Genomic DNA, 70268 nt, shown 5'->3' with positions numbered 1-70268 from the left:
AACGCAACCTCGCCCTACACCTCTAGGGTACGATTTAGAGTTCGCTATGCCTAGAGGAGAGAGATGTATAGTAGATCGTGTGTACCCAGGATGTCCAGTGATAGTTGAGGGTGTTGTTTTGCCAGCTGATCTTATCCCGTTGGATATTGTTGACTTTGATGTGATTCTAGGCACAAATTGGTTGCATTTCTATCGTGCCAATATTGATTGTTACGGGAAAATAGTTACGTTTCATCGTCCTGGACTACCTGTGGTTACTTTTGTGGGCGAGCAGAGTGGGGTGAGACATGGCGTTATTTCGGCTTTGCTAGCGAAAAGGTTGTTGTCTAAGGGTTGCCAGAGGTACTTAGCTCATGTGGTGTTGGATGAGGCCGCTCCTGGTAGAGTTGAGGATGTGAGAGTAGTTAGACACTTTCCCGATGTTTTCCCCGAGGATTTACCTGGTTTACCTCCAGATCGAGACGTGGAGTTCACTATCGAGTTGCTTCCAGGTAGTAATCCTATTTCTTTGACTCCTTATCGTATGGCTCCCGCTGAGTTAAGGGAATTGAAAGTTCAGTTGCAGGAATTACTGGATAAGGGTTTCATTCAGCCTAGTACTTCGCCTTGGGGCGCTCCGGTATTGTTTGTGAAGAAGAAAGATGGAACCTTGAGGCTATGTATTGATTACAGGCAATTGAATCGGGTGACGATTAAAAACCGTTATCCGTTGCCACGTATTGATGACTTGTTTGATCAGCTTCGAGGTGCTTGTGTATTCTCCAAGATTGACTTGAGGTCTGGGTATTATCAGCTGAAGATTAGTAGGGATGACGTTCCTAAGACGGCGTTCAGGACTCGTTACGGTCATTACGAGTTTCTGGTTATGCCATTTGGGTTGACGAATGCACCAGCTGTTTTTATGGATTTAATGAACCGGGTGTTCCAGCCGTATTTGGATAGGTTTGTTATTGTTTTCATCGACGACATTTTGGTGTATTCTAAGTCGAAAACGGAGCATGTTCGACATCTTACTTTGGTGTTGAAGAGGTTGAGGGAACACCAATTGTATGCTAAGTTTAGCAAGTGCCAGTTTTGGTTAGACCAAGTTGCGTTTCTGGGGCACATCGTTTCAGCTCAGGGTATTCTGGTGGACCCTCAGAAGGTCGCAGCTGTGGAGAGTTGGGAGCAACCGCGAACCGTCACCGAGGTGAGGAGTTTCCTTGGTTTGGCGGGGTATTATCGGTGTTTTGTTAAGGATTTCTTTGTAATTGCCTTACCACTGACGAGATTAACGAGGAATGATGTTAAATTTGAGTGGGATGATAAGTGTGAGCAAAGTTTCCAGCAGTTGAAGCATTGTCTCACTCATGCACCTGTTTTGGCACTCCAGGACGATAGTCGTGATTTCGAGGTTTATAGCGATGCTTCCTTGAATGGTCTGGGATGTGTGTTGATGCAGCATGGTAGGGTGATTGCTTATGCTTCACGATAATTGAAACCTCATGAGTTGAATTACCTTACAAATGATTTGGAGTTGGCCGCTATTATCTTTGCGTTGAAGTTGTGGAGACACTACCTTTATGGGGAAAAATGTAGGATCTTTACAGATCACAAGAGTCTTCAGTATCTTTTTACTCAGAATGAGCTTAATCTTCGTCAACGGAGGTGGATGGAGTTGCTCAGCGATTACGATTGCACGATTGATTATCACCCTGGTCCTGCAAACGTAGTGGCTGGTGCACTTAGCAGGAAGTCTCAGGGCCGTATCAATGCGTTGTACGCTAGTCGTATTCCTCTTTTGGCGGACTTGCGTGCTACAGGAGTGAGGTTAGAAGCAGAAGATCGAGAAGTGGCGTTACTTGCTAATTTTCAAGTTAGACCAATTCTAGTTGATCGGGTGCTTGAAGCTCAGGTATCTGATAGGGAGACTCAAGAACTAATTCAAGCTCGAGATCGTGGAAGAAGGATAGACCTCAGAGTTCGCGATTCGGATGGCATGTTGATGCAAGAGGGTAGAATGTTCGTGCCTAATAATTTGGAGTTGAAGAAGGAAATTCTCGATGAAGCACATATCTCAGCTTACGCCATGCATCCAGGAGCTACTAAAATGTATCATACCATTCGACCATTTTATTATTGGCCGGGTATGAAAAGGGAGATAGCTGAGTATGTGAATAGGTGTGCTGTTTGCCAGCAGGTCAAAGCGGAGAGGAATAAGCCGTTTGGGTTGTTGCAGCCGCTTCCCGTTCCAGAGTGGAAATGGGAAAATATTACTATGGATTTCGTGTAGAAGCTTCCGCGTACACATAATGGCTTTGATGGCATTTGGGTGATCGTTGATCGGCTCACTAAGTCAGCACATTTCATTCCAGTGAGAGAGAAGTATTCTTTGGGCCGTTTAGCAGAGCTGTTTATCTCGAAGATTGTGAAGTACCATGGTGTCCCTGTGAGTATTGTCTCGGATCGTGATCCACGATTTACATCCAAGTTTTGGGTGGCTTTTCAGGAAGTTTTGGGTACGAGACTACTTTATGGTACGGCGTATCATCCTCAGACGGACGGACAATCAGAGAAAACTATTCAGACTTTGGAGGATATGTTGCGAGCTTCGGTGTTACAGTTTGGTGATGCTTGGCACCAGCGGTTGGATTTGATGGAATTTGCTTACAACAAGAGCTTTCATTCGAGTATCAGCATGGCGCCATTTGAGGCATTGTATCGTAGATCTTTTCGCACACCGTTGTGTTGGTCAGAGGTTGGAGAAAGAGTCTTAGTGGGTCCAGAGATTGTTGAGGAGACTACTCAGAATGTTCAGGTGATTAAGTTTAACCTAAAAGCAGCCCAGGACAGGCAGAAGAGTTTAGCAGATCGGCATGCTACGGACAGAGAGTACGAGGTCGGAGATTGGGTATTCCTGAAGCTTTCTCCGTGGAGAGGTGTCGTGCGGTTTGGAAAGAAGGGTAAGTTGAGTCCCAGGTACATCGGACCATACATGGTCACAGAGCGAGTTGGTGAGGTAGCTTACAGGTTGGAGTTGCCTCCAGAGTTGGCTAGAATGCATAATGTTTTTCACGTGTCTATGCTTCGACATTATGTTGCTGATCCATCTCACGTGATACCTCCTCAACCGTTGGAAATTAATCCAGATTTGACTTATGACGAAGAACCGGTGACGATCATCGATTGGAAGGAAAAAGTTCTGAGGAACAAGACGGTGATGTTAGTGAAAGTTTTGTGGAGGAATCATTCAGTCGAGGAAGCTACGTGGGAAACAGAAGATCGGATGAGGGATCTGTATCCTCGGTTGTTCTTTGACCACTAGGGGTGTAATTTGGTTGTTTTGAATTTCGGGATGAAATTCTATTAAGGTGGGTAGGTTGTGACAGCCCGTCCCAGAAACATTTTAACGTACGTGCGAAAAGATGAAATTGCCCTTAGTTTGATTTCTTTACGTTCATTTGTTGTTTTTGAGTGTGGGTGGCATGTTTGGAGCCACACACATCTTCCCACACACCGCCACCTTTCTCCCTGTTTCTCTACACCTGTCCCGAGCCCCATTCCTTTCCTCTTCCTTCGAAAACGTACGGACACACACACAAGCACACTAAACCTTCACAGATCGAAGAAACTAAACTCATATTCGAACTCGTGAAGCTTGTAGGAGCCCAACCGTACCATTTTCAAGTAAGAATATCAACGTTTTCACGTGGATTCCACGAAGTCCGATTTGGGGTACTATTCATGCAAACGTGATTTCTCACGTTTTAGGAAATTTGAAGCTCGTAGGTAGCTTGGTGAGGTCCCAAGGAGGCTCGGAGTAGTTCGTTTGAAGGAATTAGACGTCGGGATCACTGTATTCGAAGTTGGCCGGAGTTGGATTGTTTTAACAGGTGAGATTTCGTGGTTTTTAACCCTCAAAAGTAGTATAATTGTGTTCCTCTAGTTCCAAGCTTCAATTTGGTACCAAGTTTGTCAAATTTGGGTGAAAAACGAAGGAGATATTGAAGTTTGAAAATTTTCCAGTTTTCCGGCGCCGGCGACGGTGCCGGAGGTTCGCCGGGGAAGGAGACGGAATATTCTGTCAAGTCTGACGGAATATTCCTGACGCCATAGACGGAATCCGTTAGAACTAACGGAATATTCCCTACGGCGTCAGTTGACACCGTCAGCGTGCCAGGCGCGTGCGGCGATGAAAATTTTTTCTAAAAATTTGGGTGTGTTCCTGAGGTTGTGTAGAGCACGATGGTATATTCATTTGTCCAATTTGAGCAATGTATGAGAAGTTATTACGAGAAGTTGGTTATGTGCTTTAAAATTAACGTTTTTGTAGTTGTTTCGCATATATGTGATACGTATCCCGAGGACGAGCGTGGTCACTCGAGGCAGGGGGGCTACGACTCTTCCACATACTAGTGAGTGGGCTTTTGGTTTTCCGTATATACCTATATACTTATATTTTCCCAGAAATTGATTTGAATTATTATTTGCCATATGCCATGCATTATATTATCGTTGGTTGTGCATCGTTAGTTACATTATTAGTTGCATATATATATATATATATACATATGCATATTGGGTGCTGTGGACGCACAGGTAAGTGTTATTCATGTTTATATTCAGTAGTGGTTTGAGATGCTTAGAGAGCTCATAACCTGCACCCTCGGTGTTAGTGCTCCCGCCCAGAGTAGGGCACAGTCCTTCACGTGATGTTCACCTCCCGCACCACACGCTCAGCTTGGATCCAAGTTAGGTGCACAGTCCTGTCGTACAGACCACATTAGGTGGTTCCGACTCGTAGGTAACCCGCGATTATTCGCACAGCCTTCACGTGATCGTAGCACTAGAGCGTTTATATGTATTACACCCAGGCCTGTCGTACAGACCACTTTAGGTGGTTCCGACTCGTGGGCAGGTTTAGTTATTGATTTTGATATTTGAGCTCTATATGCAACCGTACAGGTCACGTTAGGTGACTTCGGCTGCCAGACTATATGTTATTGATATGATTTATACCTGAGCACTTGCATTTCATTATGGGGTTTCGACATGGCATATTCTTGAGCATGATTGACATATCTATATACATATGTACATATGTTTATTTTCTGGGAAGTATACAGGTTTTACGGCGAGGGGTTAGAATCTTGTTTTTGAAATGGTTTTTGAAAAGCTTTGTTTTTGCCCACTCACGCTTTTGTTTTGCGCCCTCCAGGTTCTAGTTGTCTAGCAGGTTCGGTGGTTTCCCAGAGGGCTTTCCCGGCATTTCTGACAGACGATCACCAGAGTAGGGTTACCTTCGGATGTACTGTTGTCGTATCAATTTCTTTTGGACTGCTGTAGGCTTATGCTCTGAACTTGTGTCTCACTTACGCTAGCACTTATTTCTATTACCTTATGTATGCTAGTTTTTAATTATTCGTACTTTTTGGCATTACTATTTTATTAGCTTCCGTACCGTGCACATGGTTACGTCACCTCCGCGTGACGGCCAGCACGCCCTGATCTCGGTCGGGGTGTGTCATTCGAGGCACCTGAAGGGTAGCAAAGATCGAAGATGGACGATGATGGCACTACGACGATTGTGAACCTCGTCGATGACGGTGGGTTCCAGATTAACGAAGATGGAGCGAGAGACATGTTTTCCCGAAACAGTGGGTTTTTGGACATTTGGACTTAACTTGAATTATCTGGGTTTCTGAGTTTAAGGATTTAGGACTTTTGAATTAGGATTTTTGAAATTTTTGGGTTACTGAATTTAGGGATATAATTTCTAAATTTTATGGATTTAATTGGTTTTTGTTTTGATTTTAGTTTAGCTTTGGAAAATCATGGATCTTGTAGACTTGTAAGGCGAAATAGTCTAAGTATTTTTGTTTCTGGTGTTCATTAAGTTTTCCTTTTTCCTGTTAATTCACAAGTCGATCTCTCCCTCTGACTTGCACTCATTGTCCCAGCTCCGTCCGTCGTCGTCATCAATCTCTCCCCCTGACTCGCACTCACTGGCAGTATGCCCAAAACCAAAAAGAAAAAAAAAAGTAATTGGACCCTTGGACTTGTCCCGAACCAGCCCATTTGAAACGGGTCGGGCTAAGTTCGATTCCCAAACTCAAAATCCCTCTACTCGGCCTGGGCCGTGCCCAGTCCTACCATTATGTACTATATTTATTTATTGTTTACAAAAGGGAAAAACTGATGGCAAGCCATGGTTATCCATCATTTCCGGCCCCAATACTCACAGAGGCATCTCAGTCTCTTCCTGGCCACAAGTCTAGCTTCCACACCAACAATAAGTTTCGAACCCAAGACTTCCAGTTTTTAGTTTGAAGGAAGTCTCGCAATCCGTCATTTACCACTGGACCATCAGCTCGTGGTTATATGTCCTATATATGAAATTGTGTTGCTCACCATGCCAAGTTTAAGGAAAGAGATCCTCTCCTGATCTCTTCTGCCTAATCTACCAAATTAGTTAATTTGGACCCTTAAAATTTGATTCAACAGCTACAAACAAGGGATCATTTTAAAAGTTATACTAATTTTAATTGTTGAATCAAATTTGAAGAACTCGAATTAGTTGATTAGATGAATTGGGTGGAAAATGATCTCTTTCCCAAGATTAAATCTACAGCCGACGTGCTTAAGGATGGGACAATGCACTGTTCACCAGTTACTGGGTTTTGAAAATAACAATCTCAACCAATCAAATAAAAACACCAAAATTTTAACCATGTTCCACCCATGCCGAAGTTGGTCAGAGAAGAAAGATTGAGGGATTGATCTGAATTTTTGCAGAGTCTAGTCTTGGAGTTGTAGACATCTGTCACCACAGCATTTGCTCTGCCCCAAACTATTTCACTTCTCTTTTATGTATGGCTACTCTGACTGTACTGTATGTAAATCAGCCCATCTCCTCTCTTCACGACCCACCACTCTTCGTTTCTGTTTTACTCACTCAGTATTTTATTTTTATTTTTATCGTTGAGTGCTCCGGAGTACTGAGGATCTTTTGGATTTTAACTTTATATGCTAGATACTCCGAAGTCGAAAAAAAATATCCTATTTTGTTATGTCACCCTCTTCCAAAGGTACCTCAGACCGGATCTAGATATTCTCCAGAGCTAATAAAAAAGATCATCCTCATCAATTAACGTGGATTGTTAAATTTTTATCCAACGGCTACAAACAAGGGATTCTTTTAAAGTTATAATGATTGTAGCCGTTGGATAAAAATCCAACGGCCCACGATGATTGATGAGGAGGATCCACTCTATTAGCTCAGGAGAGGATCCAAATCCCCTCAGACCGCCGGGTAAGACCTTAACTGATTACATAACTATTGTATCTCGTGTAAATAATGTAAACATCGTGACAAGTTTTTTTAATAGCATTGTAACGTTAACTTTAAATATCACGATTACGATATAATTTTGTCATGAAACTCGTTTTACAGATATACAGACCTTGTCCCTTTCTATTTGAAAGATTATCTCTTACAATTAGTAACATCACGTGATAACTATATAACGAACATACAATATATTTGATACATAATAATCATCTATACCATTGCTGATGTCATTGGAATAATATATTAGTATCACGAGAGTTTTTCTCCTTCTCTTTCTCCTCAACATAACCAAAACCAAACTAAAAGGAAAATGGTTGCATACAACTATTCTCTCGTTAATAGATAAATTCTTATGTCCACTGGGTGGATCATGTCACCAATTCCGCCACACACACAAGAAGCGGAACTTTCATCCCCCACCCATACCCTCCCACCCCCAAAAAACAATGGAAGAGGTCCTTCTCGTTATGTGTGCGTGTGGCTAAACTAGTTATTTAGTTCTAACTCCCAAAAATTTTCCTTGGGATGAGTAGTGACATAATTATTATGCTTTTATACGCAAATAGAAGCTAATTTTAACAAAATATTACGTCGCAAGCAAAAGTGAAGAATCTAATAATCTCAAAATAAGAACATAATATATTTAACGTGGTACAGTATAAAAGCCTACCCTACCCACAGGTGAAGCACGACGAATAATTTCACTAAACAAAAAGAGGTTACAAAAATAGTGATTAACTATCACAACCAAAATTCCACAAATTACAAATCCTAAACAAAACAAATAAAGAACCCAAAACAAACATGGGAGATTCTTCCAAATTGTTCTCTAACTCTCAAACTCACAAATTCACTCACTAACTTGCTAACCGAACGAGTCATGGATTTGCCACGCATTCATGATTCCAAACGGTGATCTCCATCCAAAGTCAAAAGGGAGGAAACTCTCTAAACTAATGTGTGAGACACACAAAATAAACTAACTCTAAAGTCCTATTTATAGTGCATAAAACTTTGGTTACAATGAGAATCTTAATTCTAATTGGAAGTAAACTAAATCCTAATAAGAAAGATGATTAACAAAATCTCTCTACAAAGCAAGGAATTTAACCAATAAGTCAAATTCAAACTCAAATAGGGCACCTAAACGAAACAGGGAACACAAATCTAATTTCATCATTCTAATTTCGAACTGTAAATGACAACAATAATGGAAGAAACAAACAGAAGACTAGTTCCTGCATTGTTCTCTAATTCATCCTATCCTATTATGTGTAAAACTTATTTCTTCTTTTGTTTTGGTAATTGTATAACGTTGAACATCTGCGGCTTTCAATGGTCTTTTTTTTCTCCGGATTTAGATCTTCTTCTGAGCCTAAGGAGAGGACACGTGAGCTGTTAGATTTTCATCCAACAGCTATAATTATTATAACTTTAAAGAAACCTTCTGTTTATAACCGTTGGATAAAAATCCAATGATCTATGTGTCTTGATCAGGAGGATCCTCTCAGGAGAGGATCCAAATCCATTTTTTCCCAATCTAGCTAGAAATATGCACGTACCATTGCCATTTCCTGCATATGCAAAACCCTAACCATATATGTATGACAAATTCATTTGATGGAGAGGATTCTTGAAATTTAATTTAATAGTTATAATTATTATAATTTTTAAAATAATCTTTATTTATAACCGTTAAATCAAATTTCAAAAATCCGAATATCTGGATCCCTAGAATTTGATGGGAGACATCCGAAGGAGATCTTCCCGAGAAAAGGTGGGCGTTGCATGTACAAAAGGAAACCAAGAACTTTCTACGTTATACAACCAATATAAAAAGGACACCTCATTGCTAGGGTTTTGATTTGATGGAGACTAGTGGGCGTTCCATATTTGAGTTTTTTCAGAAAAATATACATGAATAAATATATTCAAGCAAGTTCTGATATATATTCTGATTCCCTGTTAATATCAATGTGACTGATTTGTCAGCATCTCAGCCTACACTACTCTCATAGGCAGTAGAAGAGGAACAGTCTTTAAACTCCGGGTTTTCGGATGCTGCTTTTGAGCTCAACTGGCACAAACGTCAAGGCCAAATTCATATCAGTTGACTGGGAAAAAACGAAGATATGTAATGTACTTTCGTTTTTCATTGTTTATGGGCAACTTCCAGTTGTAATTCTACCAGACCAAATCCATGAAAACCGTCGCCCTTCTTTTTGAGTTTATGATTTTTGGGGAGGAACTGGAAACATTATGGCCATTTCGTGCAAAAATGCATGGTTGGTGCCTACGATAAACACGCGGGCTAGCACACGACTGGCTTTTCTCTTTCCATCTTTGTCTTCCACTTTGAATCAAATGTCCTGGAGATGTGATTGACACCTAATTATGGCAAAGCAGAAGATATTATCGAGTCATGAGAACTGTGTAGCACTCATGTACCAAATATTGTACAATCATCTATCTTTTTTAAAAGTTAGGATCAGAGGGAGTAGAACTCTTAACCTTACTCCAGTAGCATGTCGCTCTTTTTCGTACATTTCCACTACCAAGCATGTCAATATAGTTATATAATCAGATTATCATTGTGGTTATAAATATTGAAAAATCGAATATGCCACGTAATCAGTCTTAACTTTATAAATTTTCTCGTTGAATATTAAGCTTGACTAATCGCCTCTTCGTTGTTTTCACTTGTGTAGTTTATTAGGCCTTGCACTTCTTACTAACAATTTGCTTTTGCATTATGTATTGAACTCCAACAAGACTAGCTATTTTAACTAATCCTAATATGATATTGTTTTTCAACATGGGATGAAGGGGAAGGCGGGCTAAAAGGAGGGAGGGAGGGAGGGTAAAGAATGAGTTAGTTTTTAGCATCTTTAAATTTTAACTTTGGTTAAGTATCTCTCCTCTTGGCCTCTTGGTACATTTAGACAATATTAGTTTAGCTAAGCTTTCGGCTAGTCTCTTGGAGCAACAATTTCAGGCGTTTTGGGTAAAAGATATAAGCAATGGTTTAGCTAGTCTCTTGGAGATACTGATGTACTCAAATTTGTCTAGGAATTGTTCACTCCGTATTTGATTTGTCTTTTTATACTTTGTTCTCTCGTCATTATAATTAAACAGCTCTTGATTAAAATTACGATTTGTTTTATTATTGATATTCACGTTTGGGTTGCAAATAGACCTATTTAGCTATATCTTTACCAACAACAAAAAGAAGAACCTAAATTAATCATTTATTTCTTACAAGAAAAATTTCAATTAAAATTCTTTTTATCGAAGACAATCTCTGGCGAAAAGAATTGCAGACATGATTATGCTCTTAAAGGTTCTTCCTTCAACCAGTCTTTTCAATCCATGAAAGAAACTATTTAGACTCTAAATGACCGTCTCCAGCCCAAAGTTTGAGGACGTTGGGCCAAATATCTCAGTAACCCAAAGTCTTGCCTAAAATTTGATACTTCTTAAGGGGTGAAGGGTAACTTTTCGGGTGTCAACATTTGGTTTTGTTTTTCTTTTTAACAAACAGTAGGATAACTTAGGTTGAATCCATATAAATTAGAGGGGAGAAAAATTCAAACTTGAGTGCAAATTGAGAAATACATTCCTCTAGACAACTTAGCTAAATCCAAATTGGTGAAAATGAAAAATATTAGTGCATATATCAATCCAACAAAATACCATGAAAAGCAGCTAACTTCTTTAACATCATGATGATGTGATTAACTGTCCCCGAAGTGCTTTTGTCCACCAAAGGCTTTGCAAATGTACACAAGCAGAGACCCAATTACAAGAAAAGTACCAACACCCCAAAAAAAAAAACAAAAAAAAAAAAAAAATGATCTCCAAAACAAAACAAAACAAAGCCCAAAACAGAAAGAAAAAGAAAAAAAAAAAAGGCTGAACACAAACACTAGCAGCTTGCGACCCCCGCCCCGGATGTAGCACCGCAGATCCACCAATATGAACCAGCATGAGATCCAACCAAACGACGCCCCAAAAGTGAAGGAAATGAAAGAAAATAATGACTTATTTGGTACTCTACTTGAATCTAACTTTTTAAACTAAAAAATAATTTTTAAGTTTTAGATCTTAAAAACTTATTTGGTAGGACTATTTTCAAAAAATGAATTAAAAACTAACTTAAAAATATAATATATGCTCTAAAAACATAAAAAGCGAGTTTTTAAACTTAAACTCACTCATTTTTTTTTTCTCTCCCTCCTCCCCTCTCACTCCAAATCTATCTCTCTTTTCTTCTTTCTCTCCTCTTTTTTTTATATTTATTTTTTTTTACCATTTTTGTCTCTCCTCCAATCTGCTTTCTTCGTTCTCTCGGTTATTTCTCTTGCTCCTTTTCCTCTCTATCTCGTCCGATCATTTCTCTTCTTTCTCTTTTCTTCAATCATCTCTTACTTTCTTTCCTCCTCTCTCCTCTTTCTCTCTCTCCTGCTACCCCCTCTTTTTAGATCTCTTCGTCTAGTTTAAGTCGTAAAATTTAAAATTTTTAAATTGCTAACCAATCAAGTTTTTGAATCTGAAAGAAAATTGTTTTCAAGAAATGTTTTGAGAAATGATAAAAATTTTCAAATAGAATACCAAACAGACCATAAGGCTTCGTTCTCCATTGAGCACCACCACAAAGATTGCAGCAGCAAATCAAAGAAGCATGAGGAAATTCACATTCCGCAAGCAACAATGCCAAAAGGCAAACAACGGGAAGCTGGTGGTGTGAACTCCCGAGTCGGAATTCTACACATCTTCCGATAGACCAGCAACTAATCGTGGTAAAGAGAAGTGGATGCAGATCAAAATTGATGTTGGATCGAGGAGGCATGGAGGCAAAGGTAAGAATCAGATTGATGAAAAACATGGAGGTGAACGGCATCAGGGAGTGGAGGACGGAGTTTGGAGCTAAGGACGGTGAAATCGAAGACAAGAGGAGTGTAGGACGGAAGATAGGAGAGGGTAGGGAAAAACACAAGCTAAAGCAAAAAGGAAGAGAAGGAGCAGGGAGTTACCACCGATCCTAGTCATAGACATTGCCGGCAGTTGCAGAGAAGTTACCGGAATGGGAATCACTCAAACAAAGGTGAGAAATGCACTCATGAGAGAGGACAGTAACCACAACGGGAACCAAGATAAATTGAAATTCTTTGAAAAAATAATTAAAATAATTAGAAACCAAATTCTAATTGTTAAAATGATCAAAATCAAACATTGATGACAATCGATTACATATTTGACAAAATAACGATCAAATATAATCAACATACTGAAATTTGATCATTTCAACATAGAAAAAACTTTTTCACAAAAAAAAAAAACAAAAAAAAAAAAAAGGGTTTTTTTTTTCGTGGATAAGAAGCAAAACATGAGCTCAAGCAACTGAAATGTAAAAAGGACTATACAAGGGAATTAAATAAATACCATCTGGTACATTTAGTTAAAAATATAAAATATAATCCAATGAACCAAAGCAGGTCAAAGATCCCACAAGAGCTCCAAAAGTGCAACAAACATGAACAACCAACCCAAATCCAGTTCCGACCTGGACAACACTCACCGGTTTGTTCCACCAGGAACTATTTATGCACTAAATCCTCAAATGCTGAAGATTCATAGAAACGTATACATTATGTCAATTTAATTCTAAATATATAATTATATGCGAGAAAATATCAAGAGAGATCCTTTTCCCATCGATAACTAGGCCAAATTTGCTGTAGCACCATCCAGCGGGAATCCGGCAAATGCCACCCTCTCTCCCCTCATCACGCGGAGGCAAACCCCGAACACCTTCATCCATCCATCACGCTCAAAAACACATATTCTCCTCCAGAAAACGGAGGTTGTCTGACCCCAAAGATTGTAAAAACCAGCTGAGGGGGCAGTATGGGGAAAAGACAGCAAAAATTTCCCCAATAAAACACCAACCATGCCAACATAAAATTTAACAGGCGTTAAAAAAACCAAAACAAAAAAAAAACAGTACAGGAATCCCAATAAACTCATGCTACTAGCTTGAGTTGTCAACGTTTAGCATTTTTTTCCTTCCCCAACTAGTCTTTTGCTTCTGTTCCTCGATGGTTCTCTTTTTCCTGATTTTTGTTTCTTTCTATTTGCCAGGCGAGAAAGCGCTTTTCATCATGCCAAGGCAGTAGTACTATTTTCAAAAAAAGAAAAAGAAAAAAAAAGAGAAAACTAGATATTCACCAGCGTGTCTTTTAAACCTTTCTTCCCACAAGTTCATTTCTCTCCACGAGTGCGCATCGTCAGTGCACATCCATGCCTCATACTCTAATTTCTTGCTGAAATAGAGCGATCAGCACCTGCTTACACCGAACTGACCTGTTCCATCACCACTGGACGGCTGCGGCTGATTATCATTCTCAACATTGTTGTTAGTGGTCTTCTCGTCCAGTGCAATACTTTGGATATGAGCTGACAGCATATCCGGACCGGAGTTTCCAAGGACTTGAGAGCCTGAGGCATTTGGAGGCTGAGCAGCTGGCATTACCCATCTCTCCCAATCACTACGCCGCCTTATTTTATCACCCTAAACACCATCACAGCACACAGCACAAGATTTGGCATCTTATCAGAATGTCATATAACACAAAACAAGTAACACTTTTAACTGTATATTAAGGGCTGGGTGGGACAGAGGGTGCTGGAAATGAAAAGTTGGAGGAGGATATTTAATACGAATACAACGATATTTTTTTCTTCTACATGATTACATAAATTATGGGTTCAAGAATTACCTGTACTTCCACAACAGTTGACATTCTCATAGCATCCAGTATAAGCTGAATGTTGTCTGTCAAACTCAGAACCTGAGAAGGAAATAAGAAATTAAAACATTGACATTCTCATAGCATCCAGTACAAGTGAAAGTTGTCAGTCAAAACAGAGGGGCTTGGATATAGGGATATTATGGAATTTTTAACCTTCGATAGGTTCCTGCTTAATCACATACATAAAACTACATTTTGTCCAAAGGTCCCTATGATCTACCACAAATGGTTCTTCTGCAAAAGTCAGGTGGTATTTGGATTGTTGACCATGTTCTGATGGCTGCTTAACTTGGCACAAATGGAGAAGCTCTAAAATGCAAGCCAGTTATTATCCACACAAATACCACATTTTCCCTTTTGTAACTTGACAAAAAGATAAGAATTATAATTTTATTGCAGAGATGGTAAATGTCCTTCTTTCAATTCTTACAGAACTTGAGGTGAATAATTGATTCATCTAGTAACTAAAAGTGAGGTGTCATTTTTTCCCAAAAAAAGAAATAAAGATGCAATTCTATTAATTTATCTAGAAAGTGAGATAAAGTTTTTATATTAAATGGATATTTAAATAAGTGAAGGATTGAATACACAAACGTATTCATCAATAATATTAACTTTGAAACCATGATTATAATTCCTCAATATACATTTTTTAAATCTAGTGAAACATTAAACAATTAAAGCCTGAGCAGCAAACTTAGTTTAGGTAGTTTGCTCAGCAGTACAGTTGAAAATGAAATAAAACTGGCACAGAAAGTAAAGGACTTAAACCTAAATTTTTTTAGCAGATGTTGAAAAGTCTGCAACACACACCTCTGTTAAAGTTTTATGTACAAAGACATGGACAACAGCGTACAAGCAGCAGAATACTGTTAGCATTTCAGAAAAGAAAAGATAGACCACCACATTGTTTAGAGACAAACGACTAGAAATACGGCTTTAGTAGAGAGAATTACAGCCTAAAGTAAATCACCGAGAAGCATATACTTGTTACTAAGGTTCCAAATTGTCAACTTTGATTCATTCTTTCACCAATTATACTACCTAAGTTTGTAGTAGGATAGCTGCACAAGAAACTAGTTTTCTAGTCTACAGACCAAAAAGAAAGAAAATTTTTACGAGATATAACATTGAAGATGTGAGTTTTCTATCCAATTAAATTTTGATATATCTGGGCTACGAAGTAAGACATGGCATAAATTTTATATTTCTCAATAGATAATAATAGAGAACAGACAAAGAGTACTATGCCAACATTGACCCTCTTGACTATCTTATTAGTCATCCATAATTTTATTATTAAGTGTTTCTCATAGTGCTATTGCAAGACTGGAGTGAACAAGAACAACAGATACTTCTCCACGTTAATTCTTTTTTTCCCATTACAAACCCAACGAACAGAGAAGACACAATGAGACAGTTATAATCCAGTCTGTTCTCAAGACACATAATATGCAATCTAGAAACAAAAATACCACAATGAGCATTCTAGATGATGGAAGTAAGTAAATAAAGAATGAAGCACATTGTAAAAAATTGATTGGAACCTAGTATACAATGTCAATAAATAAGATGTCAATGGATATTAAGTAACTTCACCACTGATTACATGCGTCTGACAAAGCCACAGGAAACTTAGGTTTGTTGGTCACAAAAGGACTATCCTGTAATTTCACAGAAAACAAGACTCGTGCCAAGCCGAAGGTGTAAAAGGGTTCACATGGCAAGTTCATGTGGGTCATTAGGAAAAAAGGGTTTGTTGAGTTGGATGAAAAATATTTTCAATTCTTCATTAAAATATACAAATGATACATAAGGCATAAATTACCTAAAGTAGTACATTTGGTTCCTATTAAACTCAAGACTCTTATAAAGAGTGCATTCGCAGCAAACAAAGTATTTAGGGAGCCTAAAAGGCTTAAACACACAAAGAGAAACCAAGCATCAAGATGACAAAAAACTTGAGCAGGAGACTGACACCACCTCAGACAATAGGAAAGAACATCAAACAGTGCAGGATGTCCTTAAAATATTGCCTGCTAACAAATTTTTTCTGTCGCACATCAACATTTGCTTGATACCTGCCTATAGCTTATTTTCATATATCTAAATCAAGGTATATATGTTTAATAATTTCTTACTTCAAAATATGTACATATTATCCCATATCAATGTAAAGATAACCGAAAATAACAAAGAATAGCATCCCATACAGCACCACAGGACAGCAAATAAAGGTCGACTTAAAAAAAGGAACAACAAACAAAGTGCTATTATACTTGGTATAAACTGTAAGTAATATTCCTTGTGTTTTTATTTATTTTCTTGTTTATTCATTTACATTCTTTAAATGTATAATTCAAAGTGCTTGATCGACAAATCCCAATGACAAACATAACCTACACATCACCAAGAATTGCAAGTGAAAAACATAAAAGTTAATCTCGAACATATAACATAAATCTGTATGTATAGATACACACAAATATGACATGTATATGCAACAAAAGACCAGATCATTACCACAATAACTAAAATGCACAAAGAAAGATTTCCCAAAAAAACTCACTTTTTTGAAGCCTGCTATTAATTTAATACGAACCCATCCCTGGTCATCCATGTTCCGCCTCAAGTATGTATCTTTAATTAAATTGTCATTACTGCAATAAATGAGTATGAAGGGAAAAAAGCAGTTAAAGTTTCAAAGGAGCTAAAAGGGAAATGATGATTAAGGATCTTTATGCAAATAAACACAAACAAGAAAGGAGTACCTGAAATAATAATCTATCTGATTAATGATTTTAGTATGCAGCTGAGGATCTGGAGCATGAAACATCATGGGATGTCTCAGTGGTGCAACAAAAGGTACAAGTGGCTCATGCGGTGAATGTGTAACATATACCAGTTGATGAGGTTGCATATCTGAAAACAGAAACACATTAGAATAAAGTTGCAAGTTAAACGCATACAAGTTCAATTTGAATATGCCTAGTGTTTACCAAACCCTATAGGACCACCAAAAGGCCTCATCTGCGGCTGGTGAATAAATTGGGCAGCATTAGGTGGTGGTGGTGGTGGAGGTGTTTGGTGAGGCCTCATCATCCTAGGGACACCTCGTGGAGAATGCATGTGGTTGTCTCTATTGTTAAAATTTCGATGACTGTTCCAATCTTGATTTCCACGGTCCTGATCCCGCCTATAGTTGTGATGAGAACCTTCTCCACGAGGATGTGAACCAGCATTTCGGTTCCTGAAGGAGTTACGTTGCTGCGGATGATCATTATTGCTGTGAGATTGTGACCCAAATGCATTTCTATGGGTATGCTCCTTCGAAGGTGGGTTACTTGAAGGCAGTTCGCCACCTTGACCAGCAGATGATTGATGCTGGGGAGCACCACCATTAAAGGAGGCATTTGCATTATTTCGTTTCATCGATCTCTGGCGCGTAGGTCCAGTATGGTTTGGAGTAGAAGGATTCCCTTGCTTCGGTGATGAGATAGTTGTGATTCCAGTTCCCTATGCCAACCACAGCAAGTAATATAAATGTACATATGCACATAGAACGCAAACAATCCAACATACTGAAAATAATACAAAAACCAAAAGTCATCATCACTTTACGTTGTTATGCTCCAACAAGGTGAATCATTTTCTATAAATAAATTTTATTTCTTAATGTCTCAAACAACCAGAACCAACTCTTCATTCCACATTTTCCTTCACTATTTCAATGCATAAGAATCTTTTGATTATCCATTTACCCAAAAGTTTTCGTTTTATTTAAAAAGATTATGCATCTCAAAATTTATCAGCAGACCACCATTTGAATAGAGAGAGCTAATACTGCATTTTTTTATTATAGTAAAATTCAATGAAAACTTAGCATATCAGCGAAAAACCAAGTGTTATAGTTTTATTCAGTTTCCAATTTTCCCAGCAACCAAACAATAGCAGAGAGATTCAAGAAAGAAACCTGCGGAACGGAGACAGACAACAACGAGGGTTCTGATACACCTTTGAGAGATTCAGAAGACGATTTGGTGGAAGCCCGAGCCGACTCGGACAAGGCAGGCCAAGACACAGCTCCCATTACAGGCCCAACCTCGACAGCCCCATTAGAAGGCTTGTTCCAAGCTGGCCTCTTACCCGCATTGCCGTTATCTGATCCCTCACCCACCGACTCCTCCACCGGCGGAGGAGAAGACGAATTCGACTGAGGAGCCGAGTTAGACTTAGTCTGATTAGCCGAAAAAGAAGAAAGGGGAGGAGGTGCCGCCGCAGCGACAGCTGGCTCAGTCAGAGCCGCCGATGGCGACGAAGGAACGGCCGCGATCAGCTCAGATTCACCGCGGACGATTTGAGTCCAAGGCGACGAGACTGCCCTGGTGGCGCGCCGCGATTGGGTCGGGCTGCTGACACTCTCGCCAGCGTTACGCGGCGACTGCAAGGCGGGAGACGGCGCCGTTTCGGGGTTGCTGCTCTTGTTCGCGGCGTTAATCGCAGCCATAACCAAGAACCAAACAAAAAGGCTAGGGTTTGCGAGAGCGGCGATAGATACAGTCGGCGAGTTTTTGATCAACGACGAGACAACAAGGGCAAAATTGGAATAATAAAATAGAGTGATCAAAATTTCTGAGCGATAAGGGTTTCGAACAATGTGCAAGTTCAAAAATTAGGGTTTCCAAAGATTTGGGCCGATCGAGATCGCGGAGGAGAGAGAGGGGGCGGAGGGAGGGAGGAGAGAGAAGGGGGAGAAGCGAGAGAGGAGTCTCTGGAGATTTTTTGGGTGGTGTGTTTGTATTGTTTCTTCTCGGCTATTGTGCCTTAGTTGTGCTGCCGCGGTACCTTGGATGCGCAGGTTTTAGAGGACCGGAAGATTACTTAAATACCCCTGCCGCGTACCCGCGGGGAGGGGCTGTGTTTGTTTAGGTCATCAGACACCTGAGCGACATGGGATTCAGAATGTAATTACGACTCTGACTCCTTTAGCTTTTTACTGCGTTTACTTTTACCATTAACCTACCTTGCTGTTAGTTACAGTTCCACGTGGAAGCAACTTTGTGCTCCAATAGGATTCTGCCATGTGGAGCGAATACAGCATGGAATTGCTTTTTGGGGTGTATCTCATTTACATCTCAAAATTTGGTAACATATCTTTACTTTAATATCTTCCTAATTTAAGAAAATGATTCCCGTAGGGGTGTCATGTTCCTGTCGATCTACAAGTTGTGTAGAATTATACGTAATTCAATAATTTATACTATTAATCATAAAAGTATGCAAATTTCGAATCAATTTTGTATTCATACCATTTTAAAGTTGTTTAATGTTTCGCGACTAAAAATGTTACTCTTCAAAATTGGAGTCAACCTTATTAGATTCAAATGGAAATTGAACGCCTTGTTGATTGGGCTCAAATTACTCTTGGGTAGACTTGACATATTCAATGTGACACAATGAGCCAACCAAAATTACATATTTTAAATGTGGGCTTCAAGCCGCTCTAGCCTTTTTCTCTCTCGCAAGAATCGCCCCCCCCCTCACCCCCCAAAATCTCAACCCTCACCGTCGACTCCTTCCTTTGGTTGCGGTCGGCCGGCATCCCCTTGCTGCTATCCTTTTCTTTCTCCTTTCTAGCCCGTTACCCATGCCTTCAAGTCCTCATCCTTCCCCTTCCGCCCCTTTCTCTCTTGCTGCATCCCAGCTCGCTACCCACACCCTCAAGTCCTCCCCTTTCCCCATTTCAAGCCTTCCTTTTCCATTTCCTTTTTCTCTTCCTCTTCTGTTTTTATTTTTTCCTACGGTGCTTTATTTCTGATTTGAGCTTTGTCTCAATTCCCTGAGCTTGTCTCAGATCGGAACCTTTAGACACCTCTCTTGCTCCAATGCTTCTTTCTGTCACGTGTCCTCAACTACTGACCATTGCTACTCGCTCCCGGGTGCTTCTTCTCGGCAATGCGCTTGGGTTTTGGGTGGCTGTTAAAGTGCATTTTGCACTATTTGGCAGGATTATGGGAGTGCTCATTGCGCAGGTGACTCGCTCATCCCCATTTTCCGTCGATCCAGTTGCTTTGTTTGGTTTGTTTTCTTGGTGGTGGTGGCCTTGCGATGGAGGCGCGTCAGATTTGGTGCTGGCTGCTGGTTTCCTCTTTAATTGTAGGGTTTATGTTGTTTTTTAGTTTGGCCCTTTTGGGCTTTTATGTTGTATTTACTTTTTCTTGCTGGGCTTGTACTTATGTTATGGGATGCCTTTTGAGCTATCTTTTCCTTATACTAATCTGTTTATTTAATGGAATGGAAGTAACTTAGTTTGACCAAAAAAGAAATGTGGGCTTCAATTCCTTATGACCCAAGTGACTTATAAATTGGTGAAGTTTCGAACTTGACACGCATGGGTAGTAGACCACATGCAAAAGGGTTGTTGAAATATCTTCACGTGTTATGTTGTCAATTCATTAATAATACAATGCGTACTTACTCATTAATGCTGTGTTTTATATTTTTATTATAATACGTGAATGAATAACAATTTACGCAAAATAACTTTCAGCAAACTCTCAATGAAAATGTCACATGGTTTTCAGGTTTCGTGGTATATAATACCATACTTTTTTTTGTCAACAATGTACTATACACGTTATGGCATGTATTTAAATCCACTTCAACCCTTGCTTTTAATCCTTATAAAATCTCCATAGTTTTTCCAAGGAAATAGAAAGTTAGAAACTAGAGAGCAAGAGAGGAGAAGAAAAAAATGTCCAAGGACTAGGTGGAACTTCTACTCGTTCCTCTCTTGGACATGGAAGAGCTCAAAAGCTGGCCGTTCTACAGAGCTATGATAGTTGCCAGTTGCCACACTTCTCTTCCTCTCTGTCGCATTTGCCACGGTCATCGGTCACTAGAAGCATGCCGCCCATCTCTGGTAAAATAAAAATATCACAGTCCATAATTATACATATTAACTTTGGAAATGTTCTCGTGATTGTTAGTTAGTACTTACTTGGCAAGATAGAACTTTAATAACATAACATTTGAAATACTATATAACCATTAATCTAGTCTGGAATTTCATTAGAAATGTTAAAGTTTTAGCTCATGAACTAAAAAATATATATATATTTTTTTTTAATGTTCAAGTGAATTAGTGGTAGAGGAATTGAACCTCAAACACAATTACAAATACTCTTAACTATTTGAATTATAAACCACTCGCAAAAACATTACCTCTTTATTCGACTTGTTATGCTGCAAAGTTGGCAATATAATGATACATAAAATGATATAAATCAATGGCGATGAGTTTATAGTTTAATTGGTAAAGAGCATTCGCCTTTGCATTCGAGGTCCCAAATTCGATTCTCCCTTTTCTCAATATTAGTTGTCTAAAATAAAATGAAAAATGTAAATTCACATCTTAGGGCTTTTGCGTAACTTGTCCCAAATCCTTCATAATATATAAAATAAAAAATAATAATTCACGTCCATAATGAGTGAGCAAACATTAAGAGTTAATTTTATTTATTTATTTATTTTTAATTGAGACGGCCACGCCATTATGTTACGTTACTAATTCACATGTTATAATACGAAAATATGTATTAGCATGTCATGAAAAATCACATGAATAAAATGGTAACACACGTGACAGTCATATAGAAAAACTACTCTAAATTAATGTTTAAACACTTTAATATATCTTTAACGCCACTTAGTACTACGGTCTAGTGATATTCCTCTTTACCGTTAAGTGAGAGGTTTTAGGTTCGATTATGGCCAAAGATGAATTTGAACCACATTATTGTTAGTCCATTGTGAGGCTCAACCCATCCTTCCCTTTAATGTAGAAAATATCGATTATTCAAAAAAAAAATATATATATCTTTAACAGGCGGGCCCAGTCGCTGGTTTACACTGTCTTCTCAGCCATTATTGTTAGTCCATTATTGTTAGTCCATTGAGATCGTTAGTACTTTTCTGCTGGTTTACACTGTCTTCTCAGCCACCGGACCCAGTCGCTGCACACGCCACTCCCACGTGCCTGCGAGTAGTGACCTCAGTTTGCTTCACCATAAAGTTTAATGTTATTGGGATTATGAGTAATCCTCACATATGTTATGTTTATTTTTATGATCACTTACTTGTGTGCCTTAAAGTATTTTTCGATCATAGATACATGTAACTGCCGTAAGAGTTTTGCATGCATTAATAGTCAAAAAGTCAGCGGGCGTGAGTGATCCTAGTATTTTCCAAACACGAATGCACCTTATCGATGGGGTTGTGTGGTATTTTCCAAATAAAACTTTTTGAACTTTTCTGACTCTCGGACGGAGTGTAGAAAACTAAAAGATACATGTTAAAATTAGTGGTCTAAAACAGTTTTTGAGTTTTGAGGCTTGATGGTTGGGTGAAGCCAAGTCAAAACCACTCTGCTTGGCTTATTTTGCTACGTTTTTAGGACTCCAAAATCACTTGTTTACAAGTCACAACAATGACAGATCCTGTAATGTCAAGCTCTTAAATCTAATTCAAACAAACTTTGATTCATGGCCAATGGATAACCATTCACGATAAACGCGACGAATAACAATGACCCCTGATACCTATATGCAAAAATTTCAATTCTCTATTGATTTCTCTCTGAAGACAAAAGTAAACGGCCAAATAATCCAACTACAAGAAACTGGGATTGTAAAAGAGAAGGGAGCTTGAGTTTGAGGTGATTACTTTACAGTTGAAATGGGAAAATTATAATGGCAAAAGTATGACGGGGCAAGGAATGAACTCAGCAAGCAGGTTTGCATCGATATGCTTGGAGTGAACAGCTTCCATGCTTATGACAACTAAATCCAAATTCAGTAAATCAGCAACCTCGCTGATGATGGCTGTCGGCTTGTTCCCTTCCACAAGTCGCTCTAACAGCTTGTATTCTTGGAACTCACCTATCAGTAAATATAATGGTTAAAAATAACGTTAGTGCCAAATTTGTTGTTATGTGCATACAGAAATTAGTAAGTACATAAACAACCAAATTGTCTAAGAAGTATAATGATGTAACTATAATTTCACACACCCTATTTAACATGCCCAACCTTAGACATTCACCAAACATCAGGGTAAGCACGTGCTAGTCGACACCGAAGGTGACGAAGCCATGTTAGGATGCATGAGAACCAAAGAATATAAATAGGAGTTATGAATTTAAATGTAACTAATGTGCAAATGAGGAATGTGTTCAAAGTATACAACTAACTAGAACACTAAAATAAAATAAAAAAAATACAAAATTGAATGAACAAAGGAATGGGTCCTACACTGAGAGGACTCGGAGATGTCGATGCTGAAGTGCCTTGACACTGGAATAGTACGCCTCAATTCTAAGTCCTGAGGGAGTGCAAAACAAACATGTGTGGACCAAGTTATATATAAATAATATTGAAACAGTTATTCAACGTACTAATCCCCAAATTTTTATGAAAACTCAAAAGCATAATATGTAATAGGTTTTTTTCGAACATCCTAGGATGCTATAAAACCTTTTATAAAATATATCTTGTATATAATATGCTAACTAGTGGTATCAGCATCGCCCATACGCACAGATTAGTGCCCTACACGCGCTCGCCCGAAGACAATATAAGTATTATCTCCCATATGCACAGAACAGTGCCCTACACACGCCCGCCCGAAGACAATATAAGTATCATCGCCCGTAGGAAGAATAATAACCACTAGCTAAGCACAGAATGTTGAATATAATATTTCCAACATAAATACATACATCTCAAAAGCATCTTCATAGCATATAGTCATCCATCATGTATATAAGGAAGCATAAAAACATGTTCATGAATAGTGAGACGAGGGGAAGAGTTTTCTTACCTTCGATACACTGTGGAGTGGCCGGCGGTGGCCGTGTTTAGCTCGAAAGTCACGAGGGTTCGCCGGAGCACTTCCTGGGTTTTTGGGCTTCACCGAGCTTCATAGAGACAAGGAGGAAGGAAGGGAAGTTCTCGCGAGAGTGATGGTAGTGGTGCCGTAGCCGGGGTGCCTCGATTTGGGTGTTGGGTGCATTGGTGTCGCCGGGAAAAGGAAAGGGAGAGGGGTTTGTGAGAGACAGCTGAGAGAGAGAGAGTGTGTGTTGACTTGGGGGAGGGGAAAAAGAGTTGATAGACTGCCACGTGGCAGCCAAGGAAGAGAGGGGAACCGGAGGACCAAAACAGAGGTGGGTCCCTTGGGCACATCATTTAACACCAAAATTAATATTTTAAACAAATAAAAACCAACTGAAGTGAAAAAACGGGAATACCATTCCGCTCCGTGAATTAGCGGGAACCGCAAGGTTGCAAAGTTCCCGGGAAACGACGTTCCTTTTGTAAAGTAGGCCTTTTGATAACTAATTCGAGTTGAAATGAAATGGATCACGGAAGAAGACGTATCTAATGAATGAATGATTCAATCCCCTCCCACCCGCACGGGTTGTCACACTATTCTCTTAACTAGTAAACTTGGTCAGCAATCGGATACAATATTCTTACAACACAATCATAAATATTGGAGCAATCTACGAGGCCAACTTTCCCAGATTCTTCTCTTGTACTTTCAAGCGTTTTTTGACAAAAATAACCAAATTTAACAAGATTTGATGCTTCATCCCTTTCCTATTACTTGAACCCCCGTCAACCATCAGAATTACCAACTAGAAAACCATCGCTTTCCTCTTCTTTTTTTCCCTAATGAAATACGCGACTCCTTTTCGTTGTCATTCTGCTCCATGCATGTTTTGATTCAGTCAGCAACATCAACACATCAACTTATTGTGAAAAATTGCATCTTATTGCAATACACCGATGAAAACTCAATCGACATAACTGAACCGACACAGTCATATAATACCTATGTTTTTGTTCTCTATTAATCAATCAGCTCTAACATTTCACATTCCCTTTCCTCGATAAATATTCAAAGTTATAATATCAAATTCCACATGAGACAATACACAAACCTTCAGAGAGATGCCAGCGGATAGTCGAAAGCTGGGTTTCGGGTTGCGGCAAAGACTCCTTCTGCTGTTCATCGATCACTGCAAAACAACACAAAGTTCTATATTCCTACACTACATTTACTGAATCAATTCCAAAAAGGTCTGTACAGTAACGAAAAGCACTATATATAAAGCTTGGTTTCGACACGGTAATACAAAATGTAAAAACAGAGAGAGCAATTCTCATCAGTAAACGTACCCACAACCGTAATGTCAGACCCATACTTCTTCGCCAAAGCAGCAACAGCAGCTATAGCCGGTAAAAAAAAAGAAAAAATCAAACTTTTTACCTGGATCATCACACAATGGCAGCCACAAAAATTACCCAGGTAGAAAATGAAGGAAAAATTACCTGTCTCGTGCCCTCGGAGAGATATGGGTTCCCGTCGGTGATGGGCAGCAGAAAGATGCTTTGAAGTTAGTGAAGGCGTCCGCAGCTGAACTCGCCTGACACTCCTGGGGCTCCACCTGCGCCGACGGCGGAGAACTGTAATTACCTTTATGCCCTGGAATTAGGGACCTTGACAACAAGGAGAGATTGCGAGGTTTGAGAGGAAGAGAAATGGAGGAAAAAGAAGGAGCAGGAGGAAGAGGAGGTTTCAGAATCGAAGTCTTCGGGCTTTGAAGTTTTGAGAAGAATGGATATTGGGTGGTGAGCAAAAGCCATAGGAGGGCTGGTCGAGCTCCGAGTTGTCGACTTCAGCGAGTTCACTCAGTGCAGCATAGGAGGGAGGAAGAAGATTGGGGCTGCATGCTTCGAGAAAGCGCTATCAAAAATGGCCTTTAAAAATTGGTTTTGCTTTTGGGTTTTTCGGATAAATTTCATTGAGCCTTTTAAGTTGGGCCTGTGGGGATTTAGTAGGCCTACATTTGACAGAGGCTTCTCCAACCCATTTCGTTCCCTTACCAGACTTACGCTGCTGCGGCAGCAACTACCTAGTTATGGAAGGAATTGACCCGCCCGATATGTCGACGGTATCGCGTCATCGTTTCGGGGACGACTCGGAAGAACCGGCCTTCTCCGTCTCCATCATCGAGAATATGAAGGAAGAGTACGGGCTCTTCGTGTGGCCCTGCAGCTTAGTCCTGGCGGAGTATGTTTGGCAACAGAGATTGCGCTTTTCGGGAGCTAGCGTAGTCGAGGTAGTACTGTCCGTGTTAATCCTTATCCAGGTTTAATCTAATTCCTGTGTTAGTAATTAATTAACTAATCATTTCTGGGTTAGTTTGCAGCTTGGCGCTGGAACTTCCTTGCCCGGTCTGGTTGCCGCCAGAGTTGGTGCTGACGTCACTCTCACTGATGATTCGAGTAGATTGGAGGTATTGAAATTCCATTCACATTGGCTGTTTTCTTAATTTTGATTACTTGCTAATACATAATTAGTGTCTAATTTTTTTTATTTGCTTAAAAGCTCATCGTACTTTTTACGATGGTTGGAAATTATTAGGCTCGAAAGTGTGTCGTCCGATTTAAATTGAGGGAGGATTTGGATCAAATAGCTTTGAATCGAATGGTAGGGGGAATTTGTAAATTTTAATGAGTTTAAGGTCCTATTTGTGCGAAGATAGCCTAATTTTCACTCGGGTGATAATTAAGAGAGCAAATTGGCACTTGGAAAATGTTATGTTGCATATTATTTAACAAAAAAAAACAAAAAACAAAAATGTTATGTTGCCTATTAGTGTTTTCATTTGTGCCTTAAACTTCATCCGAAATCATTTCTGTTTTTCGTCAATTTTGATTGTTTTATTCCAAAGTATGATTATCGGTATGGATGGCTGTATTGATCTCAATTGAACCCTCAAATTGATAAAGAATCTTCGTCTTCTTTACTACTTTAGTTAACTAGACCGGACATTGTTTTTGGTTCTCCAATAGATGTCTCGGATTTTAAAGGCTATAGTTAGCGGATAATGGCATTGTTGTTTTGAATCTGCAGGTGCTGGACAACATGAGAAGAGTGCTCGACCTTAATAAACTTGAGTGCAATGTAATCACCATCAACAGGCTAATCGCCAATTCTTATTTGCACATCACCTAATTAGATGATGTTAATTTTATCTCACTTCGATTTTTCAGGTAATGGGATTGACATGGGGAGCTTGGGATGCATCAACGTTCAGCCTACACCCCAAATTTATTCTCGGGGCTGATGTATTGTATGATGCTAGTGGTAGGATTTTTATCGACTTTGATTTTTATGTTTCACGATCTGTTTTTTTGACATGTCCCCTCTATCGCTGAACTTAATCTAAATTAGGATTTTATTCTCCTTGGTAAGCCTTTGATGACCTCTTTGCCACCGTGACATTTCTGCTCCGAAATTCTCCAGGGTCAGTCTTCATAACAACATACCATAATCGAAGGTATTTTCACCTGCGTGTGCTTTTAATGCTGTTCTAACTTTATAACGTGTGCACTTGTAGTATGCAGTAGTGCTGTAAATGATCCTCTTTCACTTTTAATACACTTTGAAAGCACTTCTTGTAATATGCAGCGGGCATCATCTTATTGAATTCTTGATGGTCAAATGGGGATTGAAGTGCTTGAAGCTTCTTGATGCCTTTTCATTTATGCCATCCTACAAGGCATCCAGGCTAAGTGGCAACCTTCAACTGGCAGAGATCGTTCTGGATAGCGAACAGGCTGAGACAACGGTTTTGCATTAGCATTTTGGGAGTTTGTGGTAATTCTGCCACTCTTGCTTGCATTGTTAGTCCAGTTGACCTGTATGACCATACTGTAATGAGCATTGTTCATCTCATTAATAAAAAGGGTTGATATACACCGATTTCATGCATTGTTGGGAAACTACTCTAAGTTTCATACCAGAAAATGTCATTGCCCTTCAACTGAGTACTTCGTATAAATAGTACGATTTTTGTTACAATTTATAACAGGATTTTGTTGTAACAAGATCCTTTCAAACATTATGAAACACAGCACACAAACAATTTCCTTCACAAATCTTTCAAAACACGAAAGTTAATGATAGAGAACCACCTACTTGATGGATTTCCCGGTTCTCATGTTTATACAATCGGCTACAGCTAAGCTTGGCGGCGCTCGTTTAATTTACTACCCTGCAGTCTTTCCTGATCTCTTGTCCCCCATTAAGGTTGCTCATCTTTATCATAGACTTCACGAAAGCGTCTGAGAACGCTTGGTTTGAGGAAGCAAACTTGGTAACCAAACCTTTAGTCTGTGGAATACTGACCAGAGCTTGGTCCGAAGAAAACAAGCTCTTCCCTTGGAGGATCAACTGGAAGTATGTATTATCAAAAATTGTAGAAGAAGAATCCATTGTGGCACCGGCGTTCCTCGGTCTGTTCTTGATGGGACACGTATTCCTCAAACTTGCAGCAAAGGACGGGCGCAGTGTTGGATCAATGTCGCGTGTGGCATTGAAGTTGTAAATTCTGTTTTGGAACGATGAGCAGTGGGCGAACCCTAGAGTGTGCCCTCCTGCAGATGCATCCGAAGTTACTCTCTTTCGTTTCTTCTTCGATAACTTGCATGTATAAAATAACAGTTGAAATTTTGAGATTAGTTTACCTGAAAGGGCCACCAGGTCATTCAAGGACAGACCTCTCTGAAAGAAGCTCTGCTGCAGTTGAGATATGTTGAAGGTTGGACCCGGCAGTTGCACGCTTTCACTAGCCTTTGATATTCGTCCATCTTTTCTTCCTTTCGGCACGGCCCAATTCGGACCTCCGGACTGTAGCATTGATAACACTATCAGAAAGTGCAAAAAGAGTATACAGCTATGTTGTTTACTTTCGGTAAATATGTACAAAGAGAACCGTGAATTATATATGATATAGGATTCATGTGAAAGTGTTTTTAAAATAATTGAAATCGCTTTTAAAAAAAATATTTTTAGGTTCCAATAACTTCTGTAAGAAGCACATAAGTACTTAAAATGCTTTTCTAGGATTCATTTATTATTTTACCAACGATTATTCCAAAAATATTGTCATAAAAAAAGCTTTCAATCATTGTAAAAACACTTATGAATAACTCTTATTGTCTATATAGTGTGTCTAATAGTTCTGTTTTCGATTAAAAGCTTGTAAGGGGTTCTGTTTCGCATATTATGCAACAGATCTCCCATAGTCAATCTTACTTGCACAACAGCGTCCCTTGCTGCCAAAGCCAAGATATCAGCACATGAAACGACACCAGGGCAGGAAGCCTCCACTTGTTTCTTTGCATTGTCAATGACATAAAACGCATGCAGAGAAATATTTGGTGGCCCATCTTTCTCTGCTTTGTTGCCTCTGGTGGAGTCCAACAGCACAGATGCATCACAGCCCTGCAAACAAAAGCAAACACTTTTGAGTTAACTCAATCAACTAATCAATGTGTTTACGCTTTCGAAACAGCTTGTACCAAAAAATATGTATTTACCCTTATGAAACAGTCGTGGAAGTGCATCCGGAGTAGAGCGGCAGGGACAGTTCTGTCGTTGGCTTTCCCCTTCTTGACAGCATTAGAAACAATTTGCTCGACATTGGGACAGCTCTTGTCGTAGTAATTCAAGCTCAGCGCGTTTGTCACTGCAGAAAATACCGAAAGGACGATGAAGATTGAGCTCAATAATGCAGGATTGAAAGCCATCCTGAGAGATTAGAACAACTTTCTTGCTTAACTCTGCGTAACTTTAAGTGTGGGACATAAAAATGGATTAGGGATGGTATTTATAGAGGGAGAGAGAGAGAGGGGCTGTTACTGATATGATGGTGGCCCTAAATAATGAATTAGTTAAGTATGTCTAATTAAGAAGTAATTAAGGAGGCAAAGGCACCTCACTACAAGACAATTGCCATCACAACTTTCTTTTGCACCTTTAAACCTCGATTAAAATGTTCAACGACATCTTAAGTTTGAATCTCTAGTTCCCTACAGATCAAAACATATCGCAAAACATGGTTTATGTATTTTTACGAATCAATTACCATCATCTTGTAAAGTGAACTCGATAATTTTATTGATTTCAAGGTGTTAATGGTCAAACATGGCACACGATTATTGACTTTTAATGCAAGGAGTTAATTATGATGTTAAATAATTTAAATACATGAATAAAAAAAAACCAGAAGATTCTCAAGAACATGAGGAAAGCGGAGATTCCGCAATGCAAAAAATTGTTCCAATCCAACAATTAAAACAAATATTCTCTAATTAAAAAATGTAACAAAACTCTTCTGCATGGTTTGGTAGGTACTCCTAATCCTATTTATTTCCTTTCTTGTCAGCATGCTACACCAAACAGTTCTTCTCAATTCATCAACTCATTATTTTTCTTTTGCAACCGCTCGTATCTGCATTCAAACACGTATCACGGGTTTTCGGGTCGATCCAGAATATCTGGTCCGTGCTTCGGTCTCGTATTAAATAATTTTGCCGATTTAACGGAAAAAAAAGGAATGCGTGAAGTGGTTAGGGTTGAGACATCAAAGGTCGTCATGTCTGGGAGAGTCAATTAGCTTGCGTTCAAAGTCTCCAGCTTCATTAGTTATGTTTGAGACATGATTAACTAACTTCAGTTCATCCCAACAACCTTGTCTCTCAATTCTGTTTAGTTATTCTGAAATAATCCTGGATGATTTAGGTGAGCGTTGGATCACTTAGCTAACCTAATTTTGGCAATCTGGGAAATGTTTTTGAATTTTAATCCTTCAAGAAGATTAAAATTTTTAAAAAACCTGGTGTTAGATTAGTTATTGATTTTAGACCCTTAATGTGTACTTAATTCAAATTCATATTATATTTTTGTTTTTATATTTAATAGAATTTTTTGTTGTCAAAGTTTTTATATTTAATAGATAACTTATTTAATGTTATTACATTAAATTTTAAATTTATTATTATATAATTTTATTTAAGTTTCTCCAATTAGTGTACCTAAACATCTATATCATAATATATTTTACTAAATTAGTGTACCGAAATGCCTGTACCTAAATACATTATAGTGAATTAGTGACAGATAAGAAAATATGTAAAAAATAAGTGTACCAAAATACCGTACCTAATTATATGATACTAAACTAGTGTACCGAAATATCGGTACCCAAATATATTATACTAAACTAGTGTACCGAAATGTCCGTACCTAAACATATTATACTAACCCATTGTACTGAAATGTTCGTACCTAAATACATTTTTATGAATTAGTGGCAGATAAGAAAATATGCAAAAACATAAGTGTACCAAAAAATATTTACGAAAATGTTTTCTTATATAAGATGCCTACCATAATGAGAATTAAAATTTATAATATTTTTAAAAAATTTAAATATATAAAATTATAAATAAAAAAAAAGAAACATTGAATACATATGCTGAAATTAAATAGAATCTAGGGACTAAAATTAATTTTTAATCTTGTATAAAATATTTTTCTAAACTTCATCTTATTTAAGAATTAAAATCTAGTTTTCTAATTGAAAAAATAATGGATAAATAATTTCCCAGAAATTTTGTTGCATTGGATTGGGTTGGCTTGGGTTTGGATTGTAATTCTGGGACTTAGTGGTCGGTAGAAATCCCAACAACTTCACCGAAACGAGAGATGGGAATATAATACCATCCAAATTGGTTAGGGTTTATCTGTTTGGTGGGTTTAGTTTAGTGCCAGTCCGACGCAATGCACGCATGTGAAAATTAAATAATAGTAAGTAAACCGGCACATTCTGTTTTTTTGTGTAGCAGAATACATTCTAAAATAGCAAACGTAATCATACAATTGACCATCGACCAGATAAAAAAAAAAAAATATATCATACAATTGACTAAACCGACAACATTTTTTTATTTTATTTTATTTTATTTGTTTTGGAAAGAAGATGAAATTTTATTAGCAACTCCACAACCTTACCCAACAAAGACCCAAAGACAAATAAGCACATGTAAAAATGGACCTGCCAAGCTAACAAAAAAAAGGAGTCCAAACCATGAACAAACCAGAAGAAACACGAGAAGTGTGTTACCACCGCCTCCGCAAAAGTGCATCTCGACCAGCCAAGCAGCGCCACGCCGATCGTATCATCCTGCTGCGAGCAACTCTCCGTTCGCAGCCACAAGGTGAAACATGCATGTGGGAGTCCACGAGCAACGCTGCCAACAAAGATAGGCAGGAAGAAAATGGTGGTGTTATGAACACTAAGTGGGTAGGAACACCGGAACTCTATACATCCTTTGGATGTGCAACAACAAATTGCGGTAAATACTGACTGCACATCGAAGTGGATATGGTCTAGGAGAAGGGACGCCGATGGGGTGTAAAGAACTAGCCAAATCAGAATGGAGAGCAAGGGAAAAACAGCATAAGGAAGGAAGGGAGAAAGCAAAGAGAAAAAGAAAGGGACCGCCACCGCGACCTCGGCCGTAGCTAGGGTTGGCGGCTGTAAAATTAAAAACACCCACGCAATAGGTGAAAAGAGCTCTCAGGTAAAGAGAAAATCTCTCACAGGGAGGACAAAAAATATGAGGATGACAACTGTTTCTTTGTAAAGCTGGAAACTGTTTTTTCATAAATTTTCGAAAAAAACAGTTGTTGGTTTCACCAAACTTCAACTTATTTATGATATTGTCGTCATCTAAATTTCAACTTGAATCACTATTCATCGGTAAAACAAAGCAGACTCATTTGACTCTGAAAACAAAACACTTACAAAGCTTCAAAAACCCCTAATTCGTTCTGCTACAATGAAATGTACTGATAGTAAGTACGTATGTAGTATATCTTTTCACTATGGTTTCGTAGATGATCAATTTATATACAATTACATTGTGCTTCCGATCAATTCGCTAAACACGTATTATTGCTTAACAAGTTTTGACATCCTTCTAGATAATAACAACACTGGTTAATGGACACAACGAGTACATAACACCCTCTAACTTGCCTCAATTTGATAATTTTTAGAGTAATGATATTTATACTATGTTTTTGTACCACATTTTCATACTATTTTAGGTAGCATTTAATGTGGACATTCACATTATTTGAATTAATCAGATTTTTAAATTTAGTTCATTATTTAATAAACTAATAGTCAAGAAAAACTAGTTAATTAAATGGTTATTATGGTATACGAGGAGTCTTTCTCATTCATTTCCTTGGGTTTTGAAAATTTTTCAAATGATGTAGCTGTCCACATCAGATGCTATATAAAGTGGTATAAAAATATGATATAAAAATATGGTATAAATATTATTACTCTAATTTTTAAAACTCAACACTATCGCATGACATAATTCAACTCCTTGAAGTTGGACTTTTTGAAGTAGAATCTGAAGTTGGGCTTACAATTTCCAGTGGGCCTCATCATAGTCCACCGCAATTCAACTGAAAATTTCTTTTATTTTTCCTTTTTCTTTTAAACTTTAAACCCTAGGAGGAGGAGGACCGTTAAATCTTAAGCCTCTCATAAGACCGCCACTGAAATCCCACACCCGCCGTGACCCGCGCCACCTTCAACCGCCCAACAACAACCGTCTACGCCGCCACGATGGGGAAGAACAAGAACAATCTCAAAGAATCCAAAGGTGATGATGTTCTATGGGGAAGAACAAGAAGAACAAGAACAAGCTCAAAGAATCCAAAGGCGACGATGAGAACATCATCGCCGATCCTCGGTTTTCGTCCGTGCACTGGGACCCGAGGTTCCAGAACGTTCCCAAGCACAAGGCGAAGGTCGAGATTGACTCGCGGTTCAACCGGATGTTCACGGACAAGCGGTTCAGCTCGTCGTCGGCGCCGCTGGACAAGCGAGGCAAGCCGAAGAAGCTCGATGAGGGAAACTCGCTTCGGCAGTACTACCGGATGGAGGAGGACGACGGAGATAAGGTCAAGTCCGAAGAGGAAGACAAAGCTAAGGCGAAATTGAAAGAGGAAAAGGAAGAGGAAGATGAGGAGGAAGAGAGTGAGGAAGTGGAGGAGCTCGACGGAGAGGAATCGGAGGATGGCGTGGCGAGTGGTGGCTCGGATACGACGACAGATACCGACACCGATGATGGATACGAAGATGAGGAGGTGGTTTTTTCGGACGGAGCGCCTGGAATTGAGGTAGTTATTGTTAATTGTTTTTGTGAGTATAATTAGGCCTTAATTAATTGTAATTTGGAAGAAAATGTTGCTACATTTTGGTTAATTGATTTAATTTACGAGCAGGCGGAACATATACCAGAAATTGAGAAGGAGACTCACAGACTTGCTATTGTTAACCTGGATTGGAGGCATGTGAAGGTATGTATTCTGGATTGGTTGTTTTTAGTTGTTGGATGCTCTAGGTTGAATTCGTTATATAATTATTAAGTGACATTGGAAAAGCAACATAATTTGTTATTTTTGAGCCATTGGGTCTGGAGATTGTGTAAATTTTCGACGAAATTTGGGTACTAAATGAATTTTCATGATAACTTGTAATTTTGGACTGCACACTTTGTATGAGATGTTCGAGTAAGAGCTTTTTGAGCTGAGTACTGTTACTTTGTCTTTAAGGTTCTTTCAGCAGCTGAAAAATTCATTGTGTTTCGTGTAGGCTGTTGACTTGTATGCAGTGTTGAGGTCATTTCTTCCCAGAGGTGGACAAATGAAATCTGTGACTGTCTATCCGTCTGAGTTTGGACTCCAGCGTATGAAAGAGGAAGAACTTCGTGGTCCTGTTGGCCTATTTGATGATGAAAATGAGAAAAGTGATGAAGATGACGACACTGACGATGATGATGAGGAGCTTATTGCTCAGAAAATGCGTGTTTATGAGAAAAGCAGGCTAAGGTGGTTAATTGTTGTTATTTTGTGATGATGATTTATATTTTGTCTCTAAAGTATATGTTCATTTATGGATTGTGGGTATAACTTTATTTCCAGTTATTATTTTGCTGTTGTGGAATGTGACTCAATTGCCACAGCAGATTACCTCTACAAGAATTGTGATGGAGTTGACTTTGAAAGATCATCGAATAAACTTGATTTAAGGTTCATCCCTGACTCGATGGAATTTAAACACTCACCCCATGATGTTGCGACAGAGGTATAAGTTTCAACCAGTCATTTATAAGTGTATAGAGAGAAATAAGTCTAGTCTGTCTGTAATAAAAGAAGTAGAGTTATGTGCAAATCGTGTATTTTCATGTTTTTTTTTTCTTCTGGAATGTGAATTTCTTTTAAACAAAAAGGAAATGAATTGAATTTTCTCGTAAATGTAGGAGTGATTGTGAAGTCTTTGGCCTTTGTCAGGTGTCTGCGAGCTACGTGGGTTTGGATTTCCAGACTCAAGCTCTGCAACATAGTAAAATTGATATTTCTTGGGATGAGGATGAGCCTGGACGCAAGACCTTGAAACAGAAATTCACTGATGATCAGGTTAGGATAACTTATCTAAGTGAACATTGCTTGCAATTTACGTCATTTGTTAATAGAGTTCATATCTAGCTCCATGCATTCTTATCTTTCATTATTGAGGACTGAATGGGTATTCTGTCGGATTGATCTGAATAAACAATGGAAATCAACTATAAACTTATGTTAAAAAAACCTAACTTCTTGTACTGTTTGCTTCTAGCTAATTTGATGTTGGTTTACCTGTAGCTTTCTGAATTGGAACTGAAGGAGTATTTGGCTTCTGATGAGAGTGAAAGTGATTGGGAGGAGAATGATGATGCTGCAGAGGACAAGACCAATAAAAAGAGTAAAAAACGTGATATGTACCGTGCGTTACTCCTGTCTGGAGATGGAGAAGGGGAAGGAGATGGAGATGCATCAGAAGGAGACGGTGAAGACAATGACCAGGATATGGAGATCACTTTTAATACTGGCTTCGAAGATATAAGCAAGCGCATCCTAGAAAAGAAAGATAAGGGATCAGAAACAGTTTGGGAGTCCTATCTCAGAAAAAGACGTGAGAAAAGGAAGAATAGGAAAAATAAATCGGAGGACTCATCAGAGGATGAGGGTAGTGACACTGATCAAGAGGCAGCAGAGGGACCAGATGATTTCTTTATGGAAGAGCCTTCAGTCAAAAAAACTAAAAAAGTATCCCAAGGTAAAAGTAAAAAGGATGAAAAGCAACAGCAAGATGATAGGGAAGCAGAAGCAAGCAGAAATGAGCTCGAGCTATTACTTGCTGATGACTATGGAGCAGATGCAGGGCCAAAGGGCTACAATATGAAACGTAAAAAGACCAAGGGAAAGAAGGGTAAAGAGGTTCTAGAAGAGGATAAATTACCAACCGTTGATTTTGAAGATCCACGGTTTTCAGCACTCTTCACCTCACCACGCTTTGCTCTGGATCCGACAGATCCGCAGTTCAAGAGGTATCTCCCTCGAGTTTTTACTTGCTATCAGAAGTATTTGCCCTAACATGTGCTACTTAATTAATAGGCTGCAACTGTTTAGTTATATGTATTTGTTGTGGTTTGGTGTTTGCAGGAGTGCAGCTTATGCTCGGCAGGTAGCACTGAGACAGTCAGAGGGTGGCCGAGAAGAAGTGCCAGAAAAGGAAATGAAATCCGATGTTTCACCATCAAAGATAGATAAATCATCATTAATTAAATCGATCATGATGAAGTCCCAGACCTTCCAAGGTACGACGCCAAAGAAAGAAGAAAATTTGAAGTCCAAAGGGAAAAAGGAAAGGAGAGATAAGCAGGAGGCCCCAAGGTTGGCCCAACCGGCGAAGAAACAGAAAAAGACCAAAGTTTAACAAGACTGAAAGCGTTGTTAACTTGAGATAAGTCTGTTCGACATCTTCATCAACTCCGTGATAGTTAGCTGCACTTGGTTGAATTGTTGTCGAAGATTTTGTCATTCGGAAGAGAAAAAGAGAAATTATGAAGAATTGAAGATAACGTAAGTTTTGGCTCGTATTCTGTTTTTATAAGATTAAAATTGCATGGGAAATTTGCTTTTCTTATATTTATCCATATTTTCATATATGATAATTATTCGGTGCTAATTAGTTAGTAATTTAATACAATATGACTTGCTTTTTTGAGCTTGTTTTACAATACTTTATAATTTGTACTGATTTTTTTAATTTTTTTATTATTGAAAAAGTTGAAAGAGCTTTTTTTTTTTTTTTTTTTTAAATTCTCTCAATTCGGAATGCTTTTAGTTACAACGCTCAATTTAGATGAATTTTTGAAGTGATGGTCGTGAAATGGACCAACTGAATGGTTTAACGCCGTATTAAATTACTAGTCCGCACTTAAAATAACTCTTGAAAATGATTAGTATAAAGAGAAGCCAAAAACAAAAACCATGTATTACGGTAACCAACAAATAATATATTTAGTATCTGTGGTCGTATTTAAAATCATATGTACAATCCCATGTGCTAATAATATGTTGATGACGATTTATTGCAGTAACAGAAATCAATGATGCCTATGCACCGCCTCCCAATTTAACCCACAAATAGAACGTCAACAACTTCCGAATCGCTGCGTATATTCTACCTCCAAAACAAATGCCTATCAATTATAGATATGTTACAGAAAGGCAAAGAATGATCAAACAAGGGTGAAAAGAACGAAAAGAACGACAGTGATTGCAAAAGCAATGGAGTTCTTCAATTTGGGTGAATAAGTTGATGCCGGTATGCTAGAAGGATTGCTACTCCCTGCTGTGGCTTCCGGGTTGAAGTTTGTTGGGGATGCATTCGGAGACGGGGACGGGGATGTGGCCGGAGATTTCGATGGGCTGATAGGAAGAGTGATGGTTTCCTCATTGCTGTAACCTGAAAAGAAAAATGTTTCGTTATTGTCACTGAAGAAGATAATGAGGAAAACGTTGTTCATATTTGATTTGAAATGGTGGAATTAGGACTCACAATTGGATTCCTTCCAACCCAATACCATCTTCTCACGGTCAAAAATTACGCGATAACCCGTCATGAAGTTTTCTGCAGGAATAAATCAATGTTGTAAGCAACGGTTGAAGCAAACATGTACAAGTTCATTTGAATGCCAGTGATGGTTAAGGGGGTGTAAGGGCTTTAACCATTCATTACGAAGGTTTTATGAAATCTGATTTGAAAATCAACTATTACATGATCTTGAATGCCAGTTTGCAAGATAATGACAGATATTTAGAAAGAGATACTCACGTCCAATGATGTTAACATCTCCACTTTTGACGAGAGCCAGGCAATAGAACAATGTCAATTTATCCTGGAGATTGGAATGGTAAAGTTTAGCATGACATGATGAAGGAGCAGGATATATAAGAAATACGAAAAGTGGCAACTTACCGAAGAATTGGAAACAGTTACTAGTGGATCGAGGATAGAATACTGCTTTCCACCTTTCATTGTCAGGTTCACCGTTTGATTTGGACTGCACACAAAGTTAAGTCAGTGCCTGAGGCTCAGAAAGAGAAAGTTGCTACAGAGTTTTATGTTCTGAAAGAAATTACCTTATGTCATAACAATATTCAAAAGGAATATCTGAATCCTTTGGACGCCGACTATTTTTTAGCACAGAGTTAAACTGAAAAATGACACAGTTACAAAGACTACACAATAAAGAAGATACAAAAAGATAATATTATGAAAAACTGAATTTGAACTACTTACGCTCTCAGTAATCTGCGTGTAAGCTGGATCATTTAGGTATGTAAATAAGGTACCAGAGTCAAAAATTGCATAGAATTCGAGATCAGTAACACTTTTTCCGATGGCTATTTGAGTGATAGTGATGTTGTAAGTTGGACTGGCAACAAGTTCGAACAGGAAAAGATTAGTACAACTGGGATGATATCAAAGACCGAACTAGTTAACTTGTGAAACTTGTAAACTTGTCATCAGTACATGGTTATTTAGAGGGAGCTCTTACTATGAATGGCTATGACGATTGAATGGTGTTTCTGCTTGGCCTTGGCTTCCATTATCACCAAATCTGATTCTCCCAATTCCGTCCAGTCCAAAACACATGGAAAAAGAATTCAAAGCAAGCCCCTGTCCCGCTAAAATGCTAGGAATGGATACGTCTTCCAAACCAAGCCCTAACAGACCATTGGGAGCTGCACCGTCCAAAAATATACCAGTCTGCACCTTACCACAACTGCAATAGAGTAGCACACAAACATCACAAGTGTGCTAACCAATTAAAATTGGCATGTTTGGACTTCGAATTACTACCCTATATTTTTTTGTGGCAAAGCAGTGAAAAAATTACCCACCCAAAGGCAATCCGTGCAGGTACATCTTTTTGTTGAGCATCATCAGTAGATAGGTGCAAAACATCCTCTACCAAGACCCCAGTAGATGAGGTGCCAATAGACAGATACTCAATCCTGTAAGGACAATCATGACTTGGTGAGGCACAGCGTTGCCGTTGTGAACAGAACGTGTTGTTGCAAGAAATCCTTTTGCTTGTAGATGAATTATTAGGGCTGTAGATTTCAAATTCTAATACCTGGTTGATAGAAGAGCTCAAGAGTTAATTGTCAATAAAATCCATACAATAAGAGCATCTTCCCTATGGATCCACATAGGGACCAAAAGCACTAGCAATGTTAGTCCATCCTTCTAACACTATGCCTGGTAGATAGTTTTAGAAACCGCAAGATGCAAATCAGTATTTTGATGAATAACACTACAAATTAACGATGCAACCAGAAGCCTTCGAGAAAACAATGCTATTTTGTTGCCCAAGAAACATTCACCCTAAAGACACGCCAGTACTCAATCAACTCAACACCGACGATGATAAAGTTACATGCTTGAATCGAGTTTTAGTACTTATTCCCAGAGCAAATTTCACAATGTTAGACAAATAAGGAATATGGTTGGAGTCCTTGTGTAATTGTATATAATATTATTATTGGAAGAATAAGCCGTCCTACAGCCGTCAAGCCGTCCTACAGCCGTCCTACCTTGTCCTACCTACACACTAGCCGTCCTACAGCCGTCAAGCCGTCCTACAGCCGTCCTACAGCCGTCAAGCCGTCCTACAGCCGTCCTACCTTGTCCTACCTACACACTAGGACGGCTACCTTGTCCTCTACAGCCGTCCTACACACTAGGACGGCACACTAGGACGACTACCTTGTCCTACCTACACACTTGTATCATGTATATATATCCTTGTAATCTTGTAGAGAAACAATGAGAAAAAATTAAGCATTCTCTTCCATTTGCATTCTCTTCCATAAGCATTCTCTTCCATTTGCATTCTCTTCCATTTTTCCACATTCATGTATCAATAACAAATATAATTTTTAGCTTACATACCTTTTTCTACATGGTATACAGAGCAGGTTTATAACCCTAGCCCTAATTTTTTTTTTCGGTAGCTTTCTCTGCCGTTCCCATGGCTGACTCTTCTTCTTCCGATGGTGTTTTTTCCCTTCATCATTCCGACCACCCGAATCTTGTCCTTGTATCCAAGAAGTTGAATGGTGATAACTACACATCCTGGGCCCGTGGCATGCAGCTTTCCTTGAGTGCCAAGAATAAACTTGGTTTCATCACTGGCGATATCCAAGAACCTTCTTCCTCCGACGACCCTGATGCTCACGCGGCTTGGCGTCGTTGCAATGACATGATTCTCTCTTGGCTTCTGCATTCCTTGGAACCTGACCTTCAAGAATCTGTGCTTTTTTCCACCTCTGTCCAAGCTGTATGGGATGATCTTCGCGAACGCTTCTCTCAGAGTAATGCTCCACGCATCTTCCAACTCAACCGGGAACTTGCTACAATTTCTCAAGGTTCTTCTTCTATCTCCGCCTATTTTACTCGCCTGAAAGCTCTCTGGGATGAGCTTGCTTCTTATAATGATGGATGCACGTGCTCTTGCAACGCCAAGCATGACCGTCAACAACTCATGCAATTTTTAATGGGCCTCAACGAATCCTTTGCTGCTGTTCGTGACCAGATTCTTTTAATGAATCCCCTTCCCACTGTTCGTCAGGCCTGTTCCTCGGTGTCTCAAGCTGAAAAACAACGCTCCCTGGGCGTCCTCCGCTCTGTCGATCAACCTGCTGCCATGGCTGTTCGTGGCCCGTCCGGTCCCTCCTCTGCTCGTCCTCCCCTCCACTGCACCTACTGCAATTTTGATTATCATACCCGAGACACCTGCCATAAACTTCATGGCTATCCCGTTGGCCATCCCCTCCATGGCCAACCGTGGCGACCACCGCGCCGTGCCACTGCTTCCAGTTCTTCCCGCAGCCATGCACCTTCCAGTCCTCCCCGGCAGCCACGGTTTTCTGCTTCCCGGCCCCATAATTTCACCCAGGCCCATCACGTGCAAGGCACCCAGGCCCCCGCCTCCTCTTCTACTCCAGCGACCCACCAAGTGCACGGGGCCCAGCCCACTTTGCATGACTTGCAGCTTGCCATGCCTGACCTCTCTGCCGAGCAGCACTCCCGTGTTCTAGCTGCTCTACGTGACACCATCACCCCTCCTCAGGCCAATGCCGTGCTCACTACTGATTTTGCCCAAGGTTTGTTACCTGTCACCTCTCGTCATGGTCAATGGATTCTTGACAGTGGTGCTACGGATCATATTACTTCTTTCTCTTCATGTTTGGTTAATCGTTCTCCTTCACATTTGCCGCCTGTTTCTTTGCCTAGTGGTGCTTCCGCTCCCATTACTTTTACCGGCACTCTTCCTTTAAATTCATCAGTTACTTTGAAGGATGTTTTATGTGTCCCTAATTTCCGAGTGGACCTTTTATCGGTTGGTAAACTTACAGATAGATTATCGTGTTCCATAACCTTCTTTCCTTCTTGGTGTGTTTTGCAGGACTTGGTTTCGAAGGCGATGATTGGTGTGGGTAAGCGACGTGGCGATCTGTATTACCTTGTGGCCCTTACCTCTTCTCTCCCCACCCGTCAACCTCTCTGCAACATCATTACCATCCCCTCCTCCCTCTGGCATAGGCGTCTAGGTCACCCCTACTCCACTCGTTTGCAAGCTTTAGCATCTAGCTCTCTTAATTGTACTTTTGATTCTAGTCATATTTGTGATGTTTGTCCGTTGGCAAAACAAACTCGTCAACCTTTTCTTTTGAGTTCAATTTCATCAACTTTCCCTTTTGCTTTAATTCATTGTGATATTTGGGGCCCGAATCGTCAATCTTCTCTTTCTGGTGCTCATTATTTCTTAACCATTGTGGATGATTTTTCTCGCTTTACGTGGGTCTTCCTCATGAAACATAAATCTGACACTCAACAATTAATTAAGGATTTTTTTGCTTATGTCACTACCCAATTCCGCACTACCATCCAATGCATTCGTACTGACAATGGTGGTGAATTTTTATCTCTTCGTAGTTTTTTCTCTGATCATGGGGTGCTTTTACAAACTTCTTGTGTTTATACCCCCCAACAAAATGGCGTTGTTGAAAGAAAACATCGTCATCTTCTTGAAACCGCTCGCGCTCTTCGTTTTCAATCTCATCTTCATATCAAGTTTTGGGGGGAATGTGTTCTTACCGCTACTTATCTCATCAATCGTCTCCCTACCCGTCTTCTCCACCATAAATCCCCATTTGAGGTTCTCTTTTCGAAAACCCCATCTTATGACCACTTCCGCGTCTTTGGTTGTCTGGCATATGCCACCTCTGTCACTCCCACCACCAAATTTTCCCCTCGGGCTCATCGTTGCATTTTTCTCGGTTATCCTCATGGACAAAAGGCCTATACCCTTTACGATCTCGACAATCACCGCATTTTCACTAGTCGAGACGTCATCTTTCACGAAACTACTTTCCCTTATGCCGTTTCTCACCCTCCTATCCCTTCCTCTTCGCCTACCCTACCCATCCCACCCCCTCTGGACTTTACATATAACCCACCCCTTCCTGCCCCGACGCCTCACCCTCCTCCACCTTCCTCCCCTTCCACGCCTCCCACAGATTCCCTTGCTGCCCCATTACCCGTTCCTCCCCTTCCCCGCACCTCTTCCCGTGCCCATAAACCTCCATCCTATTTAAAAGACTACGTTTGCTCGCAGGTGATTCTGCCATCCCACCCATCTTCGACTTCGCAACCCGGTTTTACACAAGGTACGCGATATCCACTTTGTAATTTTCTCTCTTATCACCGTTACTCTCCCAGGCATTTTTCTTACATTAACTCTGTCAGTCGGACTGTGGAGCCTTCCTCCTTTGCCGAGGCTGCCACTGACCCCAATTGGCAACGTGCTATGACTGAGGAGCTTCAAGCTTTACATGCTAATGGTACTTGGACTTTAACTTCCTTGCCCCCTGGCAAAATTCCCATTGGTTGTAAGTGGGTGTACAAACTCAAGCACAATTCCGACGGCTCTATTGACCGCTACAAAGCTCGTTTGGTTGCTAAAGGCTTCACTCAGGCTGAAGGTATTGATTATCATGACACTTTTTCTCCTACTGCTAAGATGATTACGGTGCGTTGTCTTCTTGCTCTTGCTGCTAGTCAGTCTTGGTCTCTTCATCAGCTTGATGTTAATAATGCTTTCTTACATGGTGACTTACATGAAGAAATCTATATGTCTCCTCCTCCTGGTCTTCGGCGACAGGGGGAGAATCTTGTGTGTCGCCTTCACAAGTCACTTTATGGTCTTAAGCAGGCTTCTCGCCAATGGTTTGCCAAATTCACTAGTGCGATCATTTCTGCCGGTTTTCAACAATTCAAAGCTGACTATTGATAGGAGCATATTCATGCGACTTAAATGGCTTGTTCTCGTGCATTTACGTTATGTTTCTCTCGTTATTTTAGTCCTTTATGCTTCTTTTGTGTGTTTTCAGGTTCTAAGGGCCTAGGGAGCAAGAAAGTGCATTTTGAGGCCATTTGGAGCATTTTTGGGCATGGATTGGATAGCTTATCCATGGAGCCAAGAGGATGGACGAATTTGAAGGCCTTGTATTCACTTTGGACATAAAACAAAGGGCCTAGCCCATTCTCTCTTATTCTTTCCCTTATAGCCATGCAAAGAACCATCCATTCCATCAAAAACAATCCATCAATTCACATGCAAAACCACCATTAATACACATGCACCCAAACAAAGCCAACCTAGCTAACCCTACATGCATTCTTTATTCACTCTTCATCATTGCATTCATTCTCCAAACACTTTCATTAATTAAAACACATTTGCACATCCACTCATTCTTTCCCCGAAGCCGTGCATTCCCAATCCCTTTCCAACATTTCACATGCATTTCCACCTTGGTCATGCTTTCCCATTTCATTATTCATTCACTTTGCATTCATTCAATCAACCCACATGCACTTTAATCATTCAAACATGTAGCCACATAATCATTCACCCTATCCATTCTTTGTCACAAAACAATGTCACATACACTCATCATCACACAACCTAGCTAACCCTACATGCATTATTTATTAACTCTTCATCATGCATCAACATTTTAAATCATCAAAAAACCAACCCATTGCCGTGCATAATCTCTCATCATTTCAGCCACATTTCTAACTCAAAGTTCGGCGACGCTTTCTCTTTAGCCGACAAGCGCAAAGTGCATAATCTCTTTAGCCGACAAGCGCAAAGTTCGGCGACGCTTTCTCTGCTTTTCAGAAAACGCGTGCAGCTTTGTCAAAAAGAGCCGCATCCGCACTACTACGTGTCGTTCAGAAAGCAAAGGGGCGTCGTTCAGAAATCGAAGGGGCGCCTGTTCAGAAATCGAAGAGGCGTATTCAAAGATCGAAGAGGCGCCACTATTTCAAAAAGCCGGAATTGCGGGATCAAAACGTTTGTCGACAAGGGTAAAAAGTACCACCACTTGATATTATCTCTATATATGTCGACCTTCGTCTTTTATGACAGGGCAAACCTGAAGAAAATGCCCAACTCTCCCTTACCTCTGAGGGCGCACTCCCAGCAAAGCCTTTCGAAATACTCAATTTTTTCTTCTTCCCCAAAGATGATACCAGATGCCTGGAGTAAAGATGACCCAGGAGGAAATACATGTGCTGATTCATGCACCGCTTCTTCAAAAGCAAAGGTATCTCATATCATCAAGGTCAAAAGCAAAAGTATCTCATATCATGCTCTTTCCCTGTCTTTTTCTTTGTCCTTGTTCTTACTCGCATGGCAAAGTAAAAGAAGCAATCAGCCGGCACTTGGAGTCAGTCTTCCGATCTGGAGCCAACTGCCTGGAACCTATTCCTGATTGCTTACCTAGCGTTGCTCTCGAGTAGTCATCTTCAACGGTTGATACACTTCCGGAGAAGGGACCACTTCTGCAAAGGGGAGCGAGTAAGGCAAGTGAAAATGATACATTGAAGCATGTGGAGACAAACATAGGCTGAGTTATCCTCCAACCCTTTTCAATACGAATTGGAAAGATTGAACAAAGAAACAGATAAAAGGGATAAGCTCAGACTTTCGGGGGAGACCAAAAGAACCATCCTGCTGCTCAGTTCAAAAGTAGCACAAAGGAAAATCAACGATGGGCAGAAACCAGTTCAAGAGTAAGCCTGTGGAATCACAAAGATCAAAGCCTCAATGCAATCACCAAGGAAAAGAGGGAATTTACACTCCATAACCAGATTTGCGTCCCTAAACTCTTCTCTTTGTTAATTACATTCTTCCATATTTAGTATGTTGAATTGCTTTTAGTATGTTTAGTTGCTTTTTGTGTGAATCTATGCTTAAAACATTGAGGACAATGTTTGATTTAAGTGTGGGGGGGTAACTAAGTATATTTAATGCAAATTCGTGGGATTTTATCACCCATAACTTCAAAGGTTGTTCCTTGCTGTTTTAAGGTGTTTTTTTTTAAATTGTTTTAGAGTGTTTTAGTGTGTTTTGTTTTATAACTCCGAAAATCACATAAAAATTTGAAAAATATGTTTTGAAAAACCTAAAAAAAAGAGTGTTTTGAGTCGTTTTTGTGTGTTTGTGTCTTAGGGTACCTTCCAACACAATGTTAAGGATTTGGTTTGTAATTGCATGACTGTTAAAAAGAGTTATTAACATAGAGAAAAGTTTGATTTACTCTTGGTATATGCTTGGTTATGGTTATAATGTATGACTTCACATGCAATCATAAAAGAAAAATTCGTTTTAGTAACATGCTTGAAGGAAGGAACTCAAACAAACGCTACAACCCTGTGAGACTCGAGCCATTACCTTCTTTGGAGGGTTATTTTCTGTGATTCTTTGTTTTCTAAAGTTGTTGCATGATCTCATTATTCCTTGCTTGGTTGCTACTTAGAATGCAATTGTATCATGATAGAACTAAATGCTAGAACTTATATCCGTTTCATTCAAAGCATGACATTGAATTGCATAACATATATCAAGATGAAGTTGTGTAGTTGCCACCATAACCAAATAGCCTTACTCCCCATATTTCGTATTTGTTGTAAGTGTTAACCCCGTTGAGCCTCGTTTTGCCTTTATTCCTTGTTTACCCACATCACCCCTTACCTAGCTTAGAGTAGGACTTTCCTATACCCTTGTTCTTAAAGTATAGTGAGCATGACTTAAATGAATTCCTTTTGAGTTACATTATGCAAGAAAATGAGTGTGGGGGAGTAAAAGTTTGTTCTTACGTTTATATGTATGTTTTGAGATTCAAAAGAAAAAGAAGAAGAAAAAAAAAAAAAAAAAGAGTGAAAATAAGTAAGAATGAACTCACGAGCGTTGATGGTTGAAGAAAGGGTCCAAAAAGTTGAATATGGCCCTAAGTTTTGTGTGACTTTCCCTTGGGTGTTCAAAGTTGACTTCTGCGTTCTTAAGGGAATTCTAAGTGCCTAATTCAATACTTTGCTCACTATTGCTTTAAGAATGTTTGTTTATCCTTCACCTTTCATTGTTAGCCATTACCCTAGCCCCGTTACTACCCTTTGACTTCTATCTTGAGTGTTATATGTTTCAAAATGTGGAGTTTGGAATTGATATGAGCTTATGGTGTCACTGGTTCTCGCGTCTAAGTAGTAGCATTCCATTCATGAGATCATATCTAAACATGCTTATTAACTCCAGAAATTGCTTCCTTTGAAATACATATATGTGAGTGTTCGTTTTTATGTTTACATCAATCTTCTCACATATAACTAGTTTAGGGTGTGTAGTCAGAAAATCTGAGTGAAAACTGAGTGCATATCTTGTAAGGAATTGAGCAAATTCTCTAAGGCATGTTACTACATTCAAATCATGGTTTTAAATGCTTAATTGTGAACTAGTATGTGGTGACTATGATTAAGAATGTACTTAAGTGTGAAGATGACTAAAATCTGTGGGAATGATGATTTTTAACATGTCATGTGCATTGGAAATCCCTAAGACGATTGTTGGAAGGTTTAGGTTTTGTTTTGTTTTTTTTGTTTTGCTCGAGGACTAGCAAAAGATAAGTGTGGGGGAGTTTGATAGGAGCATATTCATGCGACTTAAATGGCTTGTTCTCATGCATTTACGTTATGTTTCTCTCGTTATTTTAGTCCTTTATGCTTCTTTTGTGTGTTTTCAGGTTCTAAGGGCCCAGGGAGCAAGAAAGTGCATTTTGAGGCCATTTGGAGCATTTTTGGGCATGGATTGGATAGCTTATCCATAGAGCCAAGAGGATGGACGAATTTGAAGGCCTTGTATTCACTTTGGACATAAAACAAAGGGCCTAGCCCATTCTCTCTTATTCTCTCCCTTATAGCCATGCAAAGAACCATCCATTCCATCAAAAACAATCCATCAATTCACATGCAAAACCACCATTAACACACATGCACCCAAACAAAGCCAACCTAGCTAACCCTACATGCATTCTTTATTCACTCTTCATCATTGCATTCATTCTCCAAACACTTTCATTAATTAAAACACATTTGCACATCCACTCATTCTTTCCCCGAAGCCGTGCATTCCCAATCCCTTTCCAACATTTCACATGCATTTCCACCTTGGTCATGCTTTCCCATTTCATTATTCATTCACTTTGCATTCATTCAATCAACCCACATGCACTTTAATCATTCAAACATGTAGCCACATAATCATTCACCCTATCCATTCTTTGTCACAAAACAATGTCACATACACTCATCATCACACAACCTAGCTAACCCTACATGCATTATTTATTAACTCTTCATCATGCATCAACATTTTAAATCATCAAAAAACCAACCCATTGCCGTGCATAATCTCTCATCATTTCAGCCACATTTCTAACTCAAAGTTCGGCGACGCTTTCTCTTTAGCCGACAAGCGCAAAGTGCATAATCTCTTTAGCCGACAAGCGCAAAGTTCGGCGACGCTTTCTCTGCTTTTCAGAAAACGCGTGCAGCTTTGTCAAAAAGAGCCGCATCCGCACTACTACGTGTCGTTCAGAAAGCAAAGGGGCGTCGTTCAGAAATCGAAGGGGCGCCTGTTCAGAAATCGAAGAGGCGTATTCAAAGATCGAAGAGGCGCCACTATTTCAAAAAGCCGGAATTGCGGGATCAAAACGTTTGTCGACAAGGGTAAAAAGTACCACCACTTGATATTATCTCTATATATGTCGACCTTCGTCTTTTATGACAGGGCAAACCTGAAGAAAATGCCCAACTCTCCCTTACCTCTGAGGGCGCACTCCCAGCAAAGCCTTTCGAAATACTCAATTTTTTCTTCTTCCCCAAAGATGATACCAGATGCCTGGAGTAAAGATGACCCAGGAGGAAATACATGTGCTGATTCATGCACCGCTTCTTCAAAAGCAAAGGTATCTCATATCATCAAGGTCAAAAGCAAAAGTATCTCATATCATGCTCTTTCCCTGTCTTTTTCTTTGTCCTTGTTCTTACTCGCATGGCAAAGTAAAAGAAGCAATCAGCCGGCACTTGGAGTCAGTCTTCCGATCTGGAGCCAACTGCCTGGAACCTATTCCTGATTGCTTACCTAGCGTTGCTCTCGAGTAGTCATCTTCAACGGTTGATACACTTCCGGAGAAGGGACCACTTCTGCAAAGGGGAGCGAGTAAGGCAAGTGAAAATGATACATTGAAGCATGTGGAGACAAACATAGGCTGAGTTATCCTCCAACCCTTTTCAATACGAATTGGAAAGATTGAACAAAGAAACAGATAAAAGGGATAAGCTCAGACTTTCGGGGGAGACCAAAAGAACCATCCTGCTGCTCAGTTCAAAAGTAGCACAAAGGAAAATCAACGATGGGCAGAAACCAGTTCAAGAGTAAGCCTGTGGAATCACAAAGATCAAAGCCTCAATGCAATCACCAAGGAAAAGAGGGAATTTACACTCCATAACCAGATTTGCGTCCCTAAACTCTTCTCTTTGTTAATTACATTCTTCCATATTTAGTATGTTGAATTGCTTTTAGTATGTTTAGTTGCTTTTTGTGTGAATCTATGCTTAAAACATTGAGGACAATGTTTGATTTAAGTGTGGGGGGGTAACTAAGTATATTTAATGCAAATTCGTGGGATTTTATCACCCATAACTTCAAAGGTTGTTCCTTGCTGTTTTAAGGTGTTTTTTTTTTAAATTGTTTTAGAGTGTTTTAGTGTGTTTTGTTTTATAACTCCGAAAATCACATAAAAATTTGAAAAATATGTTTTGAAAAACCTAAAAAAAAGAGTGTTTTGAGTCGTTTTTGTGTGTTTGTGTCTTAGGGTACCTTCCAACACAATGTTAAGGATTTGGTTTGTAATTGCATGACTGTTAAAAAGAGTTATTAACATAGAGAAAAGTTTGATTTACTCTTGGTATATGCTTGGTTATGGTTATAATGTATGACTTCACATGCAATCATAAAAGAAAAATTCGTTTTAGTAACATGCTTGAAGGAAGGAACTCAAACAAACGCTACAACCCTGTGAGACTCGAGCCATTACCTTCTTTGGAGGGTTATTTTCTGTGATTCTTTGTTTTCTAAAGTTGTTGCATGATCTCATTATTCCTTGCTTGGTTGCTACTTAGAATGCAATTGTATCATGATAGAACTAAATGCTAGAACTTATATCCGTTTCATTCAAAGCATGACATTGAATTGCATAACATATATCAAGATGAAGTTGTGTAGTTGCCACCATAACCAAATAGCCTTACTCCCCATATTTCGTATTTGTTGTAAGTGTTAACCCCGTTGAGCCTCGTTTTGCCTTTATTCCTTGTTTACCCACATCACCCCTTACCTAGCTTAGAGTAGGACTTTCCTATACCCTTGTTCTTAAAGTATAGTGAGCATGACTTAAATGAATTCCTTTTGAGTTACATTATGCAAGAAAATGAGTGTGGGGGAGTAAAAGTTTGTTCTTACGTTTATATGTATGTTTTGAGATTCAAAAGAAAAAGAAGAAGAAAAAAAAAAAAAAAAGAGTGAAAATAAGTAAGAATGAACTCACGAGCGTTGATGGTTGAAGAAAGGGTCCAAAAAGTTGAATATGGCCCTAAGTTTTGTGTGACTTTCCCTTGGGTGTTCAAAGTTGACTTCTGCGTTCTTAAGGGAATTCTAAGTGCCTAATTCAATACTTTGCTCACTATTGCTTTAAGAATGTTTGTTTATCCTTCACCTTTCATTGTTAGCCATTACCCTAGCCCCGTTACTACCCTTTGACTTCTATCTTGAGTGTTATATGTTTCAAAATGTGGAGTTTGGAATTGATATGAGCTTATGGTGTCACTGGTTCTCGCGTCTAAGTAGTAGCATTCCATTCATGAGATCATATCTAAACATGCTTATTAACTCCAGAAATTGCTTCCTTTGAAATACATATATGTGAGTGTTCGTTTTTATGTTTACATCAATCTTCTCACATATAACTAGTTTAGGGTGTGTAGTCAGAAAATCTGAGTGAAAACTGAGTGCATATCTTGTAAGGAATTGAGCAAATTCTCTAAGGCATGTTACTACATTCAAATCATGGTTTTAAATGCTTAATTGTGAACTAGTATGTGGTGACTATGATTAAGAATGTACTTAAGTGTGAAGATGACTAAAATCTGTGGGAATGATGATTTTTAACATGTCATGTGCATTGGAAATCCCTAAGACGATTGTTGGAAGGTTTAGGTTTTGTTTTGTTTTTTTTGTTTTGCTCGAGGACTAGCAAAAGATAAGTGTGGGGGAGTTTGATAGGAGCATATTCATGCGACTTAAATGGCTTGTTCTCATGCATTTACGTTATGTTTCTCTCGTTATTTTAGTCCTTTATGCTTCTTTTGTGTGTTTTCAGGTTCTAAGGGCCCAGGGAGCAAGAAAGTGCATTTTGAGGCCATTTGGAGCATTTTTGGGCATGGATTGGATAGCTTATCCATAGAGCCAAGAGGATGGACGAATTTGAAGGCCTTGTATTCACTTTGGACATAAAACAAAGGGCCTAGCCCATTCTCTCTTATTCTCTCCCTTATAGCCATGCAAAGAACCATCCATTCCATCAAAAACAATCCATCAATTCACATGCAAAACCACCATTAACACACATGCACCCAAACAAAGCCAACCTAGCTAACCCTACATGCATTCTTTATTCACTCTTCATCATTGCATTCATTCTCCAAACACTTTCATTAATTAAAACACATTTGCACATCCACTCATTCTTTCCCCGAAGCCGTGCATTCCCAATCCCTTTCCAACATTTCACATGCATTTCCACCTTGGTCATGCTTTCCCATTTCATTATTCATTCACTTTGCATTCATTCAATCAACCCACATGCACTTTAATCATTCAAACATGTAGCCACATAATCATTCACCCTATCCATTCTTTGTCACAAAACAATGTCACATACACTCATCATCACACAACCTAGCTAACCCTACATGCATTATTTATTAACTCTTCATCATGCATCAACATTTTAAATCATCAAAAAACCAACCCATTGCCGTGCATAATCTCTCATCATTTCAGCCACATTTCTAACTCACATGCATCACATTCATTTCCAAACACCAATCACTTCAAATGCCATGCATTCACATGCATTTACACCACCAAAAACCCCTTTGCCGTGGGCTTTCAATGCCTTTCCAGCTTTCCCTTTTATTTTCCAGCTTTCATTCTTCATCATTGCAGCCATTCCACATGCAATTCTCCATCATTCCTCCACACAAACACCTTAAACAAACAGCCATATACATCTCCACTCCTCCTATAAATACCCTTGCATTCCCATCATTCAAAATCATCTCATATTTCCATTCACAACACTTCACACAACACAAACACAACCCTTGTGCCGCAAATCATTTCCATTTCTGTGCAGTTTTTCTCCTCCATTGCAGCCACTATCCAACCACTTCCCATCCCTCCAAAACACTTCACATAATCCCCAAAGCTCACCTTAGACCTTGTGCTACAACAACGAGGAAGAAAAGAGAGCCTAAACGTTCATACAATTCAAGTTTGAGTTGTTGGAATGTTTAGGTGTTTCTTTGATTTCAAAGTTTAAATTTAATTCTCTTTGTTTTGTACGTATGAGAATGGAAGAGAAGAGTGCCTAAACGTTCATACAATTCACGTTTGAGTTGTTGGAATGTTTAGGGGTTTCTTTGATTTCAAAGTTATGAGGAACTAAACCCTCTTTAGCTAGGGGTGATTCGAAACTATGTTTATATTTGCAATATGAATTGATTAACTTTCGTTGGAATTTCATAAGTTGTGGATTCAATTTGTTTAACCGTTTGATTGATAACTTATTTATGAATGTTTATTAAGAATGCGCGCTTAATTTTCATGCATGAATATGACGCTAGAATATAAGTGAATTTCACCTAATCGTTATAAACTTATATTCACAAGTAGTGGAGGTTGCTTATAAACAATCGCGTTAAATGAATTCTTGGCACGAGTTTCATGCTCATCATAGTAACGAATGCCTCGTCAACACTTATAGTTTTCATAATGCTTAATGATCTTTGATTGTATCTTTATTGTGCTTTTCACGTAAAGGACTTAAGGAGAATGTGGTGAATTGCGTTGCGCTAACCCATCCAATTCATTAACTTAAGGAGAACTTGACAGTTAATTTAAGCGGACTTAATTAACCCGGAGTGTTGAGTTTCATAATTTATCGAAAGACCAACTGAGAATCAATCTTGTATGCAAGTGTAACATGTGTGGAGAAGAACCCCTTGGCTATTCCATCATCCATATTTTTCATCACATTCATATTTACGTTTTGCCTTTAATTACAATTTGTCCATTTAATTTAATCTCGTCCAAACACAATCCCCCCCCATCTTTTATTAAGTCTTAATCACTCGTATTTGTTTTATTTTTGTGTTTTCAAGTATTAGAAGTTTTGTGTACTTGTTTTGAGTTCTTGTTAAGTAAGTTAAGTGTTTTAAAAATTAGTTTTATTTATTTGAATCAAGTGTTTAGTACCCCTAGTTAATCCCCGGTTAGAACGATCCCTACTTACATCATTACTACAATTGTCACAAATAGGGTTTAATTTGTGTGCGTATAAATTTCGCAACAACTATTCATTGTTCACTAAAAAGTCTGGTATTTCTTTCACAGCTTTGCTCATTTATGTGGATGATATTGTGATTACAGTCAATGATGCTAGTGCCATTAATTCTCTGAAGTCTTTTCTCCGTGATCATTTTCGGATAAAAGACCTTGGTGATTTAAAATATTTTTTGGGTATTGAGGTTTCTCGTTTCAAACAAGGGATTTATATTTCTCAACGCAAGTATGCATTAGAGATTCTCAAGGACTATGGTTTTTTGGGAGCACGACCCATTGCTTTTCCTATGGATGACACAAAATTATCTGATAAAGGAGAACTTCTCAAGGATCCTGAAAAGTATCGACGATTAGTAGGTCGGTTAATATATCTCACTATCACTCGGCCGGATATCACCTATTCTGTGCATGTTCTAAGCCGTTTTATGCACGAGCCAAGGATATCTCATATGGATGCTGCGCTTCGTATTGTTCGTTATTTGAAGGCTACTCCAGGTCAAGGTTTATTATTTCATTCTGACAACCAGACCAAGTTAACTGCGTTTTGTGATTCTGATTGGGCAGGTTGCCCTATCACTCGCCGTTCGACTACTGGGTATTGTGTATTCTTGGGCGGTTCTTTGATTTCTTGGCGGACGAAACGACAGAAAACCGTTTCGCTCTCTTCAGCAGAGGCAGAATATAGGGCCATGGCAGGTGCTTGTTGCGAGATAGTTTGGTTTCGTTTTTTGTTGAAGGATTTGAACATTCCTTTGGATGGTCTTTCCATTTTATTTTGTGATAATCAAGCAGCGTTACATATAGCTGCCAATCTTGTTTTTCATGAACGAACTCGTCACATTGAGATGGATTGTCACTTTATACGAGATAAGATTGTAGATGGCACAATAGAGACCAAGCATGTGGGTACGGCACAACAGTTGGCAGACTTGTTTACCAAACCTCTTGGGAAAGAAAAGTTTTCGGGTATGTTACGCAAGTTGGGAGTTCTTGACATCCACTCTCCAACTTGAGGGGGAGTGTTAGACAAATAAGGAATATGGTTGGAGTCCTTGTGTAATTGTATATAATATTATTATTGGAAGAATAAGCCGTCCTACAGCCGTCAAGCCGTCCTACCTTGTCCTACCTACACACTAGCCGTCCTACAGCCGTCAAGCCGTCCTACAGCCGTCCTACAGCCGTCCTACCTTGTCCTACCTACACACTAGGACGGCTACCTTGTCCTCTACAGCCGTCCTACCTACACACTAGGACGGCTACCTTGTCCTACCTACACACTTGTATCATGTATATATATCCTTGTAATCTTGTAGAGAAACAATGAGAAAAAATTAAGCATTCTCTTCCATTTGCATTCTCTTCCATAAGCATTCTCTTCCATTTGCATTCTCTTCCATTTTTCCACATTCATGTATCAATAACAAATATAATTTTTAGCCTACATACCTTTTTCTACACACAAACTAATGGAAATTATCACAAACCAACATAACCGCAAAGTCAACTCGAAGCAATGACCAGTCAAAGTACTCCAAGCAACAAAATTTTGAAGTAAAAATGCATCAAATTCACAAATCGTGTAAAATTCAAGAAAAGGCAAACAAAAATAATTGTAATTCAGATTCAGTTCACATACATGTCCATTCGAAAACTTGATGCCGTGGACGCAGCTGCTGCTGCAATCACATGGCAACCAAAGCAAATCGCTGCCCGTGTCCAACGCCACAAGATATGATGTGCTCGGCGTCCCAACAGATACATTTGCATAATGCAGACTGAAATTTCAACCCAAAAAACAAAAATTCAAACACTTTATGTACAATTTTCTTCTGAGGAATCAAATATATGGGTTTTGTGCAAAGAGGAAAACAAATTTGCGGGTTTGGTTTTTTTTTTTTTTTTTTTTTTGTAAAATATTAGGACCGCAGGAAAAATTCAACAATTTAAATTTAAAAAAAAAAAAAAAAAAAAAAAAAACCATATCAATTTAAACACCAAAAAATATGAACTTTAAGGGGAATAATGGGTGAAAAGTGCTTACTATCCAAAAGCACCAATCCGATGAGTGATGTTTCCGTATTCAAAAGCAAGCGGCGTCGTTTGCTTGTCGGCGGTGGATAGATGGCGGCCGCGAACCAATCGGTCTCGGTGGGCCATAGCAGCGTAGTACCCGGAGCTCCCCTTCTCCGGCAGCTCATCGGAACCCAGAATTGCCTTGACGGGATCCGAGAACCGGTGGTGGATATCGAACCCGTACGACCCGAGTCCGAAACAGGTCCGACAAGCCAAACCCGATACGAAGAAAAACAATAAGAGACTAGCTGCGGAGAAGCTGGAAGAAGCTGTGCAAGTCCAGGCCGCCATGGCTGAGACGATTCTAGAGAGAGCAACAGAGGTTTTGGTGAATTGGGTTGGGAGGCATGAGTGGGAAACAGAGATATGAAATGGGTTTATACTGGGTGGACGGCGATACGTTGACACAGACCCAATGACCCAAGCCGGCAGCTGACAGGGTAGAGAGAGAGAGAGACAGAGAGAGAGAGACAGAGACTTGGGTGGTTTTTTCAGTTTGGTCAGTGTTAGACGAAATCGCGGGTTTGTGGGGTCCGTTCTTTTACACAAATTCTTGGAAACTTTGGGAAGTTGGGATGATAATATTCGCCATGAATATCCACTTGATTTTCGTTATTATGGATCATGATCCAAGGTATATCTCAATTTAATATATTTTTTTAACAAACAAAATTATTTATAATAAAATGGCAGGACAGTGGACTAAGTCTCAGAATAATCTAGAAATAACATGGCTCAAATTCGTCTATGGTGAAAATTGAAGCTAATACATCTAACTTACAAATGAAAAATAATATCACTAGACCGTAACACTAAGTAGCTTTATTTAATATACGTAACACATTTTTATAATGTTGGCAAGAAAAACAGGCAAAAAACACGAGTTGTCAGAGAGTCCATAAAGAGTTTTTTTTTTTAATAGTCTCATTAGCATTTCTCTAATTGCCAGAGCCCTCCCTACTAAAGATTCTACTTATCCAAAGTTTGGTATTTTCTACCGTGTATTTAGGACGCTTAACCAAGTTAGCTATAGCAGTATGCTCCATTTTATATATTGAAATTTAAGTTACTTTTCAGTAATTTGGATTAAATTAACATACCATCCGATAAAAAAGAAGTTTAGATTTTTGCATGTATTTATTGAGTGGACCTTGGGTTTATGCACACCATAAAAATATTAGGAGAAATTGCATGTCTTTAGTCTAAAAATATTAGGAGAAATGCAAATTGTTTGACTAAAATACTTTGACATAACGAATCAAATAAACAAAAGTATGATGAAAATTATAGAATCATTTCGCACTTCGTTTTCTCGCTCTATACATCTTTTTTATTTTTATTTTTGAATTGAATAAGTTCAAAAGTTCAAGGATTTGAATGATGTCGTTTCATTGAGGTCTAATTGCATTGATTTATCCTAAAGAAAATAAAATGAAGGAACCTAAATTAACAGGTGTGAAAAAAAATGAGTTGGGGAATTAATGAATAACATGAAAGTTGAGGGGCGGTTAGACAAGAAGAGAGAAATTTGAGGGTGTGAATGGGAAGGTAAACTGATTAAGAGGTCGGTTGGGTAAAGACAGACATCACATTACCAGAAAGATTAATAATTTCTACTAATTAATAAAGCACTAATTGTCAACTAAAATCTTATGAAATTACTAGTTTAACCCTCTAATTAAAATAGAACATGGATAATAAATATGGGGTAGAAATGTAATTTCATACAACCAAATTTTGCTGTTTTTTTTTTTCAAAATCTCACCTACATGTAATTCTAACATATCTCTAATTAAAATTAAAAATAAAATAAAATAATAAAAAAATCTTCTAACTCCCACAATCTCTATCACTCTCTTCCTCTCTCGTTCTATTTCAAAAACAAAAATAAAAAATTTTCTTACACACTTTATATATGCTAATAATAATAATAATAATAATAGTATAAAAAATATAAGCAAAAAGATATTGACTTTGAAGTCATAATTTGAAAGCTCATTTAATCACACGCCATTTCGAAGCCACGTGTCCAAAATCAAGGCTTTGAAACATTGAACAAAATATTTATAGGTTGCCTTAATTCCTACTTTATTTTAAATTATTGGATCAATGACTCAAACCAAACATTTGTCCAAGCTAATATGTTGCTAGTTTTATAGAAAATATTGGAATTAATGATTTTATATCTAACCACTTTGGATATTTAACTATCACTAACACAATTTCTCTTTCTTATTATTGCAAAATTTAGTATAGTCAAGTCGGACATAATAATATATTTTCTGTTTTTATGCAAAGTTCAAAGCTAATAAGACAAATATGCAACGATATCATCAAACCTTGCGACATAGTCCTCAAAAGGAAGAAAATCCGATGAAGAAAAAAAATTGCACACTGTGTGACAAAACTACTAGCAAAAACCAACAACATAAAGCAAAATTAACCATTCCCCACATCATCGATGGGATTAACCAAACTAGCTCCTCCTCAATCAAAGCAGGAACTCATTCGATGTAAGTGCAAACGTCACTATCGAATGTGTTAGTATATTGGAAACTCGATACCTCCATTGACACGTAAAAAAACCATGAAACTTCTGCATAAGATCATCTCTTTCACAATAGTCTCATTTTCCCCATTTCACTAATCTAACATGAAGATAAATTGCTTCTTTAGCATCTAATTCAAGAAGAACATTTTTGAAAAGTATAGTTTAAGTGTACTTCTCCCCACTTATAAGTACGAGATTTTAAATTCGACTCTCGATCGTTAGGAGGTAAGTTTTGTAAAGACTCATTTGCATAGAGCTTTCGTATGAATGCCATGAAAAACGGGGGCAATTAAGCCGCAAAAGGTGCTTGGAACTTTCCTCCTCTAGAATTCTAGCATGCAAGTCAGCCAATAAAAAATGACCACATTGACAATTTCACGCCAATCTAACAAAGCCAGGAGGAGATTTGAGAAAGTAGGAAAAGCATAGCATTGCAAACTTGACCTAGCAAGTGGCTTTAGACCGACCTTTCACCATCTCGTCAAACGAAATTTCAATTTCATCTGTGTCCAATTGACACCTTCAATTGACACCTCAACCAAAACATATGAATGATACAAAAAGGACACCTCAACCAAAACATATGGAGAAATTTCATCTGTGTCCAATTGACACCTTCAATTGACACTTCAACCAAAACATATGAATGATACAAAAAGGACACCTCAACCAAAACATATGGATGATACAAAAAGGAATCAGGTGCATTTTTGCTCATCAGCTTTAAGTGATGGTAATGCTCACGACCTTATTTATTATCATTGAATGAGTTTAAATTTGAAATTTGTGTCTATCCGCTACACGCATTTCGAAATTTGTGCGACAACTATGCAAATCATTTGATGCTTCATCTCACGAATTGGATTTGAACTCATCCAATGGTAAGAAATAAGATGGTGAGCACCACCAAGCACTTGAGGGCATTGAGCAAAAATATTATCAAAGGAACAAGATAGAAAGATAAAAAGTTATGACTTGCTTTTTCTCAAAAGCTTGAATGGAGACATATGACTCAAATCTCTTACCATCAATCACTCTCCTAATCTTTATTCATCCACCCCACTCAAAAATAAAGTTTAAACTAATCATCCATGTGGTAAAAGAAACAATTGATCATACTCATTTGACGAAAGCTTGTTGGCAACATCAGTCAGAATCGAGATTTTCATTCAAAAGTTGCACGTGACGTGTGCACACACACAATAAAAGATAAAGAGACCTCTTTTTCTTGATCAAATTTATATGAATCAATTTTTTCACCACCAATCACTCCTATTATTTGCCCTCGGCCAATTCTTATTCAAAGATAAAGTTTTTATGTGACCAAGTCAACCTATATAGCGTTAGGAAGGTTTATGAGTTGTGCCTCAGTCCATTTATTTTTTATTTTTTTCATTAATTACAATCTCTTTTTCTCTGCCCTGGCAATCGGAACTAATTACCTTTTTTTTTTAATGGCACAAGCATGCACGCACAAGATTCCAACAACTGCATCTAAAATAGAGCTTTTCCAATCCACCAGTGCATGATAGACTACAGCGGGACTTTGTTGGAATTCCTGAGTTCAAATCTCATAAACGATAATTGTTGATAAAATAAACCGAAGATCCTGCCCTGGGATTTTGGGAACTGTAAATTCACATTCTGTCTACAATATTGCAATTTTACAAGGTGACTGAGACATGTGCAGTATAACTGTCCATTCAACGAACTGGATCTCTTGAACTCTGTAAAATATTCAGCTACAACAATAATGTGCAAATGCCTATGCTACATGAGGAAGGGCTAAACAATATGGGGGGAATCGATCTAATATATGGTAAGAGGACATTATCCCAATCGTAGCGTAAAGTGGGACGGATTAGAGAGGATTTAAATCTAATATATGGTAAGAGGACATTATCTAAATCGGTTTACACTATGGAAGTGTAACCGACCAGAAAAAAAGACGGCCGCATACCAGCTACAGTAGTAGGAAAAGGAGGATGACAAAATAAATCAGAGAAGAATGGCTATGGTAAGGCAGAGATGCAACTGAAGCCTGTCTATTCCTGGCCTTTTTCGTTGATTCCGGATTAGAATGGTTACCAAGCCCAGCAGCAACAGCTGGAGGCACAGTGCTAGAGTGCGGTTCAGAAGGTAAGTTAGTATGGTCCTCGACGTCGTAACCTGCATTAAGGTCCAAAAATTCGGTTATGCAATAAGGCATTGCGAAAAGCAGAGCGCATAAACGGGATTAACACCTACAGTCAAACTTCTTCCAGCCCAAAACGAATTTTTCTCGGTCAAACACAACATGGTAGCCAGTCATGAAGTTTTCTGCACAAAGAGCAACAACTTAAACATAAGCCAACATGTAACAGCAAAACAAAAGCCACTAGGACACTTATATTAGAGTGGACTGTTGATCTGAGAGAGAAAGTTGCAGTAGCTGATTTGTGCCCAACAACTGAGAAATGGTCAACTAGGAATGAGCCTTCATAGCCAAAAGAATTTAAATGACCTGTAAATTTAAAGACTTGCTTTCATAGCCAAAAGAATTCAAAATGACCTGTAAATTCAAAGACTTACGCCCAATTATATTTAGTTCCGCACTCTTCACAACGGCCAGGCAATATAACAGCTCACTCTGCAAATCATTTGCACGGAAGATAATAACCATTCTCAGGAAATGACAAATAACACCAGGGAAAAAAAATAAGAACAAAGCAATACCTGAGTGGATATGACAATTATCGGATCATAGACTGCAAACTGGCTTCCACCTTTCATGGTTAAACTGAGACTAGGTATCAAACTAGTATTTGCATCAGGACTGCACAATGAAAGAAAGAACTTCTTGTGAATAATAGAAAAAGAATTCAAAGTTGGAAGTACGGCTAAAAGAAAATACAGAAAAAAAAAAAGTTTATGTAAACCTCATATCATAACAATATTCAAATGGGATCCTCGAATCAGGTGGGTGACGCTTATCTCGAGCCTGTGAATTGAACTGCAAAAGTCATAAAGCATCAATTACTTAGTTGTGTTTAAGTACAAATTGATGTTCTATTGTTCAACATACTGATATTAACTAGAAGACTTAATGCTTACACTCTCTGAAAGATTTGAATAAGATGGGTCACCCAAGTATGTGAAAGATGTTCCAGAATCAAAAATAGCTGTGAATTCGATGTCTACAAGATCTGTCCCCAATCGAATTTGAGTTACGGTGATGTTATACGTTGGACTGTGATATGCATCAGAGCATATAAATATTAAAACCTCTTTTCAGGAAAATATCTCATAAAAAATCAATTTCAAGTATCTGAGAAGTTACCACTTACTGTGATGGGTTGTAATTAAAAGGGGTTTCTTCCTGTCCTGGACTCCCCCTGTCACCGAAATTAATTCTCCCAACCCCATCATGTCCGAAACACATGGAAAAGGAATCTGATGTAAAGCCTTCCCGGGATAAAATACTAGGAACAGATATGTTTTGCATACCGAGCCCAAGCAACCCATTAGGAGCAGCAACATCCAGGAAAGAGCCGCTTTGCACCTGCCCACAACTGCACACTCACAATGCATTTTCAGCTGCATACATGAGACTTACAAGAAAGGGAACAGAAAGAAGTCCAAAGATCTTGATGACAGAACTAACCCAAAGGTAATGTATGCATCAACAAGTTTCCGATGATTATCTTCTGTTGTTAAGTGCAGAACATCCTCTACCAGTACCCCAGAGCTAGAAGTTTCAGCTGAGATATAAGAGACCGTGTAAGGGCAATTGTTGAATGTTCCTAGACAGCTTTTACGGTGTGCACACAAAGTGCTGTTGCAACTGACTGTTTTGCTTGTTGACGACCCTTCAGGGTCATATTTGCTAACCTCAAAATCCTGCCATAGTAAATGAAACCTAATTACTAAAGTGCTAAAAGGAGAAGTAATAACAAATGAACTCATTAGAAAATTGATATCACAATTCTTGTCCCTCAAGCCCTACATAACAACAACATCTTAGTACTTGAAATCGACATTAAGGCCTACGCCTTTTTGCATTGATTAATTACAAAGTTTCGCATAATCTGCTAAACTTATAATTTGAATTTTCTCTGCCATCTCTAGGAAGTACTTGATTAAACAAATAAATACGTAGTATGCACTCGCTAACTATTTGATTAATCTCTTTTTTTCCAAATGCCGGTGTGTGACCAGCCCAAATGCAAGTATACAAGTTTCATTCTTTTTTACAAAACTAACACTCTAACCAATAACATTTCAATTCCAAACCGCAATTGGGGCTTAGGGTTTAACAAATTGGAATAAAGAAAGAAAAAAAAAAAATCCCAAAATTGCAACGTGATCAAGTGAGTGCAAACATACAGGAACGTAAGCTGTGCCCTCGCAAGGCACCCAAAGCAGATCACTCCCAGTGTCGAGCGCCACCAAAAACTTCACTCCCGGCGTTCCCAATTGCACTGTCGTGTAATGCAGACTGCACAAGTTAAATAATTAAAATCAGCAATTTAAATTAAACATTTAAACTCCAATTCAAGAATTTAATAAGAAATCGAAACTTGAGAGAAAGAAACGTACAATCCCAAGGAGCTGATTTTGAAAGTGGAGTTGCCGCCAGAGAAAGCCAGCGGAGTGGTGCCGCCGCCCCTCTGTGCGAGGTTGCGGCCGCGGAGGAAGCGATCGCGGTGGGCCAATTCAGCGTAGTACTCGAAGCTTCCCTTCGCCGGGAGATTTTCGGCCGGCGTGAGTTTTCCGGCGGCGGCGGACCACTTCTTCACGGGGTCGGAGAAGCGGTGGTGCATCTTGAAGCTGAAGATGCGGCCGTGGCAGCTCCCGAGGCCCAAGATCGAGAGAAGGAAGACGAGGAGGACAACGAACTTACAGTGATCGGAAAAAAGCATTTCCGTTCGATGATCTTTTCTGAAACCCTAGACAGATTTACATTGGGGAAAGAGACGATGAAATTCGATTGAATCCGAATACAGTGGAAGAAGAAGAGTGTGGATTTTGCAGGCGGGACCCACTGGAAGTCTTGATCATTACAGTGTGACTCACTGCGTTGCGCGCACTTTTCTCTTCACCTGAGGAGCTTTTCAACGGTCACGCGGTTTCTTGGAGGGAGCGATACCATAACAATATTTTTAGAAGACAGGAAATTAAATTTATAAATAAAATTTTATAAATTAAATGATATAAAAATGGTGTTTGAATTATTACTTAAACGTTGATAAAGTGTTAATCTAGAACTACATTAATAAAGCTCTCTTTGTCAATCAAATTAGAATAAAAAGACAATTTTATCTTCTACCAAAAAATAAAATCATAGGTAATAAATTAAATTCATACAAACTAAATTTTACAATTTTTTTTTTTTAAACCTCACTCAAAAGTGAGCATAACATCCTTTAATTTTGAAAAAAAAAATTCTCTCTCTAATTCACATTCCTTTTTTCTCCCTTTCTCCTTCCCATTTTAAAATAAAAATAAAAATTATTTTCACACACAAAGTGTGGGCCATATACTTGATTTGCAAATATTATTTATAAATTTAATTTTCCTAGCATTACTTTTATTTTCATGGCTACACTCAGTATCCCAATTTATCTCTTACACTCTAATACTCTATATTGTTTCACTTTGATATTTCAAACCATTTTACAGTATCACACCTTAACCTATTTTGTCAATAAGTTAAAAGAATCATTAATTGTGCTGACGTGACATAAATAATTTAATCTTTTTAACTATGTTAGTGGGTTAAATCCTTGTAAAAGATGGGAAAACTTTGAAATTGACACACAAATCTTAATATTCAACCTTCCATTCGTCTTTTTTGCTCTTGGTCGTGAGAAATCAAACTCTAATTTGAGTCCAACCCACCTCTCATTACCCATGGTACCACTAACGTAACATGTCATATGTCACACAGCCAACTTAGTTTTAAGATCACTAAATTATTCATGCCACGTTAGCACATTTAACAAGTCTTTAACTTAGTTGATGGAATATGTTAAAGCAGGAATTGGAGAAATAGTGTAAGTGGTAAAGTGTGACAATATAGAGTCTAAGGATAAAGTGGACACAGTGGACGAGTACATGTGGTAAAGTGAGACTATATAAAATGTAAAGGATAAAATAAGATTTAGGGAAGAGTACATGTGTCGTAATTAAAAATAAACCTTAAAAAAACATATTGAAATTGCTTGTGAAAGAAGTATCTAGTATGTGTTTCTCCATAAAACGCTTTTATAATTTGAAAACACTTCGAATTTTGTGTGAAACGTAGTTAAAAGTGTTGTTAGTTAACAAAAATCGCTTTTACTTCGAACCACCATATAAAATCATTTTTTTAACACCAAAAGATGGTACATTCAAACATACATACATATACATACATACATACATATACATACATACATACATACATATATATATATATATATATAACTTGAATATTTTGGGAACCATGTACATCGTCAACTAACATGAAGAAAAGATTGAAAGTAGATGCCTTTATTATTATCAAAATCATATATACAAGACAAATTTGGGGTAATCATCTCATAATATCTACAATTTGATACTCACAAATTAAACTCTAACAAATTACAAGCTTATACAAAATTAACACACTACAAAAAAGGAACCCTGAAAGCTTTCAGGACACAATCCTCCAATTCTTCCAAGAAATTGGGGACACAATTTTTCTGAGGATATATCACACTGGAGAGGCAGAGGTCGTGCTTAAACCAAATTTATCTGAGAGCTTTGTTCTTGTAAATGGAGAGAGAAGCTCCATCTGATGGAGGAACTGCACATCATGAACCAAAGGGTTGTGTGTTCTTCCTGGTGGAGAGCCTGAGTAGCATGCCGGTGAGCATTTCGTGCACACATATTCTCTTCCATCAAATATTTCCTGCACAATTTCAATTCGAAAAACACGAGAAGATACTCATTTGTTCACGAACGAAATTATGGGTTCAAATTTAGGGCTTGTTTGGGGTTAGTTTATTTAAGAAGTACTTTTGTTATAAGAGTTTTTTTTTTTTTTAAGATGCGCTTTTATTAAAAATGGATTGAAATTTTTATTAAAATTTTGTGCTTTTTGAAAAAAAATAAAACACCTGAAAGTACTTCCTAATAATAGTTCTTTTCCAGAAAATATTTTTGAAGCCCCAAAATACTTTTAAATTTTTCGGTCCAGTGCTAACAAAAACATTTTTAACCTTTTAAAAAGCACTCTCAAATAGACGAAGTACGAACGACAACAGTTGAAAAAGCAAAATTAAAATAAAGGGGCATGAATGCTAACCTTTTCACTGATCATATTCAGAACCCCACTTCTCTCATCGGAAATTTTTTGGCTGGTCACAAAAAATAAACACAAGAGCTGCATAAGTTGGTATTTACATCTTCAAAACACATGAATTTAAGTAGATAATGATTTTCGAACTCTCATGTTTTCTCTATCTGAACTCCTCTCTTTGTTTTCACCCTTAATTTATTAAATCCAAAAGCTAAAACAAGAGTGCACGGGAAGAAAAGAGAGCGCGAAAATCACTACCATTTTAAATTGGCCCAAAAGAAAAACAAGAAAACCCTAATGAAACCTGTGATTGTTACATCTTATAGGGTTGAGGAATTCAGGCATGGCAGGGCCAACTCTTCGAGGCTTAGGGCAAAGAGGCTGGGCATTGCCGGCAGAGTTTGCCTGTGCAGCAGAACCAGAACCCAGAAGAAGATTGCTGCTTTTCTTCACACCTAATTGGTGCATGGTTTTTTTCAACAAAAAAACAAAACAAACAAGAAGAAGGAAGAAAGAAAATCAAAGTCACAAGTAGAGGAAAAAGAAACGATTAACTTGTGACTGCGAAACTTTCAACTGTTGCCTTATTTACTTACCCTCATTGAAATGGTAATTAATATATAAGAACCTGCCCCTTTTATTTAAATATTAGCCACACATTTAAGACACAGAGGAGAGAGAGAGGGAGAGGAGAGAGAAAGAGAGGGAGAGATAGATGAGTGAGAAACTAGTGAGAAGTGGAACCACATTTTGGTTGGAGACTTTGTTCAACCGTGCAAGTATAGGAGGAGTGGAGGCTTGGCCAAGAGTGGAGTTAGGGTAAGTCTTGGCTTTTGATCTCCTAATATTCCTCTATTTCCCTTCTTTCTCTACGGTTTTTTTGCTGCTCTATCCCCATAATATTGAACCATTCTTTTTCTCATCCAATTTTTATCATCATATCAATATTATCTAGAACCCTGTCAGGCAAAACTCCATGAAGTTTTGGAGTCCATCTTATCCCTACGGTCGTTTCCCGACTTTCAGCTTTGATGGGCTAAAGTTAGATTATCGTCATGAGTTTGTTTTGAACATCTTTTTTTTCTCATTAAAAAATAATAATAAAATAAGTTATGACAAAATCACAATGAGAATCGACGAAATTATGACAGCATCTTAAATCAATTATACAATGTCACGTGTTTTAATTTTCTCGAGTAGTACTGCGTTATTGATTTATAATATCTACGATAGCGTACCGAGCGTAGGTAAGTCCTCACTCAAAAGAAGATCAATGGGACATGAATATCAGAGAGAATCCATTTTTTCTTCATAGAAGTGGCAATATGGACAATAATTACTGTGCAAGGTTACATGTCAACCAATGGTGAAACATGAATAATATGTATCCCAATCAAATCTGGGCTGTGAATACACCTCATAGTCAATAGGCCCATCAACAACAGTGTCTACAGTTTGTATGCCTTCCAAAAGAGCTGGATGAAGACTATCGTTCTGGGAAGGCAGCAATTTATACATTACTAGTACCCCAAGTGTAAATATAGCTTGCAGCTTCGTTGAGTCTCCATGGACCGAAAAGAACAGCAGCATTGCAAGAAGGAACAGATCGACACAAAAACGCATGATGCACAATACTGTATCCATCAACTTCCCATCATTCCCAGCAGGAAAGCCACGGACCCTATAGACAAAGAGGAAGTTGTACTTATCGACAATGTACCTATACCCAAAATAAATAGCACCGACGGGAACCACAAGCGGAGAGAAGGAAGAATATATAAAGGTCAGGGCGAATATCGTCAAATTAAAGGCATAATATTGGGCAAAATCGAATGTCTGTTTTGGGGCTGTTGATGTTCTGTTGATTGGGTAATCAGAAAGATCATTTCCCTGCAGATCAATTCCATACGATCTGGGAGAATCGTAAGTGGTGTCCACAATCAAGGGCCTTTCTAGACTATCGGTTTCCTGAGTTTCCAATGCATATTCTTCACTTTGTTCCGGGACCAGCTGTAGCATGTCATTCTTTCGAAACTTCTGAATCTTCCTTTTTATCCAAGGGATTGGAGCCAATAGATCATAAGATATACCCAAGAATGTACTTGTTATCAAGAATGCAAGAGAGGAAAGACATGATCTTGACAAAAACGAGGCACTCATGTACTGCTCAATTCTCTTGCAATCTTCTCCATCCAAATAGCACCTTCCCATTTTTAATATGGCACTCTCTAAAGATGATTCAACCAGTCCCTTAAGAAGTATAAGATTCACCAGGAAGAAACAAACCATCTTAAGAAGAGCAGCTCTTTGCTCCCCTGACACTGTAAGGTGTCGCTCGAACTTGGAGAGATATGAAAGTGCTGATGGAATAACTATATACATGCTGACAAAAATAAACACATTGGGTAGAAACTGAAAGATAAGACTCCCGAGCCAGCTTGAGCTCTGCACCCAAGCAAACCACAACTGGGCGTTATCCATAGCTTCCGCATTTATAATCCGCCAGGCATTTTTTAGAGCACTGATAATTGCCAGAGGAGAGCTAAAGAACAGAAGAATCAACAGCAAGCACGTGTTCACCAACACTCTTCGCAATTTCAGTGAGAGCTTTGACGACCCCAAATGATTCCAATAAATATCTGTGGCCAAGGGTGCCTGCTCAACTTTCCATTGGTTTCTCTGTAAACGCAATTCCACAAGAGAAAAAAACTTCCCTGTCCGCCTCTTCTTCTCATGTCGAAAGTCCTGAACAGCTTTATTAGCAGTGTACACATCCTTAAACACCACAAATGCAACTCCAGCACCCAGTGCACGACCTTCTTTGTAAGCAGCTAATTCAGTCTCCAATTCAGCTCTCAATCCCTGCAACTCTCCTAACTTCCTTTCGTCAGTGTATCCCAACCTAGCCAGAGTATTATACCAGAAATCTTCCACCTTATGCCATAAATTACAAGCACAGCCCCATACCCCCTCTGAAGAAGTCCTTACATATCCATCCTCTTCACTTTCAAACGGCAAGAGCCGGGAGTCAATTCGTGCAACCAACCAAGAAATTTCATGCCTAACCCTCACTAATTCCGAGGCTAATTCATCCAACGCACACAAATCCATCGGCATTATAACCCTATAAACCTTGCCAGGATACCTATGCTGGAAATACTCATGCAACACAGTCCTATCATTACCTATAGTTTTCGGTATCCCCTGCACCATTATAGTAAAAATAGCCGTGGAATTCACAGTTGGGTCACTCAAATTGCCATTCCCATCCCTAATCCTAGTGATTCTCAATTTCCCTTCAATGGCAGAAATACTAAAATGCACCAAAACAACAACAACAACCACGAAAACGAAATGCACCCAAAGCAAAGCCGAACCTTTCTCAATGTGATTGATGGTCGTCTTCGAGAACTGATCCCCGAGCACAGCACTCCCGGCGTAGAGATTCAGCGGAAGCATCACAAGCACAGCCAAAACCGCCATGGACAACAGCAACCCACAGCTTCCACCCTCAATCAAGAGAAATTGGGCGGCGTCAGCGCCGCAGTGGCGCGCAATCTCACGACAGGTAGCGTGCCACACAGCAAGGAGCTTGGCGACGAGGGCGGATGGGCCGGGCATGCGGCGGTGGTCGCTGCGGAGCTTGACGAAGATGAAGAAGAAGACGCAGAAGAAGGAGCCGATGGCGGAGATGTTGAGAAGGTACTGGATGTTCCCGTACCAGGCCTCGTAGGTATCGGCGCCGTCGCCGGGGGACGGCGGAGGAGAGAGAGTGTCGTTCATGGAGGGGATGGGGGAGAAGGCTAAAGATTGATAAGGTGTGGGCAACGGAGGCGTGGGAAATCTAGGGATTGAAGAACCAGAATTTGGGGTTTCTCTGGTGGGATTTGAGGTAATTGGGATTGAATTGGACTGGGATTTTCTTCATGTAGGGGAGGAATTAGGGTTTGGGTTGAGGGGGTTTTGGGGGGAATTTGGGGTTGTGGGAAATAAAAGGAAGATGCTGGGATTTTTCGGGGTGGAGTGTTCGATGATGGAAGAGAATAATTGCCCAAAAATAAATAAATTATAACAAGTACTAACTCCCTGTAGTTTTCTTCTTCCAAATATGAATAGGAAGGGATTATAAAACAATTTAGTTTTAATGCATAGTTAAGTTAAATTACGCTTAAGCTTTCTTAACCAACAAAAAACTAACTTTCTTGTGTTCTTGAAGGAAACATAGCTTAATTTGGAACACACAAATATGATACTTGTTTTCAATGAAAACCAAAGTTGTTGTGATGGACTAGCTATGAACGAGAAACCTTGGGTTAAGAGACACGTTTTAGGGAGTGCTAATAGCATGTTAATTTTGTCATCGTAAACTATTAACAAGAAATTCACATGTTATAATATGAGTTGATTGGTAATATCATCTAATAGTATAACAGTTTGAAAAACTTCTCTATGCATATAGTTAATTTAACGCTATTAACCTTTTGTGTGTATGCCTCTCTCTCTCTCCTAATAAGTGAACATATTTTCTCACGTAGTCTCTTAGTTTTCTCTTTTGCATTCCTAAAACAATTAAGAGAATTGGTATTGGGAAGGGATTAACTCTATCAGATAGTGAGAATGTCAATTGAGAGTTGTTATTGACAATGCAAAAAGGATAATGATAGGGAGTTCAAATTTGTAAATCAAATGATGTCTCATTAATAAGAAAAAAAAGCACGTTAATCGATACTTAATTAATAATCTAGTCATCTACAGCCACATC

The 70268-nt window shown here is 38.8% G+C and overlaps 7 protein-coding genes across 8 annotated transcripts; 2 read left to right on the top strand and 5 right to left on the bottom strand.

Moving 5' to 3' along the window:
- Positions 1-12783: 12783 nt before the first annotated feature.
- On the bottom strand, positions 12784-18989 carry LOC137746034 (la-related protein 1C). Its single transcript, XM_068486084.1, has 6 exons — positions 18116-18989; positions 17142-17658; positions 16914-17064; positions 16712-16802; positions 14110-14181; positions 12784-13901 (listed from the first exon to the last, which is right to left on the bottom strand). Exons 1-6 carry the CDS (start codon positions 18647-18649, stop codon positions 13668-13670), a joined length of 1599 nt encoding a protein of 532 aa, XP_068342185.1. The 5' UTR covers positions 18650-18989; the 3' UTR covers positions 12784-13667.
- A 7097-nt stretch (positions 18990-26086) lies between these two features.
- On the top strand, positions 26087-27970 carry LOC137749111 (uncharacterized). Of its 2 annotated transcripts, none has more exons than XM_068489256.1 (6): positions 26087-26326; positions 26417-26503; positions 27124-27174; positions 27264-27357; positions 27466-27550; positions 27682-27970. In XM_068489256.1, exons 1-6 carry the CDS (start codon positions 26126-26128, stop codon positions 27851-27853), a joined length of 690 nt encoding a protein of 229 aa, XP_068345357.1. In that variant the 5' UTR covers positions 26087-26125; the 3' UTR covers positions 27854-27970. The 2 variants fall into 2 exon arrangements, with proteins under 2 accessions (XP_068345357.1, XP_068345358.1); XM_068489257.1 differs by having other exon boundaries at positions 27517-27550; positions 27682-27969.
- A 94-nt stretch (positions 27971-28064) lies between these two features.
- LOC137749095 (peroxidase 64-like) lies at positions 28065-29804 on the bottom strand. The gene is made up of 4 exons (XM_068489255.1): positions 29595-29804; positions 29311-29499; positions 28740-28902; positions 28065-28649 (listed from the first exon to the last, which is right to left on the bottom strand). The coding sequence occupies exons 1-4, from the start codon at positions 29802-29804 to the stop codon at positions 28255-28257; spliced, it is 957 nt and encodes a 318-aa protein (XP_068345356.1). The 3' UTR covers positions 28065-28254.
- A 3826-nt stretch (positions 29805-33630) lies between these two features.
- Positions 33631-37143, top strand: LOC137715280 (pre-rRNA-processing protein esf1-like). The gene is made up of 7 exons (XM_068454552.1): positions 33631-34263; positions 34369-34443; positions 34739-34974; positions 35068-35230; positions 35437-35562; positions 35788-36512; positions 36628-37143. The coding sequence occupies exons 1-7, from the start codon at positions 33757-33759 to the stop codon at positions 36899-36901; spliced, it is 2106 nt and encodes a 701-aa protein (XP_068310653.1). The 5' UTR covers positions 33631-33756; the 3' UTR covers positions 36902-37143.
- Positions 37144-37446: 303 nt separating this feature from the next.
- On the bottom strand, positions 37447-56090 carry LOC137734084 (aspartyl protease family protein 1-like). The gene is made up of 10 exons (XM_068473360.1): positions 55618-56090; positions 55213-55351; positions 39379-39614; positions 39033-39260; positions 38774-38909; positions 38614-38687; positions 38450-38534; positions 38306-38369; positions 38030-38101; positions 37447-37936 (listed from the first exon to the last, which is right to left on the bottom strand). The coding sequence occupies exons 1-10, from the start codon at positions 55938-55940 to the stop codon at positions 37710-37712; spliced, it is 1584 nt and encodes a 527-aa protein (XP_068329461.1). The 5' UTR covers positions 55941-56090; the 3' UTR covers positions 37447-37709.
- A 3806-nt stretch (positions 56091-59896) lies between these two features.
- LOC137747733 (aspartyl protease family protein 1) lies at positions 59897-63314 on the bottom strand. The gene is made up of 10 exons (XM_068487893.1): positions 62779-63314; positions 62566-62677; positions 61844-62079; positions 61527-61751; positions 61294-61429; positions 61119-61192; positions 60916-61015; positions 60772-60829; positions 60448-60519; positions 59897-60369 (listed from the first exon to the last, which is right to left on the bottom strand). Exons 1-10 carry the CDS (start codon positions 63099-63101, stop codon positions 60164-60166), a joined length of 1542 nt encoding a protein of 513 aa, XP_068343994.1. The 5' UTR covers positions 63102-63314; the 3' UTR covers positions 59897-60163.
- Positions 63315-66793: 3479 nt separating this feature from the next.
- LOC137733502 (CSC1-like protein At4g35870) lies at positions 66794-69556 on the bottom strand. Its single transcript, XM_068472650.1, has one exon. The coding sequence runs from the start codon at positions 69287-69289 to the stop codon at positions 66863-66865; it is 2427 nt and encodes an 808-aa protein (XP_068328751.1). The 5' UTR covers positions 69290-69556; the 3' UTR covers positions 66794-66862.
- Positions 69557-70268: the final 712 nt, after the last annotated feature.

This window comes from Pyrus communis, chromosome 1 (genome assembly GCF_963583255.1).
Source record: "Pyrus communis chromosome 1, drPyrComm1.1, whole genome shotgun sequence".
NCBI lineage: Eukaryota > Viridiplantae > Streptophyta > Magnoliopsida > Rosales > Rosaceae > Pyrus > Pyrus communis.
Note: the sequence above shows the minus strand (reverse complement) of the source record. Positions and strands in the feature narration are given on the sequence as shown.

Coding starts and splice junctions, on each gene's coding strand:
- LOC137747733 (XM_068487893.1), bottom strand. CDS start 63,101: ATGCTTTTTTCCGATCACTGTAAGTTCGTTGTCCTCCTCGTCTTCCTT. Junction 62,080..62,565: donor AGGGCACAGCTTACGTTCCT/GTATGTTTGCAC, acceptor TTACTATGGCAG/GATTTTGAGGTTAGCAAATA. Junction 60,830..60,915: donor TAATTGTCATATCCACTCAG/GTATTGCTTTGT, acceptor AATGATTTGCAG/AGTGAGCTGTTATATTGCCT.
- LOC137733502 (XM_068472650.1), bottom strand. CDS start 69,289: ATGAACGACACTCTCTCTCCTCCGCCGTCCCCCGGCGACGGCGCCGAT.
- LOC137749111 (XM_068489256.1), top strand. CDS start 26,126: ATGGAAGGAATTGACCCGCCCGATATGTCGACGGTATCGCGTCATCGT. Junction 26,504..27,123: donor ATGATTCGAGTAGATTGGAG/GTATTGAAATTC, acceptor TTGAATCTGCAG/GTGCTGGACAACATGAGAAG. Junction 27,358..27,465: donor TGTATTGTATGATGCTAGTG/GTAGGATTTTTA, acceptor CTCCTTGGTAAG/CCTTTGATGACCTCTTTGCC.
- LOC137746034 (XM_068486084.1), bottom strand. CDS start 18,649: ATGGCTGCGATTAACGCCGCGAACAAGAGCAGCAACCCCGAAACGGCG. Junction 17,659..18,115: donor TGTCTGTCTCCGTTCCGCAG/GTTTCTTTCTTG, acceptor TGGTTGGCATAG/GGAACTGGAATCACAACTAT. Junction 14,182..16,711: donor TAATAGCAGGCTTCAAAAAA/GTGAGTTTTTTT, acceptor TTTCCTTCTCAG/GTTCTGAGTTTGACAGACAA.
- LOC137749095 (XM_068489255.1), bottom strand. CDS start 29,804: ATGGCTTTCAATCCTGCATTATTGAGCTCAATCTTCATCGTCCTTTCG. Junction 28,903..29,310: donor CAAGGGACGCTGTTGTGCAA/GTAAGATTGACT, acceptor TCAATGCTACAG/TCCGGAGGTCCGAATTGGGC. Junction 28,650..28,739: donor TGACCTGGTGGCCCTTTCAG/GTAAACTAATCT, acceptor ATGCATCTGCAG/GAGGGCACACTCTAGGGTTC.
- LOC137734084 (XM_068473360.1), bottom strand. CDS start 55,940: ATGGCGGCCTGGACTTGCACAGCTTCTTCCAGCTTCTCCGCAGCTAGT. Junction 55,352..55,617: donor CGGATTGGTGCTTTTGGATA/GTAAGCACTTTT, acceptor TTGAAATTTCAG/TCTGCATTATGCAAATGTAT. Junction 38,370..38,449: donor TAACTGTTTCCAATTCTTCG/GTAAGTTGCCAC, acceptor TCCAATCTCCAG/GATAAATTGACATTGTTCTA.
- LOC137715280 (XM_068454552.1), top strand. CDS start 33,757: ATGGGGAAGAACAAGAAGAACAAGAACAAGCTCAAAGAATCCAAAGGC. Junction 35,231..35,436: donor CCCATGATGTTGCGACAGAG/GTATAAGTTTCA, acceptor GGCCTTTGTCAG/GTGTCTGCGAGCTACGTGGG. Junction 35,563..35,787: donor AGAAATTCACTGATGATCAG/GTTAGGATAACT, acceptor GTTTACCTGTAG/CTTTCTGAATTGGAACTGAA.